The sequence below is a fragment of the Mytilus edulis genome, chromosome 2, assembly GCF_963676685.1.
Source record: "Mytilus edulis chromosome 2, xbMytEdul2.2, whole genome shotgun sequence".
In the NCBI taxonomy this organism is placed as follows: Eukaryota; Metazoa; Mollusca; class Bivalvia; order Mytilida; family Mytilidae; genus Mytilus; species Mytilus edulis.
This window is the reverse complement of record NC_092345.1, coordinates 24,852,063-24,913,010: the sequence shown is the minus strand read 5'-3', so window position 1 is coordinate 24,913,010 and position 60,948 is coordinate 24,852,063. Positions and strand designations below refer to the sequence as shown.

The following is a 60,948-nucleotide window of genomic DNA, read 5'->3' as shown; positions in this document are numbered from 1 at the left end:
CCTACATGGTTAGAGCAATATCGTAGTGTTGAATACCCATTGCTTGATTTCTGCTCTTTGTTTGGGTTGTTATCTCTTTGACACATTACTTGGTTTTCACTCTCAATGTTATAATTAAATTAACTGTTAACAAAATTTTTAATTTTTGAAATACTAAGGCTTTTCTACCTCAAGCATATATTCCCTTAGCTCTATTTTGCAAAACTTTTAGGAATTTAGGTCCTTAATGCTCTTCGTACTTTATTTGGCCTTTTAACCTTTTGGATTCGAGCGTCACTGATGAGTCTGGCGTATATACAACATTTGGTTCTTGTATCTATGATGAGTTTTTTCTGCATTCGTCTCACAAAACTCCAAAATAGACAATCGATTCAGATTTCGAAAAAGACGTTATGTAGGGAATACCTCGGAAAGCAACAGACCAAATAAAATTAGGCTTACAGATTACAACATTAGGAATGACAATAAGATAAAGATACAGTTTGTCAAAGCCTTAATTGCTTCATGTCTTGAAACTTTTTCAATAAAAAATAAGATATCATATAAACGATAAACTAGTTAAACCCTGCGACATTTTGATGTTTTCCTAAATATTGAAATTCGACAATTTGGTTGTTTTTTTGTTATATCTGGATTGTTCGTTTCCTTTTAACGTTATTAAGAAATATTTGTATGACACATCTTTTGTAGACGAAACGCGCGTCTGGCGTAAATATATTAAAATTTAAATTCTGGTATCTATGATGAGTTTATTTACAACCACTGGGTCGATGCAACTGTTAGTGGAGTTTTAATTACCGGAGGGTATTGCCAGCCCAGTAGTTAGCACTTCTGTGTTGACATGAGTTATCAACTTTTAGGATTTTTGGTCCTCAATGCTTTCCAACTTATTACTTTATTTGGCCTTTTTAACATTTTTTTTCGAGCGTCACTTTTGAGTCATTTGTAGACGAAACACGCGTCTGGCCTAAATATAACATTTCACTCCTATCTATGATGAGTTTATTTGGTAGTTTGCGAGTTTTCAACCGTTAAACACTTATTTATTGCAGTGTGTACTTATCTTTTGAGTTTGTTGCCAAAGTTTATTAGATCGTGACATGGATAACAATATAAAGAAAATACGTGGATTAAGTCATAAATAAGCTTTGATATTTCCATGTGTTCCTATCTGTACATTTAACATTCCATAAACAATTTGTCAAATTATTTGTTGTATTTTAAAAATTAGTTTTTTAGAATCAGTTATCATTTTTAACATGCACGTTTATTTACATTTGTTCATCAAGGTTTTGTCCTCACACTTGTGGTAGCAAAATGTTTTACGAGTGGTCTCGTAGTTGAGGTCACTCGATACCAGAAATTATTAATGATAACTTTATTGCAAAAGTGAAACCCTGACGGGTCAAAATTCTTACATCAAATACACAAGTGACAATAAACACACAATACATGATAAAAGTGTTAAACAAGTGAAGTTGATAATATTTTAGGTATATAATTGACCAATATGGACCTTATTTTCGCAATTCCGTTGATCGCTGTTTAATGGTCTACACCACTAGACAACATATTTTTATTGGGATCTAGAATAAGTTTAAGTTGAGAGTTTGATTCAAGGTGGTTAGAATTAGGATAATGGGTTTTAATTGCATTTATTAAGGGATTTCTAATATTACTATTAATTTGGCAATGAAGGAAAAAGTGTTACTCATCATCTCAAATTTTACTACATTAACACAGTCTGTGTTCTCTTGGAATCTATTTATATCGACTTATTTCAATTTCAAAGTTATGGTCTCTATAGGGATTTGGTTAAAAGTTGACAACTATTAAAATTGTTTAGATTGTGCAAGTAGTTTTCAGATTTGATTTCATTTTAAAGTTTACTATACAGGTAAAGTTTTAAACTTTTATCGATATTAGAAAGTTTTTCAGGAGTGATTTTATCAAACTTTTCTTTTACAATATTTAAAAGAAAAATGAAATGCATTTTAATTAGTTTTAAAAGGTTGATCAAAATCAACACATTATTCTTCATTAATGTGAAGTTCTTTAAAATGTGATTGGCAATAGTATACCAAGTATATATTCCATCATCAGACAAATTAACGTTGAATGCGTGTATAACAAGAAACAAGAGGGTTTATTTCATGGCAGTTAAATCTATCAAAATATATAAAACTTGAGTTTTTATAAAGGAGGCAACATTCCCTACTCAGACTTTGCAGTTATATTACATGCGTTTCCTTTTAAATCCAAGAACAATTTAAAACAAATTATGGTGTACTTTCTGAAAGCTGAATCTATCAATTTTTCCTGACTTGTGTGATTAACCTGGGATCATAAGTGAAATTCATACATAAAAAATATCACATTGTTTAAATGCAAATGATTTCATTGAAGATACGACATATCACGTTCTAAAATATCATTCCAAAACCCCTGTTATTTAAATAGAAAGTTTTGGTCGGAATTTCGAAAATAGGAAAGTAAAATACGATTAAAGAATAAATATGAAAAATATGAAAAAGAAGTACAGGAAATCTGTGTAAAGACGTTAAAGGAATCGCAGATGGATTGCATTAATTTCTGATAATGTAAAATGCAGACAAATAAGTCATGGTAAATTAAACTACAAACATTATACACATATTATGTTATGGCTGAAATCATATAACCTTTATGAGTTTGCACATAAGTCTCTTGTGAACTGATGTTGATGTGGATTAGTTAAGTTGAGAAAACACCTTAAGCAATTCGCTACATTAAATATCAGGATTAAATTCCTTTTTTTAATTTCATAACACGTAATAGAAATCTTTCGATAAGTAAAAAAATAAGCTTAATCAATTAGGATAAAGTTTTAGCCTCGCAACAAGCCACGAACGGACTTCTCAAAGAGTTGTTGCAAATATAACTTTTGTACAGAGATCGCTGTATCGGATGTGGTATCGAATTTATACATCCTGTACAGCAAAACGGACGACCCACTTAGGACCAAAGATTGACAATATTTATATAAGCTAAACATCGATTTGGTGGCGATTAACAAGGATACGAATACAATGGGACAGAGCTATTTCCTTAATTATTTCAATGAAACTTAATCGCAATTAAGAAGAAAAAATATCATTTGTATTTATAAGGTCTGTTTGATTTCTTCATGGTTAAAGTCGAACTAAAAAATTGGACAATTTACACAGAAAATCATCCATTTTATATTTCATTTCAAGATAATAATTTATTTTATAGAAGTCATAAGATTAAGACCTTTTTTAAATTCGACAAATTTAAGCAACATATCATACTTTTTTTTTTATTAATGTACAATATCCGTTTTCACGATGGGAAATTTATCTATAAACACATTATCAGTACAAAGATTGAAATTAAGTACACAAGACACGCGTTTCGTCTACAAAAGACTCATTCGTGACGTTCGAGTAAAAATAAAGATATTGCATTTGATGCTACTTCTTCTGATTCTGTCGTTTGGTGGCTGCCAGCACTTCTGATTGTTCTTCCAATGCTGGTCAAATTACGATATGCGTATTCGCAAATTTACAAGGAATTTATAAAATAAAAATATTCGCAAGAACAAACAACGATGCTGTACAAAAAAAAAGTATTTCGTGCATCAGAATTGCATGAATTGGACGACGATTCATCAAATGCTGAAACATTTAGAACAGCATATATTATAGATGGGATATTGCAATGTTAATGAGAGTTATATATATATATATCTATGTGGAGTTATTTTTTTTCTGAACGATGGGTCATTCTTTCGAATAATCTACCTGGACGATACCATGCTTCAAGGCATAAAATAATGACCTGTGTGAGGTCCTTATTATGCTTGTTAGAAATGAAAACTATAATTTAATTTAGAAATTTAATTCGTTTGATAATCAGTTGTTGCAAGTTAAGAAATTTATTTCTTAAAGTTCCATCTTTGATAGGTTTAACTTAAAATCGTCATTGGCGCGTATTTAACTTTCGAAAAAAAATCATGTGAAGTCTTTGTTCTTCATAGCATCCCAAATTATTTTATAGATTGTTGTACAACACAGCTTGACCTCCAAAACAGTGTCTCAGATTTCCAAAAACATCAATTGAACAAATTTTATACCCAATTGAATTTAGTGATCTCTTATGAATTGATGTTGCAAACTTCATTGAAGATTTATGAGAGAATGAAATACAGTAAGAAAAATCTGAGACAAAGTTTTGGAGGTCAAACTGTGTTGTGCAAGAATCTATAACATTTTTTGGGATGCTATGAATAACAAAGACGCTAAATTCATTCAAGTATGGACATCACAATATAGCAACTAATTGCATAACAATTAATTATGTAATAGTTATGTCATAATGAAACTATCACAATTTGAAAGATAAATCATTCTTCTTTCTTTTGGTACCTCATTTATAAAATTGAAAGAAGGATGAGTGGAATTACATCAGTTTAAAGATGTCTGATTGGGGATGAAACATCTTTGTATTGTGCTACCTTAAATTAGTGAGTTTTATTTCACATTCTAAAATAAGCCGTAGGGCGTCATAAAACCTAAGGTATCAATACGGAATATATATCACTTAAGTGTGGTCGGTAAAATATAATGCTAATTCTGCAAATCTTTGTTGAAAATAATTCGTTTTTGACGATATACAAGTTAGCTATTGCATATTTTAAGGTTTTTCTTTTCGTAGAACACACATTGGGTGTCAGGATTGCCAAAAAGAAAGTACGGTCGGTCTTTCATTTGATCGATCCTGACACCCCTCGGTCCTCGTAGTGTTCTCCGACAAGAAAAACCTTATAATAGGCATTATATGTCTATAACATAATGTCCTCCGCAGTTTATTAAATCACACTTGCAAGTACACTTGCAAGCACTTGCATAATGCAATCAGTATACTGCTTAAAATAGAGTTCCTCACTATGAGTAATCAAAAATTTGTAAATCACTTTGCCGTATATCATTTTGACTTATGTGATATGATATTCTTTTGGTCTAACCATTTCCCAAAAATTTGCTAAGCAACAACATTCATGAGTGGAAGATTTGTAAAATCATACGAGTATATTATTTCCAGTTTAGATTCCAGTAAATGAGGGTTATAAACACCAAAAGTTAGACAAAGCTGGTCAGCTGACACTAATTTTGTAAACGTGAACAATATTTTTGAACTGTCCTTGTCAATAACGGAAAATTCATTGCGTTTCATGTTAACAAAGAATCCGAGTCTTCCAGAGACAAGTGTACCGGCTGTATTACTGCTACTTATTACTTTAATCTCTTTATCTGTATTTGCATCAAAATGATTGGCTGTAAGGCATATGACAGTATTGCAATTATGTATTGCAAATGACCATCCGTGTTGTCCGACATGGTATTCAGTATCTGTTTTTTCACGACTGGCTACTCCTACCTCGACGACCAAAGTTGTGCTGTTCAAAGACTTAAATAATTCAAACGAGAACATGATCTCAAAGTATATTTTACTGGTAGAAGTTAAGCATCTATCTCCTATTGTTCCTTTGTAAGTGTTAAACTGTTCCGGATGATTTACGAGATTCGGGGTTTCTTTTGTGAAAGAATTACTCAATACTTTATTATCATCAGACAAGAAAACTACTGAATGAGTCGATTTCCTGTCAAATCTCAACGAAAATATGTACCCAGCCTGGTTATCTGAAACAAACTCATATAATCAATAATACATTTACAATTTGACGTAACATCCTAGTGATGTCATCTTTTAGCTTAAGTAAGTTATAAGTAAAGTTGGAATAGTTTCATCCAGTTAAGTTCAAGAAGTACCTTGACTTTAAAATTGTCTTTCTGATTGCCTATGAAGAAATTTGAAGTTAGAATTTTTGTTTGTTTGTAATATGAGTGCACTATGAATGAATGCTAATGAGACAACTTCCAGCAGACCACGTTACGTAAATGCAAACTATATTTCACCGCATACTCTTTTTGAAAGAAGCTTTACATATTTCATGTATTTGCTAATTTAGATATTGACAAGTTGCACATTAATACTTCTTTTAAAATGTCTTCCACTGTAAACTTGTGCGTTTGTACAAATCAAGCTTAGTTTTTCCTACAGACACTTCATCATATATGAGTAAAGTAAATAAAAAAAGCTAGATTTGTCATTTTTTTTCACAAAACTTTAAATTTATAACGAGGACATATTTAACAATGCTTATCGTTTTCGGTCATTTCACAAATATATTAAAAGATGCCCGATTTAATTTCTGTTGAATTATGGACCGTTATCATGTGTTTATCTTGTTAAAGGATGTTTGCTCCTCTTATTATTGACTTTTTGCCAGTTATTTGGTATCATCTAGTTTTATCCATGTATAGCCATAACAAATATTTCACCGCTTACTCCTACTTTTCTTTCCAGAATTTAATAGCATATAATTCAAATAGCCATGTTTGAAAAAAGCTAGACAATTCTTGTTTTTTTTAATAGAAAAAGGGTTACAATGATAAACTTATGGAATGCCTAGAGAGAATTATTTCCCGCCAAATTTGCAAAAGCTAATGTCTTGTAAAAAAGTTCACGGACCATTAATTTATTTCTGTCTCTTTAGTTCTTTTAATTATATTATAAATTAACAAAAAATTTTTAAACGTCTTGTTATTCTAAAATATAGTAGCGAACACCCTTAAGTATAATACTTTGCAAAAAGGATGTTATAAAATTGATTTTGAAATAAGTATGCGTGTTTTAAAAGGAAAGTGCATTTTCTGGGGTATATGAATTTAGTAACTCCTGTCAAAATGTAACGATAGAACTATGTGTGCACACAAAAACATTTTTTAGATATAGTAAGAGACCTCGAAACTGCAACACATGATTGAGTTTTGAAAACTTTTATGTCAATATTAAAAAAAAATGTATAGTTTTTTTTTCCACGTCGATGACTATTTGACAAATCTCAATCATAATAGATAAACAGAAATAAGATATATATATACCCTTTTCCGAAGACGAGCATTTCACAAACATCACAGGGACCACTATCGCTAGTGTCAGGATAACACCACACACAAATGCAAGTAAGGACCACTTGTGCTCTTTCAATCTTATACATATATCTCTGATGGCCCTAGATTTTGTATTCGGTCTGATTGGTTGTGCAAATAACTGCAACGGTTCTTGACGGCTTTCATTTACGTTTTTAACCTGTGCAGTTGAACTTTGGAGATTATTATCTTGTCTTAAGTCTTTAACGTTGTCATAATCATCGGAGGCTCCATCCATGGAATTTCGATCATCGTTTAAGCCATCTATAAATCAATAAACAATATACGTAAACAATAAGTACACAATATACGTAAAATAATGAAAAACATTGATTATAGATTTAAATAGGTAAAATTTAAATCCTGTGCGTCTTGGTAAATTCAAATCACATTTATCTACACCATCATTATGTAACATCCTATAGGACAATTGCTTTTGTGATAAAATTATCATTGCTGGCTAAAACCTGTCAAAAGACTTACGAGGTGTACGCGCGCAGGAGTGGGTGGTCTAGAAAAAGGGGGCTGAGGGTTATACAAGTTCATTCGATTCTAGATTGATAATATAAACATAGTAAGCAAGTTAAATTTTAGGTGTTTTATTTTGCCAAGTTGCTCATTCTGCCTTTCCTTTTAACTCAAAACTTCTGTCCTTCCTTTTTCAAATTTAATCCTAGCGCCCCCCCCCTTCTCCCATGAACAACAACTGGCACCTCCGTAGAGTAGTAATAGGTACCCGTCCAACAGATTTAAGGATGTACTTAGGTGAGGTTTTGGAATTTGTGTCAAATGTTCGGACTCCTTGGTGTTTTTCCATACAATACAATGTAAAATATTTTGCCCCATAACACCCATTTATTTTTTCATATAAGACTAAATAGCTCATGAAAGGTCAATTACCAAAATTTTAGAAGATTCTTAATTTTCGTTCTTTTGTTTTGAGACCTTATAATAGCAATGCAAATATAAGGTAAAAGTCCGAGTCAGCCTTTTCCCGCCATATTTTAAATCTCAAATATCTCGAAAAGGAGGTCCATGACCTATCAATATTTTTTGCTTATTTTTATCCTTAATTGATGCTCTACCAGATAATGGTATCAATTTTAACTTCTTAATTTATTAATTTTTACCTAACCTCACCTAAGTACATCCTTAATATATTTTTTTTGGAGAAACCCCTATCATTGTTAGCTTGAATAGAAGAAAGACCCATCTGTCATCGGTGGCACTTTTCTCACATTGTCATTTTCTTATGAAACGGTTGTCGAATTTCAACAAAACGTTTCAGGAATTTATGAAATACAAAATATCTGCATAAGGTGGTGTTAAGATGTAAATGCAAAGTCATTATGCAATGCGTTTGAAACTCTGCAGCGTTGTTCAACCGATGAGTAGTGAGTCATAATTTACACAAACCTCTTCTCAACAAACATGACATATTTGCCACTGAATGTTAAGCAACGAATCAATCACAAATCCTTTATAAAGAAAATACAAAATAAGCTGAAACTTTTTTAATTAAGTCAAAGTTGAAAGAAAATAAAGAAAGAAAATACATGCCATCAAAGCTATATGACCAGACGTAAATTTTCTAAAACTATATAATGCAACATGCCTCGAGTTAAAATTGTATTAAAATCCTGTTTTAGTTGTTTTTAAAAAACAGACCCCGATAGATAAAAATTTAGGTGGCAAACAACACCGTTTGTTTTTTTTAAACTATATAAAATGACCGTTACATTTATATTTAAGAGTACATGTAGGTATAAAACAGATTATAATACTTAAGATTATTTGCAAGATCTATTAAGGGCTCGCCAAAGAATTCACACACGTATGTACCCCGTGTCTCCGTTGCCCCGCACATTTACTGTTTTAACATGACCGTCCCCCCATTTTTTGCAGTATAGTTTCTTAAAAATATTATGGAAATTATTAATATCTATTCTTATATTTCTAATGATATAAATGTTATTGAATATTTGTTTCTTATGGTATAAATGTTATTGAATATTCGTTCTATACGGAATTGCCTGCGAAAGGATCAATGCAGTTTTTATAAATCTGTGAATGTATACACAGGTAATCTCTTTTGTGTTTTGACACCGTCCCCACATTTATAGTGTAATTTGTCAACATCAGCGTCGTGAATATACCTTTTCGTAATATGTCTAATACTCGTTCGATACTTTTGTACTAAAATTTATCTTTGACAAATAAAATCTCTTTTCTTAAGGCATAATTGTTTACTTTGATTTTGAAAGGTGCAATTTGTCCAAAAGTCCCAAACCGTTAATGTTGATGGGATTCATAGACTCATGTACTACACCCTATTACCGACACTCGGTACGGCAGATCTGCTGAATATATTTATATATTTGATAGGTATGAAAACATATTTCAGTTTTCGCCACATAACAGACTGAGTTCTTCTTGTATTACATCCTCATTTCTCTTCAATTTTGTATTTGTTTGGCATTATAACTATTTTGATATGAGCGTCACTCATGAAACTTATGTAGACGAAAAGCGCGTCTAGCGTACTAAATCATAATCCTGGTACCTTTGATACTAATTACATGTTCCATTAATTACATGCTTTTTTCAAATGTGAAGTTAGGATTCACGTTTAAACACACGTATCAATGAGACAAGTGTTATCTCCCTATGAAAAAAGTCAATAATGCCGAATAGTTTTAAAACGTCAATTGGACAGTCGCGATTAAAGTTTCATGGAGTTTATATAAGATGTGTACGATGCTTTTTGTTACCAAAACAGAGAAATTTGTAAATCATACTTCTGATTTGAACACGATTGAATTTGGTAAATACACACCTTTTGATTAAATTGTACACCATAAATCTCTTTATCTTACTTCTAAACATTTTTAGGAATATAATTGGTTTAAACAGACGAAGAAATTGATGCTTTATATAACGATTGAAAAAAAATCATAAAATCAATTTAAGGCTAACAAGTTGTAATTGTTGGCATTTGTTTTTGTATAAAATAATGGAAGTAGCTAGGTTCTTAAAACTAATAAAAGACTTAATCACTTTGATAGGCCAACAGTATCAATACCACATGTTTAGATAGTTGGTAAGAAAAATGCATTACGTAGTGTGCTATTGACCTAAAACGATAATTTGGGGTCAGTAAATTCCATATGGGGAATCGAGCTTCTACACCATTGATTAAAATATTCTTGTTTTTATTTATTATTCTAACATTTCAAAGAAAACAATGTATCTAAAAAACAATATGTAATCGTTGAATTTTGTTTTATGTACATTTTTAGATACATAGCTTTTTTAATGTTTTTATTTTCTCCAGTTCGAAATTAAGTATCAATAAAACAAAAAAACCCATAAAACAGAATTCATTTTTTTTTCATTCAAACTTTGTTTAACGTTTTCTGTGCCATGGGCCGATTTTCGGCCGATTTGTATATTCTACGTTGACTGCCACGGGCCGATTTTCGGCCGATGCTTTTTTTTCTTGACGTCGAACAATAGGTTTCAGTGACGTCGCTTCTTTTGTGTACTGTGGGAGGGACTTTAGCACGTTGCGTTATGCATGCAAAGTGCTTTCAATTTTTCATTTAAGCCGCGTTGGCCATACTTTTATGCAATTTTTAATTTGTGTGGATTTTCTGCTAATTTTTCTTTTTTGTATTGTGTAAAAATAATCATATCAAAGAAATGTTACAGTTTCACTAAATAATGATAGCAGTCGAAAAGTTTAATTATTGAAACCAATTTTGATGCACTGCATGTGCACCTTTTATGGAATAATGATTCTTCAAAAGTATGCTGAATCGAAAGCAAACAATACAACAAGCATAAAACATTCAATGAGCGAATTCCAATCCAAATAGAATGACCGATTAAAATCAATTAAAAAAAACCAAATACCGTCTAGAAAAAGGTCAAGTAGGTTAATTTCAAAATTGGTTGTCATGCTCCTGGTACAGATCCATCTTTATGTGAGGGATGAGGATTCGATGCATTATAAATGACTAATTCATGTAATTGTAGTAGGTTGTCTGAACACCTATTATAAAATAAAAACATTTGATTAGAAACAAAAAATATATTTTAATCATGATTCAACACATAAATGATTGTCTTTACACTCCCGGTGAACACCTGTACCGCAAACTCTACACACTGTCTACTGTCGTCTTGGTTTTCGTTTCTTAGCACCATGTGATCTTTAGCGAGATCCTCTATAAGCCTTTGTGTGAAGGATAATCTCGACAATTTCAGATTATTGGAAGTGTTTTCTTTATAAATAATGTATGCATTGATTACCATACGGTGCATCAGATTAAAAACAACCTTTTTCCAAACCTTTAACGTTTTTCATCCATCATTGTAACTCTCTGTCATCATGTCAGCCAAATCTACGCCCCCATAAATTTATTATACGAGCAAATCATAGCCGGTTTATCATTTTCTTGTGCTGCTTTAGAAAAAGAGGATATGATTCTAACTGGTTTTCGACCATAACGTTCTTTATATGCACATAACAGAATTCTTTCTTGTCTTAATATAAATGCTTTCCTTTTCCTGCAAAACAGGAGTCTTTATTGTGTTTGGCATTTGCCGATTAGCGAGTAATGTTCCAGTAAACAATGTTCCTTTTGCTAAAAGCTCTTTAGCCAGATTAATTGAGGAGAAAAAACTGTCAGTAAATAAATAATAAGCTTTGTCAAACAATCCTGCGGCATCTAATAGTTTGTTGACTACGTAAGCACCCTGTAATATTCCTTGTGGTGTTGGGTCATATTGTTTGCATTTGTAAACACTGATTTGACAAATATAGCCACTGACGACCTCGGCTAATACCCAAAGTTTGACTCCAAATTTCGCCGCTTTTGAAGAAATAATTGTATTATTGATGACCGGCCTTTAGATGCGATTAAGCTTTCGTCAATACTTAGGTTCTGTTTTGGAATGTAATGTTATTTCGACTGTCGATTAAAAAGATCAACGAAGCACTGAAATTTTGATGTGGGTGAATAATAATCGTCCTTCCGATTCGGTATTGTAGTATTATCTACGATATGAAATTTTTTAAAATGCTCTGAAATCGATTTCTAGAAAACATGTTACGAAACCAAACAGTATCCTGGCTTTGAAATTTGGTGTTCCAATATTCTGTAATGGATGGTTTACGTATGAGGCCCATGTTAAGTATTACTGATATAAATCCTTTCATCTCATCTAAAGTTACAGCACCAACTTTAAACCAGGAATGAAGACGCGAAAATCTTCTTATCCTCTGCCGACTAGTGATGATGTCTTGTGCATACCTGTAAAAAAAAATGACAGTATAATTGATATGAAATATACAAATAGTAAAAATAACCTTAGAATTATAACATGTTAACATTCTCAACGCGTGACCTGATAAATTATTTTATCAATTAAATTTTAATTCACGAATGCGCGTAGCCCATTAGGTAATTTTTAGTGCTTTTTTTTAACATCCAGCGTTAAATTAATGTGTATATTTAGGACGAGAACATACTCATACTAACGTAAAAAATTTCCTCTGCTTTGTACTAGTTCAGAAGTTTACATTGCGCAGAAATACGTGTCACCTTACTCTGACCTTTTATTCTGACTCCCAGCCGACCAGTCTTTGTTCTTATAATTTATTTTCTTTTGCTTAGTGTATAGAAGCAGCAAAATCATATACCAATTTTATATCTATAGTTTATATTATATTATGTGTTGAAACGACCTGGCAAAGGTAAGAAAAAACAAAGGCAAATGTCTTCATAATCGCAACGTGTGCATTAATATATCGTACTGAGTAAACTTATGACTATTTTAATATGTGAAATGTAACATATAACGCAACAGTTAATTGTAAATTTTACCTGTTTGTCTCTCTGACAATATGTCGTAGAAAATCAAGTGTCAGAAACAGCAAGAAGTAGTCAATAGGTTTAGCGTCGGCATCAGGGACATTCTGAGGGCCACTGTTCTCTACAAATCTTTGGTCGTGTAAATAGTCAATCTCCGGAGGTCTAACTCGAAACCAAGGATTGGCATTCATTGGAACATCATTCATCTCATCTTCAGATTCTGAGATACCGCTTAAAACTTCAAAATCACTATCACTCTCCCCGTCTGAAAACTGCTCTGAATCACTGGAGTCGGCCATATTTGATTCACGAGCAATATGACGTCAACCGATATATTTTTACATGACGTCAAACATTAAAGCGGGTGATATCATTTTGCGCCAAAAATGAACTTATTTGCGCCAATGCTACTTCTGCGCCAGTCTATTGAAAAATATAGGTACCATTTGCGCAAATAAAAAAAATCATCTAATTTCGCCAATATTTTGAATGTATTTATTTTCTATATATTTTTGATATTTCAACTACTTCGTAAATGATTTTTTCTCTTGTCTCCTTCGTCCGGGCTTGGGACCGGAATGTTACCTACTGAGTTGAAGTCTTCCGGAGCTCTGGAAATTATTTTTGAAGGTCGTTTAAATAAAATATCAGTTGCTTTTCGTAAGCAGGCTGTTCTTAAAAATTTTGAATATTAGCCGGTTCTATGTCTGATTCCGAGCCTAATTCACTGGGCATTTTGTTCGGAGATCTTGCAAATTTGAACATCAATTTATTATTCGAACGAGCAAAATATATTCAATACAAAGTAAATAATGTACTTTCAGAAAATGTTTTTTTATTAGTACCAAAGTTGAAAGAATTTGACAAATAGTAAAATTACAGGCAGAAAATAATTATACTCCACAACAAAAGAAACGCATCAACTCAAGTGGAAAATTTTCAATTGTCTATGACTGCATTATAAGTAACTGTGCTTGCAAATGGGCCCATACATTTACACAATGCTTGTTGCTGGGGTCATTTGTTTTGAGCCGGTGTATAGAGGCAAATTCTACTTTTTCCAATTGTTTTTATGTAGTAATGTTTTAATAGTTTCGAACCTTTCTCATCGATGTTTTTATAAATTGTTTGGAAAAGAAAAAAGCAGGCGGAGAAAAAGGGAGACTAGTTTTAGTTTCAATAACGTATCCCTTTTCAATCATTGATTTGTTAATTTTTTAATTGCAAAGATTACTCTTCGTGTTTGCAATTAATTTTTCTTCTTTACTTTTGAACATTTAAGCCACAGTACTGGTATCTTGATAAAGAAAATGCGTAACTATAATTCTTCCGTTTTCAAAAACTCTCCGAAAGTTGTTAAATTTTGTATCAGTATAAATTATAAAAATAAGGGAATGTGTAATGATTGCCAATGAAACAACTATCCACTGTTTATTTGAACACTTTGGAACCATCTTTCAACTAAAAAAAAACGAAACTTACTTTTAGTTTCAACAGTATTTATTAATGAAAAAATACAATGTTACATAAAGTTCAAATAAATGATTCATTAAAACGTTTAATCCCGCTGCAAATGTTTGCACCTGTCCTAAATCAGGAATCTGATGTGCAGTAGTTGTCGTTTGTTTATGTAATTTATAGGTGTTTCTCGTTTCTCGTTTTTTGTATAGATTAGACCGTTGGTTTTCCCGTTTGAATGGTTTTACACTAGCAATTTGGGGGCCCTTTATAGCTTTTTGTTCGGTGTGAGCCAAGTCTCCGTGTTGCAGGCCGTACATTGACCTATAATGGTTTACTTTTATAAATTGTTATTTGGATGCAGAGTTGTCTCATCACACACCACATCTTCCTATATCTATATATGACCGAACATTGTTAATTTTTAATTGCCTCCTTTTGACAGCGAGGTCTTTCTGGTTTATTTACCACTAAAACACACCCGCGAAATCGCGGGCATTCAGAGCGTAGTTTAAAGTATGTAAAGTGTTGTTTATTGAGTCACTGATAAGGTCTTTGCATCGGAACTAAACACATTTATTCTAAAATACAGTTGTTGGCATGACACGGGTTATGTTCTTCTCATATATGTTATGATGGTATGATACTAAACCCCTAACGGGAAGGATTGTGCCTGATGTTAATATGATGAAATCATAATCTTTCAGTCAGTTTAATTGAAGTCTGGAGCTGGCATGTCAGTTAACTGCTAGTAGTCTGTTGTTATTTATGTATTATTGTCATTTTGTTTATTTTCTTTGGTTACATCTTCTGACATCAGACTCGGATTTCTCTTGAACTGAATTTTAATGTGCGTATTGTTATGCGTTTACTTTACTACATTGGTTAGAGGTATAGGGGGAGGGTTGAGATCTCACAAACATGTTTAACCCCGCCGCATTTTTGCGCCTGTCCCAAGTCAGGAGCCTCTGGCCTTTGTTAGTCTTGTATTATTTTAATTTTAGTTTCTTGTGTACAATTTGGAAATTAGTATGGCGTTCATTATCACTGGACTAGTATATATTTGTTTAGGGGCCAGCTGAAGGACGCCTCCGGGTGCGGGAATTTCTCGCTACATTGAAGACCTGTTGGTGACCCTCTGCTGTTGTTGTTTTTTATTTGGTCGGGTTGTTGTCTCTTTGACACATTCCCCATTTCCATTCCCAATTTTATTTGAAGAATTTTGTAAAAATGACTGGAGAATTTCAGCAAAAGTGTCATTAGTCATAGGTTATTGGGGACCGGAAAATGTTTTTTTTTCATCCCTCCTCGTTTATTTCCAAAATACCAAATTTTGGTTTTCTATCAATTTCAATATGAACATACCTTTAGTATACTATGAACATTTAAGTAACATGAGTAAGGAGCCTGTAATTCAGTGGCTGCCGTTTGTTTATGTGTTACATATTTGTTTTTCGTTCATTTTTTGTAGGGGGTCTCATTGGGAAAAAAAAGGGGGGTTCTGATCCCGGATCCCGCTTACTGTTTTGTCAGATTCCCGTATTCCGCTTACACTACGTATGAAAGCAATGAGACTCACTTTGTACATAAATAAGGCCGCTAGTTTTCTCGTTTGAATTGTTTTTCATCGTCATGTCGGGGCCTTTTAAAGCTGAGTATGCGGTATGGGCTTTGCTCGTTGTTGAAGGCCATACGGTGACCTATAGTTATTAATTTCTGTGTCATTTTTGGTCACTTGTGGAGAGTTATATCAACATGGCAATCATACCACATCTTTTTTTTGTAATCAATGAATTTTGTAAAAGGTTTAAAGACTGGAGCATTTCAGTAAAGGTATCAAAAGTTCACATGAATTATTTTAGCGCTTATCTGTATATTACGAACATTCATTACTATATAAATAAAGTGTATTTACTTTCAAATCGATCCATGGTGATCATTGATATAGTATACAGACCTTCTATTTAATAAACTCTGTGACCGCCGTGGATAGTTAACTTGAAAATGATAGCTGATATCATTAAAATGCACTTTATTCGTAGTGTATGTAGGTTCAAAGAAAAACGCAAACCGGAAAACTAATCTGACTTTAAAAAATTTCGTCCAATGACGGGACAAAATCCGGATGCCTTTTTTTCTCGTTTTTCTCCCAAAATAACTCAATCTGAATAACCATATGAATGAATGACAAATGCGACTATGCACTGTACATATAGGACACAGAGGCGTGTTGATTAATTCATTGTGGAAAGAAGAGAAGCGACACACAAAATGAGGTCTTCTCGTTTAATAGTATAGATAAGTTTAATATTTACTGGTTCATAACAACACTTCAGATAATATTTGAATGCATTATAACAACTTATTAATGTCACTTTCGTGAGTAGCAAAATTATACGACCACATATCGTTGTGAATATGTCAAATGATAATTAGACGTTTGCGGAAACTATGTCTATACCCGAGTTTACACTTTAGACATACGATTACAGGTGAAAAAAAAACAAGTGGTCATCTCAAAGTACAAAAATAATGCATGTGTCCGAAGCGCATTCTGGATTAACCATCAGAACCACACAAAACCGAATATTTGACGACAAGTATTTATAAGGGACGAAAGTGTAGATAGATGTATGACATATTATTTGCAGGAGAAATAGACTTTCCTCGTAAAACAGGGAACTTTTAAAGTCATAAGAAACGAGTGACCGGTGAAAAATATTGTTCTTCCAATTTTTAAACCAATGCATACAAACATCATAAACTTAGTCTTCTGTGCTCGAATTTATCATTTTGTTCGTGTAAATATCGTATTATCGTCATTTTTTTTTTCAATCGGTCAGTGTTGTTGTGAAAATATGGCAGGTAATTAAAGTTCGTGTTTTAAAGCCGAAGTTTAACGATTGTCACCTGTTTGTCAACAATTGACGAAAAATAAACAAAAAAGCATGGAAATTGAGCACGTGTTTAACATGTAAATTCAGGTAATAGTTTATTTTAAGGACATCCATGCGTATTGTGGTCACCGGATTTTTACGAGATGGGTCACACTGAGGTCATCTTGCATACGGAAAATATATCGGGGGAATTGCTTGCTGGAAGGAAGCAATTCAAATAAAGTAAACTTCTTCTAAATATGAATAAATTAAAGAATTTTCTTCAGAAAAAAGTATATGTACATAAGTTTTACAATGAAAACTATCCATTGAGTTATAAAAAACATATGCAATATTTTTTTTGAATTTGAGGTTTCTTATGACTTTAATGCAATGGTATAGTATACGAAAAAAATATTGTCCAGAGGATACTCTACAAACTGTTTCATTTGAAAAAGGGATGTAGTTGTCGTTTTTATGTACAATTACTACTTTGTATCTGCAACTGTTGCCTTGTTGATTTAAATAGATTTTGATTTTTTTTTTAATTTCTTCTCACCTGCTACACTTTTAGATTTTTTTCTCCCTAAAAATCAATTGAATAGATTTGTGTATATACTTTGTGTTGAAATGAACAACGTCGTAGTGAGAAATCACGGGCTGTTCCGGGCGGGGGGGGGGGGGGGCACTCCTTTTATTGACGGTCAGTGCTTTTGAATAGGGACATACTGTCGGACCCTCCCCCCTTATCTTTGGTTGGAATTCCCTTTTGAAAATAGATTGATCGAACCCTGCGTCGTCAGTGCATTCTATATTACAAATGTAATCTGTATTTGGAAACATTTTACATTGGTTGGTCTCTGTTTGAGATTTGTCTCATTGGAAAAACATTTAAATTATTTTTGGTAGTCAAAGCTCTTCAACTTTGTACTTTATTCCTGCCCTTTTAACTGTTTTTATTCGAGTGTCGATAGTGAGTCTTTCGTAGACGAAACTCTTGTCTACCGTAAAAAAATGTCAATCCTTGTATCTAGAATGAGTTTATTGACATACCATATTTTCTCATTCGTCTTTTAAACAACACATTACGTTTAAAGTTCATTTTTAAAAGTATTTTTTGTTTTTAATTTGTCTTCTTTATTTACTACAATGTCTTGTTAAATATCGGTTGTATGACTATATTCAAAACGGAAATTATATTTGTAATCATATTTGTGTATTTGTAATTAAATTTCAAGGTTACTGTTGGCCTTTTGTATAAATCAGGTTTCAATATCTTTGGAATTTGTTTATGATTATGTAGTATTGAAATCAGTACAAATAGAATAGATTATCAATCTTAACGCTTGATCGTTCACTATAAGTAATATCATTTTAACACAGGTTAAAAAGGAGAGAAAGTACATTATTTTAACTTTAACTATCACAGTTTAACTTTTTGTAAAAGAATCTGTTGAAAATTATGTAACATACAATGTAAACCACACTTTTGTTTTAAATCATCCACATTCAGATATTGTTTTACCAAGAATTTAAAAACGCAACTTGTTAACCATTGATTATAGGTTTTTAAATACGTGGTAAGCTTTATGACCAACAATATTACATACATATAATAGTCAATGATAACTTAAGTAAAATTTGCCTGAATTAGTTTGAACTATAAATAGTTTCTTAATTTATCAACTTAAAATTTAAGTAAGCTAGCAGAAAATTTAAGATAAGTTTGTACTTTATAGTACCACTATAGAAAGACTGGCTTATATAAAGCTGGTGCTAGGTGACCTTTAAGGATCATAACAGCATAACAGTTAAACCCCTTGCCCCCCCTCTTTAAGGGACTGACTGTCTACTAGAAGTAGTATCAATTCAGTGGTCGATAATAGAAATAACACTGTATAAATTTGATGTACCTGAGCGCTTTTCATATTGAAACTAGGCCTTCATCCCTAAAGCCCAAATTTAGGGATATATAAGTAATTGAATAATCGTTAGGCACTATATGATACAAAAAGGATATACAAAGAAAAAAAGCCAAATACAGTAAACATAACCCTTAGCGAATTGGAACATCATTTAGGAATGTACTAAGGTAAGGTTTTGAATAAGTGTCAAATGTTCGGACTCCTTGGTGTTTTTCCGTATGACACAAAATATTCTGCCCCATAAAACCTATTTATCTTTTAACATAATACTTAATATCTCATAAATAGTCATTTGACAAAATTTAAGCCCTTTTCTATCTTTTGATTTGAGACCCAAATAATATCAACGCAAATATAAGGTAAGAGGCCGAGTAACCCTTTTCCCGTCATATTTTATAAATCAAATATCTACAATAATAAATCATGTCAATACCCAACCACTGCCTGCTGGAAACCTGATAACCCTTATTGTCGACAGGAATATTCGTTGTGCATGCATAACGCATTCCACTTTTTATTCCCAGTTAAAATAACCGTTTAACGTTTAAAACCGAAACAACTGATGAAATTAACGATTTTTGCCCGTTTAGAAAGATACGTTCCGAAAACATTTAAACAATTTTACAAATTTCATGGGCGTCCTTTTGTGTATTTTGATAGCCTTAATTACCGTATCAAACCGGAATAAATCCCCCTTCAAGTGTCTTGTTGGCATTACAAAAGGTCAAGTTTTTCTCTGGCTGTTTATGACGTGTTCACACACAATTTTGCTGCAGTGAAACTGTTTTTTTTTTATAGCGAAATTCAATTCTCTGTATCGGTACGTCCTTTCTTGAAAATAACAACTTATCTACCACACCAAACACAATTATTTTTTTGCCGAAGGGAAACCTTTTTTTTAGTGAAATTCAATTATCTGCATCGGTACGTCATTTCTTGAAAATAACAACTTATCTATCACAGCAAACATAACAATATAAACAAGTTATTTACTTCTAATATTTGCTTGTTAAAAAAATACAAAAAAGACAGACCTAACAAATATACGAACAAACGATGAAACCAAACATTATATTAACCAACTTAGTAATAAATTTGTGTAACTGAAATATACTTACTGTTAATATATGACTCTCTCATTTTGATGTTTACCTTGAAATAAAATAATATGAGATATTTAAAAGTTAGTTCTTTAGAATAAATTTGTGTAACTGAAATAAACTTACTGTTAATATATGACTCTCTCATTTTGATGTTTACCTTGAAATAAAATAATATGAGATATTTAAAAGTTAGTTCTTTAGAAATACATTGTTTTATGCAGTCTCGTGTGCACATACATTTTTTGAAATTTAAACTTCGACCTTGTTTTATTGAAATATTATTTTAATTGCATTGGAGTGATTTACATGGTTTATTGTGTTGATTTTTTAAAGATTATTGTTGAATACAGCTATAAGATCATATCGACGAACATGATTACAAAAACCCTTCTATCTAATTATCACATTAATTTGTATTTATTTGTAGACAGATACAGCTTGAATAGGGTGTAAAATGTAATTTTTGCAGATCCTGTGTTATGGATAATATTTGTTGTCGACAGTTTTTACTGATTTATTGTAAAAGAGAGACATTTTCATTTGGAATTTTAACCAAAGATGAATAACTGGATCTGCCATCACTGTATTGGATACCAAAACTAAATAAGCGCCTTTACAAATAAACTCATCATAGATACCAGGACTAAAATTGTACACTTACGACAGACGCTCGTTTCGTCTACAAAAAAAACCCCTCATCAGTGACGCTCGAGGCAAAAATGTTTGAATGGCCAAATAAAGTACAAAGTTGAAGAGCATTGAGGACCTAAAATGTGCTAAAAATAGAAAACAGAAGATTTGACTGTATTCTAAATTGAAAAAAACAGGTTGGCTTCAAAGTTAGTCAAAGAAACTACATATTCTAGAAGCTGCGTGAATCAGATATGGATATTAAAAAAATCAAAAGATCTTTTAGAGTAAATACAATCTACGACTCTTTAATCTTGCAATAGACTTGTTCACCAGAATCCGATACCGAAACCGAAAAACCGAAACCGAAACTGAAACCAAAAATGCGAGGTAAAATGTATGTTTATTAGGTTCAGAGATGGGCCCAATTACTTTCAACGTAGTTGATTTAATTACAATTTTGTCATTTGTACGATTAAATTAAATTAATGATTACATCTTTTCTGAAAGTGTCTGATTAAATTAATGATTATATTGGCAAAGTAATCAAGATTACATCTGATTACAATGAATAAAAACATTTTAAATGATGTGAATGAATTAACGTTTAATACAACTATACTACTTTTACAAGAGGATTTTGTTGTATATATGTCGTGTACAAGTTGCGATTTTCTACAGGTTATAACATGTACAAAAATATTGTACATGTTAAACTTGTATAATGCTAAAATACAAGTTATAACATGTACAAAAGTACCTCGTACATGTTATAACCTGTACACAATTTTGCTTAAAAATGGTATTAACTTGATTTTGAAAAAAATAAAGTTATGCTGCTATTATTGCAACAGATGTTATTAACCTCAATAAGATTTTCATCACTTTTTTATCATTTATTTCTGTTTGTGTGTTATGTTCTTTTTTGATACTGTTAATGTCCAGGGGTCGGTATTATGAAGCATTCCTAACACTGCCATAAGATATATTAGGACATGTCTTATGATCCTCTTATGACAATCTATAGACATATCTCAGACCTCGTCCCAAAGCTGTCGTAGGATGATCTTAGCAAAGATATGCTTAAAGCTGTCATTGTATCGGTTATGAAAAGGTTCAAGGATAAAATGGTGCATCATTGCTTTAAAGCAATATATTGAAGCTTTTAACTCATAATAATCCGTCAACCTACAGATTTAGCAAGAAAATAAAAATTGATAATACGATAATAAATGAGTGTTATTTATATAAATAAATTTATGACTATCCTAAGACCTTCATCAGACACCTCTCGTGTAATCCTAACTTTGAGACCAATTTTAAGAGATGTTGTAATTTAGGAATACTTTGTGAAACCCGCTTAGGATTGAGATATGTCATAAGACCATCCCAAGACATGTCTTAGTCCTAAGACAGCTTTATGAAACTGGCCCCAGATGCATTGTTTGAATACTTTCTTTAAACCATTTAAAACACACATGCAGTCAACAAACACTATTCAGTATTCTAATCTGATGAATTATAATTGTGAGTGTCCACTTTGAAAGCAATAGTAAAATACTTTCATTCTAGATGACAATAAAAGACGTAAGAGGATAGCCAGGATAGATTTCTGTACAAATAATATTGAGAAACGAAATAAAGATTGTGTCAAAGACAACAGCCGAAGGCCACCAATACCTGCTTTCAAAGTAGAGGATATATATTCAACACATCAAAATGACATTCGATGCAATGCTCTTATACTTTATCCAAAAAAAAAATAACTTGAGGTATAAATAAGCCATGCTGAAGGCCAAACATGTTGACGAGTAGATTCAAAGATATTTATAATGAAGCGTGGTCAAATGAAAACAATTTTAGCTCTCTCTTGTTTTTACAGTGTAAGCATATGAGCCATTGCTTTAGTTTTTGCATGCTATAAAACGAGGGGTAGGAATATTACGCAAAATTTTTAGGCATTGTTCTTAAAAATTTCAAAAAAGGAAATGTATGCTTTAAGTAAATAGTGTTACACTGATGTAAGTCATGATGCACTGCATAAAACATACAATTACATAAAAACACATCATGCCAACATAAGTCATGAAGCATACATTTCTGAAACTGTGAGATCATTGTCCTCTAAAGAAAAAAACACACGTTCTGGCCTATTGATTGCTGTTCTTTGTTCATTAATGATATTAAATGTCTATTTTACTTTATTTAGAATTATCATAAATTTGTACTTCCACATCGCCTGGCTGGTCAACAACAAATATTCGACAAATGACCTCAGCTGAGCTCACTCTTCAAACTGTGTTGTATTTCCAAACTTTCCTTGTCAATGAGTGAAAAATCTATCAACTTCATATAGACATAGAATCCAAATCTTTCAGTAATTTTAGTGCTTAGTGATTCCACACTATGACTATGTTTTACAGCAATGATCTAATTCTGATGTTGTTCTGATAAGCTTATGGAATATGTTCAGAAATAGAAATCAAACAATCATTCGTCAGTAACGGCAATATAAAAGTGTTTGCTTCACTTTGTCAATGTATGTTTCGACGGAGCACAACTATTTCAGCAACCAGTGCTGTCGTTTTGTAAGACATGGTGGAAAATGGCAAATGTACTTAACTTCGGAATTTATTGTGTTGGAGGATGTAAACATTTGTCGCTTAGTGTTCCCAAGCCTATGTCAATGTGTCAGGTGTCTTTCGTATAAACATTACTTAAAAATAAGACGAATGTGTCAAAGAGCCAATGTAAAATTGATTTTTTTTCAACCTTTAAACTCGTTGATTAATTAAAACCACGAATCACACGGCAATAAATACCCCATCGATAGCAATTGCAATGCATTTGCATTACTCTGTTATTATAATATTTATCCCAAACGAACGTATGAAGTACATTTTATTGAACTATTATTGAATGCGCCTTTTTCATGTTTTTGTAAAAGGTGTTGACCGAGTACATTTTGTAAGAAGCGTGAAAGGCGCTTCATTCCAAAAAAAAAAATATGCACGGTCAACAGAGGCTTGGTAAAATCCATAGGGGATGAGGATTTATTTGTCTTAAGACAATTTTGATTTTGAAGAAAAAACAGAAATTGTTAGAACATACACTAATTTTAGCATTATTTACACAATTCGATATTTTGTTTATTTGTACAGTATTTTTGTCACATCATTTTATCAAGAAAACAGCAGACTGCGGAAACATCTCCACAAATATGAAAAACAAACACTAATTAATTGACTGGAAAATTGTCTCCGCAAAATTGATAATCGTAAGGAAATATTAGAATGGAAACTTCCTCAATAGAAAAAACCCAACAAAACAGAACTTCATCGATTGCAAAAATTCCACTCCACAATGATTGCATATGAAATCGACATGCAAACAAACAAAAGGAATTGTGTTGACTTTAAGATAATTAAATGAGGAAATAGTGGAAAACCTATCCAGCAACAGATAACACAAAAGGAAAAAATGACTGGTAAAACATTCACACTGAAAAATATAGCAACACAACTTACAGATATAGGAGATATTGTAGGGGTTAGAGTGTATGGTTATGGTTAACATCCATAGAAGCCATGCAAATAACAAAAAATGACACATTTGAAGTGAATTGACATTTTTGCACTGAATGGTTTTAAATTCCAATTTTTCAACATTTACAGCAAATATTATCAACACAAAACACCTTGATAACCACATACACCAACAAAATGTTGTGCCTTGAGTTGGAGTATTTTTTTCAGTTCCCGTTCTGTAAATAGAAAGACACAAATGTAGGTGATAAAACTTTTGATACCGTACATGTTTTGTGAAGTAAGGTTATTACGTTTTAATAAGCCTGTAACCTTTACACATTGCTACACGTCTGAATTCATAGAAAGTCTCAATGAAACAGTTTTCTCATAAACATGTTTAACCCCGCCGCATTTTTGCGCCTGTCCCAAGTCAGGAGCCTCTGGCCTTTGTTAGTCTTGTATTATTATAATTTAGTTTCTTGTGTACAATTTGGAAATTAGTTTTGCGTTCATTATCACTGAACTAGTATATATTTGTTTAGGGGCCATCTGAAGGACGCCTCCGGGTGCGGAAATTTCTCGCTACATTGAAGACCTGTTGGTGACCTTCTGCTGTTGTTTTTTCTATGGTCGGGTTGTTGTCTCTTTGACACATTCCCCATTTCCATTCTCAATTTTATTCTAATACTTTTCTAGTATAATCATCTTCTAACGTTGATATTTTTGAAGATAAAATTTAACTCACCGAGGGTAAATGTGATATCAACATGATCAATGAGATAAGGTACGAGTTCATGAACAGAAATTCAGAAGGCATACGGAATCGTACTTCTATTTTTCGTTAATACGGGTTCTGTTAAACATAAGAAAACAAATAGGTAAGAGGCACCTTTGATTAATTTATTAGAAAACACTTTTTCTTGTTAACATACTACCATCACTAGTGTAAGACTACGCAATGTGGAGGTTATGTTATTTATCATACGTGTTTATTTATTTTTAAATTTTATTAAGATTTATTACTCGATTTATTTCATTTAACTGAGCGGAGTTTAACCGGATCGCTCATAAAAACCGTCCATCTACAGATAGGTGTTTTAGGATAAGCCCATCAATGAAGTGTCCAGTCAATTTTTGTAAATTCCTTTTATGACACTGATTGGTGATTAGAATTCAATGATAATTATAACGGTAATCAATCATTCTTATCACACACATCTTCAAATAGACTGTCCCTTTGCAAATTGAAATGTAAGCTCCGCCCGATCAGTTGAAATCACATTGGTAATACCTACTTCGATTATATCTGTGTGTGTGTTGCATTGTCATGTGGTTTCTTGTTGCTCCTCAGTGTTTCTGTTGTTTCGTTTCCTCGAATTTAATTTAAAACCAGGATTTGTATTCCCTCAATCAATTTATGGTTTTTGAACAGCGGTATACTACTGTTGTCTTTATTTTCGAAATGCTCTAAAAGATGTTATCCAAAAACGCCATTATTCGTTTATAAATTATAAGCCATTTATCTTTACTCATTTTTTTCCTTAATCAATCCAATGACATTTAGTATCATAAATAAAATTAAAAAAAAAACATTTTGGAAGAAATTACATATCGAACTCATCTCATTTCCTTGTGCATTACATCTGATCTTGTATTTCAGTTCTACCCACTCGTTACCTAATATAAATGAACATCCTAAAGAAGACCGTTGCATACTACAACGTGTGTCACATCCTTATTATTAAAAGAATCACTCCATTATTTTCTCAGTAAACTTGGCGATCTTCCGTTTCTGCTCTAGAAAAGTGTTTTGCACTTGTTATTATTAACTTTCCATCTACTTTCGAAAAAAAACAAAGAGAAGGACAATTTTCAACATGTGTGTTTTCCTTTAAACAGAAAGTATCTCAGGGTTTTTGATTTTTGCTAAATATTCTGGTATCTACAGCTAGCCATCACCCACAAAGGATAGTAAAGGCGGTGTATTTATTTTTATCAGTAAAGTTTTATCAAACAACAAACTATTTGTTCATGTTTATTTTCGAATGATCTCAGGTGATTTAAGAACATGTTTGAAATGATTAAATACCAATAAGATATCAGGTCCTTCGTTTTGTATTGCAAATCAACGCCACTTGATTTCATGTGGGTTACCTACTTTTAACGATTGAAGCCAAGCTATTATAAAGGTGGGTACAAGTAATGTTTATCAGTCTTAAGTGTGATTAGAAGGTCTACAAAAGTCAACTTAGAATGAAAGGTCAGACTAACAGTCATGGCTAATAATTATAACGATTGACATTCATTTACTTTGACATGACTGTTACGCTTACCACATTTACATTACAAACAAATCCACAGTACTGACATTTATGCAATTTACATTGTAGATCATAATGTGAATCCATTAATTACTACCCATCAGACAATGCTATAGCCATAAGTTATCTAAACGTCAGGGATTATCTATCTATGGCTACCTTGATAACATACAAATAGTCAATTTTTTGTTTTTCATCTCGGTCTTTTGGAATTATGTTGTAGATGAATTATGTGTTTTAAATGGAACTTTCAATTCCTTTGACTCTTCTGTTGTATACACTTTACACTTCTACACAGTTTAATGAAACAAACGTTTTTCTACTTTTAAAAAGTTTAACTTTGCAAAATCTAGTTGCAAGTCATATAAAGTTTTCATCTGTAATAAAAAATTCTTAAAAGCTTGAATAAACATGTATACCGCCTATAATTGCTACTGTCAGTGTATACGAGTAATAAGAGGGAAGTCAACTGGTCATTAAAATACAGTCATGACAGTCATGAAAAACATATAACTTTTTTGCTATTGGTATTTCTTAATCGTAGCTTTTAAAAACAATGCTACCCTCGATTAATTCAACTGCTAAAGATAAAAATACACATGCTAATTATAGCTAATTTATTGACTAATGACATATATTGTTAAAGCAAAATTCTGTATTGCTTAAAACCTATGGATCACAGTTAATCTGTCATAAGTCAGGAGCGTACTAATAAAAATTGATTTGAACGTTGTTATATACACATTTAACTAGTTTGCGTCAAAAACCTATGGCCGTACCAGAAGGTACAACATGTTTAGGAAAAACACTCATACCGTGTAAAGTTTGTTATAATAGTTATCAAAGGTACCAGGATTATAGTTTAGTACGCTAGTAACCCACATTGTTTACTCTTTTTGTAAACCATTAACACTTATTATGAACTCATGCAACACTAAAATCATTTAACACTAGGACACATATATTTTTTAAGCAAATATACAACACTTTTATTTTTAGTTAGCTTGTTAAGTTCTTGCTACATGTATACAGTATTTCTGTTTTGCAATGTTTACAAGTAAGTTACACACTGATATTCAAAATAGTCACAACGAATGAGACGCCTTATGCTATATTTCATTCATAGATGTTTAAAGACAAAACGATGAATTTCGTCATATTTCGTGTCTTTATAGTGTTTTTATTTATCGCCGTCATTGCAAATCTTTTTACATTCTGTTTGTAATGAAATTTAAAGTCGATCAATACGGTAAAGATGATCAAACTACTTGACATCTTTTAAACAGTTTATTTAATCAATAACTACCACTTTTTAAAATATCTTCGCAGTAAAAATACAAGAATATACGAATCCATGAAGCACTTATTTAAAATATCAGGACGATAAAATGGTATATAACCATGACATTTGTGTTACCTTTAACTCATGTAAAAATTTCTTAGGAAGTGGATTGTAAGCATATGCTCTTGATGACAAGGCTCCACATCCGCACCAAACATACACAACATTCAGGTGCTTTAAGTTTAAATATGAAGTGTTAGATGTTTCAAATAGTAAAGTCGTTACAAAAATCATAAGAAAGGACGTTTAGAGGAGACACCATATTTTCTTCTCGACTTCTCGAGATATTTAGATACGAACACACACACACACACACACACACACACACGAACAGTGCAGTGAAACCACTAACCTGCACATATCAGTTGTTTTTTTAATATTATTTAATGATTGCATTTTTGAAGCATTTTGAAACGAGTAAAGTTCTAATTTGAATTCGAATTCTTTAACTTATCATGTATACACTAAGGTCGTACAGTGCCCTATGTTAGTCTCTGTTTTGATTTGTCTCTGTGAAGGTTTGCCTCATTGGCAATCATACCTTATTGTTTTGTATTTTGATATAGACAATGTGTATAAGATATTTTTGTATACGATCTCTAACAGTTTTTATATTATATATCGGCTACTCTCAGCTTGTTCTTTATCGAATAAAAATTCACACAGCTTCACCAATCAGCTGGACGATGGTTAAATGATCTTGAAACACGTTTCTATCTTTGTGATAACATATTGAATCTTGATTGTTTCTTCCAACAAAAAAAAACTTTAGACAGAAACGACGGTTCATGTTAATGAAATTACTTTGACGGACAAATATTACAAATCAAATTATCTCGATAATATGTCACGAGTTGGTTGACCGTTATGGAATAACCGTTTTACAAATGATATCGGATATGTCCCGAACGTCGTAACTTCGGTCTTCTTCCCTTTCATAAATGTGACCTACCAAAAAAACTATTTACCGGATTTGTTATCTCATTAGCAACACGACGGGTGCCACATGTAGAACAGGATATGCTTACCCTTCCGGAGCACCTGAGATCACCCCTAGTTTTTAGTGGTGTTCGTGTTGTTTAATCTTTAGTTTTCTATGTTGTGTTATGTGTACTGTTGTTTGTCTGTTTGTCCTTTTCATTTTTGGCCATGGCGCTGTAAGTTTATTTACGATTTAGGAGTTTAACTGTCCCTCTGGTATCTTTCGTCCCTCTTTTTTAACGCAATGACTGTGGTTTTCTACAGCAATTTGTATGACCAATTGAATATAGTTATCAAAGGTACCAGGATTATAATTTAGTACTCCAGACGCGCGTTTCGTCTACATAAGACTCATCAGTGACGTTCATATAAAAAAAATATAAAGCCAAACAAGTAAAAAGTTAAAAAGCATTGAGGATCCAAAATTCCAAAAAGTTGTGCCAAATATGGCTAAGGTAATCTATGCCTGGGATACGACAATCCTTAGTTTTTCGAAAAATTTAAAGTTTTGTAAACAGGAAATTAAAAAAAGGACCACATTATTGATATGCATGTCAACACCGAGTTGTTGACTACTAACAGTTATGTTTCGATAAAACAAATTATAATTTGGTCAGAATTTTGAATACATTGCAAAACGAATAGCAACACTAACAGTCAAGTCACAGTAGTATGAACAGATAATACTTAAAAAACTTAAGCACTGGGGGTAAATAATGTAAAAAGACAATGGATCATTCCCCCAAGAAAAAAAGTGTTCCAAGATTTAAGATTTTATTAAAGTCAAGCAACTTGCATACAACATTCAAAATACATAATTAAATCAAACATTATATACAGTAGATTGTAAAGTTGAACATCATTTTAATGATAAAAAATATATAAAGCAACACAAAACACACGCTCTTGTCTCTGAAATAAATAACCACGACAGGACACGGGGTGTTTTAGTTGACCAGAAGAACAAGAATTATGTATCTATCTTATAAGCAGCAATGTTTTAAAAAAGTTCAAATGTATAAAGCAATTTTAATGATATCATAGTTTCATGCGTTTACCATGAGTTTTAAAAATGTTACTAATATTTTATATTTTCAAACATCCGAACAGTTTTTGGTAGGCTTGGTTTATTATTAACGGCTTTTAGATTGCCTGGGACAAGTTAAAGTCCTCATCAGGCACTTTAGAGTACTTGTCAGAAAAAACAAACATAAAAGGCGGGAAATTGATACTTTTGATTAAAGAGAGTATGTCAGAAAGATAAATAATATTTGAATTGCAGAATTTCACCTACAGATAGATGAACTATTTTATACACAGATCTTTTGTGTCAAAACGAGAAAATTTGGTTTTACGTCCCGATAGTCCTGACGGGATTGTATATGTTTACGTCTCGCACATCTAAAAGGACTTCCATTTTTTCATGAATTTTGGTGCCAGAAGGAACAGCACAAGTAGCCATAGTTCTATATACAGTAAACAATTAGAGCTGTAATAAAGGGGAAGTTGTTTTGATGTAAATAAAATGTCACATAACGAAATACAGGAAATATTCAACGAATACAAATGCTTTTCGTTCGCCAGTCATTCAATGATTGTAGTTTTTAATCATATTTTACTATGTTCACATTTATTCAATATTCTCATTTACACAACCAAACAAAGCAAATTATGACACTTCATTCGTCGGTACTTGACTGACAATATAGCTTCAAATTGGGATACAATTGCATGTTCGTGAAATCAAACGAAACATCTGGGCTGCGGAGATATTGTGGACTATTTCATAAAAATGGTAAGTACATTAAACTTTTCAATGACGGTCATAAAAAGACCAAAATATGACAATATTTCTATACTCCAAGTCAACCGTTGGTGTGCCAATTAAAATGATAGTTGTAATTGGGAACCAAATGTTCATGCAACTTCGCATAATTTTCATTTCGGTACAATATTCAATATAAAAGATGGTTAAGCTATTATGACAATCCACTCGTTGATACTGGACTGAAATTCTAGCTGTCAATTGTGATCTAATCCATGTACACTTAATCAAACGAAACATTTGTGCTGCGGAAATATTTGGGACTATATTATAAAAAGGTTAGTACACAAAAGAAGAATAACTATTAGTGTAATGACCCTATAATTATAATTGTGTTTTAAATATAGCTGGTTGAACATTGGTCAAACTGTGTTTTCCAAACAAAAAATCTAAGCAACCACATTGAAAATTGGAAGATTTGTGAAATCATACGCATACATAACTTCCAGTTTTGTTTCAAATCTTTTAGGATTATAAACACCAAACGCTAGACAAAGCTGATCAGCGGATACTACTTTCATAAACGTGAACAATATTTTCGAACTGTCCTTGTTAATAACGGAAAACTCATTGCGATTCATGTTAACAAAAAACCCAAGTCTTCCTATGACAAGTGTACCGGCTGTATTACTGCATGGAAATGATGGCAATTTCGGACCATTATTTAGCAAGATGCACAACTTCACATGGGGATTCTCCTTAAAGTAGAGTTCCATCAACATTGGCCCATTTAATTCCGGGAACTAGCTGGTCAAAATCTGTTGAAGAAGATTAATAAAAATAATAAGAAAACAAAAATGTAGAATAACAATATACAATTTCCAAAACTCCTTATCTATGGTTTGATAATCGTAATCTTTCAACAATGAAAGGCAATCGAAAATGATCGTTTCCTCGGAGATTTTATAGTTACTCATCAAAAAGTGCTTCTATTTTATTAAAAAAAACAAGAATATATCCGCAGGACACGGATCTGCCATCCGCACTATCATTTTCTTTGTTCAGTGGACCGTGCAAATGGGGGGACATCTCTAATTTGACATTAAATTAGAGATATCATATCATAGGAAAGATGTGTACTAAGTTTCAAGTTGATTGGACTTCAACTTCATTAAAAACCACCTCGACCAAAACCTTTAACCTGAAACGGGAAAAACGGATGGACGGACTAACGCATGAACGGACAGACGTACATGCTACAAAACATAATGCCCAGAAATGGGGAATAATAACCGTATTTGTTTAAATATTTGTATCTTTGGAATAAACAATTTTTGAGGTGCATCTTAATTATAACAACCTGAACTGTTTTTGTTTTCTGTATAAAATTTATAATTTTCAGATGTTTAAAAAACGAAATTTGGATTCAAGGTTCTGAGTTTTTTTTTAAAATTTCTTTGTATGTCTCATTGTCATCGAAATTGTAAGTATGTCAACGTAGTTCGATGTGTCAATTTCCTCACCCATTTGCAAATTTGGTGTATTTAAAGAAATCTATTTACAAGCTGTATTGAATGCAAGATGAAGTTCATTGCATTTGTTGATATTATATGTAAATGTTATAGCAGTGCCAATGTGTCTACCTATTTTCCTGATCACAATCTTAAATAGCCAAAAAACTTCAAATCTACTACAATACTATGTCTGCTCAATCGGAAGATCAACTTTTTTTTTGTGTATAAATAAGGCAGTTAGTGTTCTCGTTTGAATTGTTTTACATTTTTCATTTCAAGGCCTTTTATAGCTGACTATGCGATATGGGCTATGCTCATTGTTGAAGGCCGTACGGTGACGTATGGTTGTTAATTTTTTTGTGTGTCTTGTTGAGAGTTGTCTCATTGGCAATTATACCACAACTTCTTTTTTATATTTTTAATTGACATTTTTCTGCAAACAGAGATTTGAAAATACAATTTGTGAATGAGATCTCAAATGTATTTTGTACAACAAAAAAATTTAGTTTGAACAACTGTTTAACTTTTTGAGAGACATTTGTTTCCCCCGAGTTGGTTATGTTTAACGTTTAACACACAGATGGCTTTCTTGATTGATAGTGTGTGGATAAATATATTAATGTTGAATTATAATTATTTTTATCATATATTTGAATCGTGTATATTCGACATAAATGAAACTAAATAACCTAGAAAGGCAGCCTCTTTTTAGACTTTAAAGTTCACTGAGACGGACAACTTTAAATTAAAAGATCTTCGTCGAAGGTGCTTTCGTATGTAAAGTTTTGAATTCCTCAGATGTTTTAAATTGACGTTTATACCTTGTATATGTCTATACCATTGCCCAAAAGTAAAGCAATTAAACATCTCTAGTAATATATTTTGTATTTTGATTCAAAGCAGACATACTTCAACATCTTAAAAGGGTTCCCGACAAAAGCCATCTTCTAAAATACTATTGTGAGAAAGGACTAGATCAACAAAACACAAATGTAACGAAATATTTTCATTTAATTCTAATTTGACAGGTAGAAATAACAAAATAACAAAACAAATACAAATGTTTTCTTAAAATTGCCTGCATATTCAGTTTTTCAAAGAGCAGTATATATAGCTATTTAATGTACTTGATCATGCACTTGCTGCTTATAGGTAGGGTTTTGCCAAGAATGAAACAGCTGTGTGATTTCCATTGTCAGTTTTAGTAACTTTTGTGTTTTGAAGTACTATAATTGTAGGTACGAATGAAGTCTAAAGTTTAAGTGAGCTTTTTAAGTATTGTGTACTATAATACGTTATTTTGTTTCTCCATTGGAATCATGTTAAGTAGAAGAAAAGAGATCATCGATAGATAACTTGAACAATCAGTAAAATGAAGTGTTTTTTCCTCTATATTTATTTCTCAAGCAGTGATATTTGTAAAAGGTCCTTGAATTTAAACTATTAAAGTTTGGCTATTTCTAAATAATTTCTCTGATGAGAATATATATCAACTGTTCCTTGACACTATATTTAGTATACTTACTCTAGTTTCATAGAAATTTGCCATTTACGATTTTTCAATTACGATTGTGAAATATTACATCAAACAAGACATGGATGGAGATGGATAAAATTTTGAATTTAAAGATACATTATCAATTGTAAAAGATATTTAAGTTTGTCATTTGAATTTTGATGAAAAATCCAATGTTATTTTCGACGATGTAAGCCCATTGCTCTTCACTTTAACCTCTGATGACAATGTTTTCTCTGGGTAACGATCTGCTATATCCCCCTCTTTGCTATGTGTTTATAATGCAATATATAATCATAATACAATATGAAATTTTTCATGTTGATTACTTTGATAAACAGAAATTTTATATTTGCCAATATTTTTACTGATATTTTTATTTGAATATACGTAGCAGACAGAAAAAAATCCGTTGAGTTGAAATGCAGCTAAATTGGTAGGTATCACAATTTAACCTTGCAGCAGACCACGTACGGACCTCACAAAGAGTTGTTGCGAGAATTCCTAATGCTCAGAGTTATCAGCATCGGTGGTTCGGACCTTATTTCGAATTTAAACATCCCACACAGGAAAATTGACAACCCACTGGGATGAACGAATGACAATATTTCTATACCCCTAACAACCCTTGGTATGGCGATGAAAACGATAATTGTACAATAGGGACCCAATTATTTCTTCATTAGTTAAATGAAATTTTGTTCCACTTGAGGGACAGATGTTTAATTCTTTATATTTAAACTGCAAAAAATCAAATTGTTTCTCAGACTTGGACCGTTTACCCAGAAAATCATTTACCATATATCGCATAAAATCACACAAAATTTGACAGAAGTTAAACGTTTCATTCACATGCATGCTTGAAATAACACAAACTTTCAAATTTCACAATTGCATATTTTTTATTTCGATTAACCATCTATTTAAAGGATGGTAAAATTATAAAGACTCCACATTTATGTCAACTTGGATGCTTTTCAACGTGCACGCAATTAAACAAAATGTACACAAGAAGGCGGCAAATGATATTGCGTCCTGAATGCGTACATCAGAGCTTAAGGAGGTGGCAGAAGCTTCATCAAATACTGAAATAGTACGTTCTATATTATGATTAAAATACTACACTATTAAAGAGGATTATTGTCCCTCACAGTATGTTACATAACACTTTCGAGTAAGTGTATTAAGATACTAACAAACTGCTTGGTACAATGTTCCCACTATAAGTAACCCTATTATCTAAGCAACAACATTGATAATTGGAAGATTTTTGAAATCGTAAGAATACATTATTTTCAGTTTTGTTTCAAGAATTTGGTGGTTATAAATACCAAACGCTAGACAAAGCTGATCAGCAGACACTACCTTTGTAAACGTTGACAAGATTTTCGAACTGTCCTTGTCAATAACTGAAAACTCATGACGGTCCATGTTAACAAAAAATCCAAGTCTTCCTGTGATCACTGTACCGGCTGTATTACTGCTACTTATTATCTTAACTTTTTCAACCGTCTTCGTAGAACCAGATGTGGATTTAAGGCAAATGCTAGTATTGCAATTGCTTAAAATAAACGACCAGCCGTGGTATCCGACATAATGTTGGCTGTCTAATTTTTCACGACTAGCCACTGCTACTTCGAGGACTAAGTTTGTTGAGTTTATCCACCCTAATATTTCGTACGAGAACGTAATCTCAAAGTATAGTTTACTTGTAGAAGTTAAGCATCTATCTCCTATTGTTCCTATGTAAGTGTTAAACTGTTTCGGATGATTCACGGGATTCGGTGTTTCTTTAGTGAATGAATTACCCAGCACTGTATGATCATCAGACAGGAACAGTGATGAATGAGTCGACTCTCTATCAAATTTCAAAGTAAATAAATATCCAGCCTGATCATCTAAAATAAACCAATAAACAAATCTAAAAAAAAACTTAAAATAAAAAAAACTTTGATAATTAAATGAAATGAGTCTTGGAAAAATATGTACATGTTCCAGGATCAGTTGGCGTGTCTTAGATGTATTAGATTATTATAATTGAGGCATATATCCTATGAACTTCGATTCCAGTTTCTATTGAAGATCAGACACCTGCTATTTATAGATTAGCTTTCATACTTATTTTTCTGTTCCGTGATATTATTAGTTAGACTTAGGAAAATGTTATACCTTCCGGAGCACCTGAGATCACCCCTAGTTTTTGGTGGGGTTCGTGTTGTTTATTCTTTAGTTTTCTATGTTGTGTCGTGTGTACTATTGTTTTTCTGTTTGTCTTTTTTATTTTTAGCCATGGCGTTGTCAGTTTGTTTTAGATTTATGAGTTTGACTGTCCCTTTGGTATCTTTCGTCCCTCTTTTATATTCACTGCTTGGAGTTTTCTTATCTAAGTAAGTCGAATTCAAATAGTACCTTGACTTTAGGATTTGTTTTATGTTTTTGTCAATTTTATTTTGTTAACAGAGTCCAAATATAAAGAAATTTGAAATAGTAATTGAGGTTAAAATAAGGAGACTTAATAACTAATGAGGCAACTATCAACCAGTCTTAATATCGTCGTTGTATAATGTAAATACTATATCTCACCATACGGTCTTTATTATGAAGCGAAATTGATATCGTATATATAACTTTTAAATATCTTCCAATGTTATATTTTATGAACGTACAAAACAAGTCTCTTTCTGTGTTCAGTTTAGCCCTGGTCACAACAAGCCCACGACACATCTATGCAGCGCCACGACATGACATTTGGTCAAATCGCGGGTCATCTGTGGTCGTCGTACGATAATCGCACGACAGTCGCACGATATTTTGAGTATTGTGGCGCTGTCGTGTGTTGTGGGACGAAAATTGGACATGCACCTTTTTGCTCTACGATTTTGTGTCTTGTCACTGTCTTGTGGCCTTCGTGAAAGTGTCTATGATGAGTTTATTTACAACCGTCGTGCGACTGTCGTGCGATAAACACATTGTCGTGAGTATCAACATAAACCATTTTAATCAAACAATTGTCACACGACTGTCGTACGACAATCTCACGACTGTCGGAAGATACAGATTGTCTCACGAATACCAAATTTCGTACAATGCTCGCACAACATTGATTGTCTGTCGTACGACAGTGGTACGTTCGTCGGCCAACATATTTTCGTTTGATTTAGAAGAATACAATTCAGCGGGAATGTATGTTTGGAAAAACATACCGTCTACCGTTAAAAGAGGATGGCTATTCCATCAGAACGATTCTGGTTAGCTTTGCTTAATAGGCGCCTTCCCGGACTCCAAGAAGGGCAAAATATGGTTCTTTAACATCGATTCTCTGTATGCATCAACCAACAGCTGGCCACATAAAAAAAATATTGTGATAGAAAAACTACCTCTAACATCAAAGTTAGTTGCATTATTCATAAAAATCAGTTTAAAATCTTAATCATCCCAGTCCTTCTTGTCGGTTGCCAAGGAACATAAATTTCCTTAGCAACCAAGGAAAAATTTACCTCAAAATGACCAAATTTCAATTATGCACAGCTCATTTATTATGGCAGATAGCTTTAAAAAGTTTATCATTAAATGAACAACAGAATATGCTTTATAAAAATATATTTATTAAAGTAAATCTTATACGGTGAAATACAGTATAGAATATCAGAGCTAATAGCTATTTCAGGTACTGTGGGTCTTAAGCAAAAAGAGTAAAATTCGACCAAATTTGGTCCCTAAAATATTTTTTTCGCAGAAATATAGCCAAAACACGACTCACTACACTTAAAGATTAGGTATTCAGCTAATCATTAATGAAAAACTATTTTGGGTAAATATATTTTAAATCAATGGCGGATAATTCAAATTAGGTCATATTAGGGGTGTAAACTCTTCATGTAGATTAATTTTTCATATGTTTTCTATCATACCAGACAATTTCCACCATATAATCTAACTAACATGTTATATTGATGTTGGTGTTTGTTGAATATGTTTGTTCAAATGACTGACCTATGGTTGACAATAAAAAACCTTAATGCAAACCTTAAAAAAAAGAGGGGGTGGGGGTAGTGACATATTTAAAAAAAAAAAAAAAATTGCACAAAAAATTAAGAAATAGAGAGGCACTAAAATAAAACAATTTTGGGATGGATGCTTCAAATGATTTTCTTTAAATACAGAGATAAACAAAATGGGTTCATTACTAAGTTCATTATATTTATGGAAAATTTGGGTTTTATGTTTAAAAATTGTGGATTTAGAGAATCAATTTATTTTACAGCGTATTCTTCAAGTAATTAAGTAACAAGAATGTGTCCAAAGTACACGAATGCCCCACTCGCACTATCATTTTCCATGTTCAATGGACCGTGAAATTGGATAAAAAATATAATAAGGCATTAAAATTAAAAAGATAATATCATAGGGAACATGTGTACTAAGTTTCAAGTTGATTGGACTTCAACTTCATCAAAAACTACCTCGGCCAAAAACTTTAACCTGAAACATGCACTTTCATTTTCTATGTTCAGTTGACCGTGAAATTGGAGTCAAAAGTTTAATTTGGCTTTAAAATTAGAAAGATCATATCATAAGGAACATGTGTACTAAGTTTCAAGTTGATTGGACTTCAACTTCATCAAAAACTACCTTGACCAAAAACTTGAACCTGAAGCGGGACAGACGGACGAACCAACAGACGAACGAACGGACAGACAGACAGACAGACAGACAGACGGACGAACGGACGCACAGACCAGAAAACATAATGCCCCTCTACTATCGTAGGTAGGGCATAAAAACTCGTTTGAATCAAAACTGAACATATAACTTGGTAATTTGTTTTCTTCAATTCAATTAAAGTAAAGGTTAGAGGACAAAATACTACATCTTTGTTGAAAAACTGTAATTTTGGAATGAAGTGTACTTTAGGCAGATGCTAATTTTAATAAGTATCAGTGGCAGTGCTACTGTTGTTCTTTCGTACTGTATTCATACTTTAATTATTTTTAAAAGAAAAAAATGTTTTGGTGTTTTCTTTTGAGTGTTTTTTTGTTGTTGTTATATATGTTAGCGGCAATAAGTGAAATTAGGCATTAAGCTTAAATCCTAGGTAATAAGCTAACGCCCAGGCATTAAGTTATTGCCTGAAATTTTCAGCTTATTTCCTGAAATCTGATGATGATTATTCGCCCTATTGCCGAACATGGTTTTAGGCAATACCAAAACACGTATTCTTCATGTAATTAAGTAAAAACTCATTTGAATTAAAACTGAACATATAACTTGGTAATTTTTTTTCTTCAATTCAATTAAAGTAAAGGTTAGAGGACAAAGTACTACATCTTTGTTGAAAAACCGTAATTTTGGAATGAAGTGTACTTTAGGCAGATGCTAATTTTAATAAGTATCAGTGACAGTGCTACTGTTGTTCTTTCGTACAGTATTCATACTTTAATTATTTTTAAAAGAAAAAAGGTTTTGGTGTTTTCTTTTGAGTGTTTTTGTTGTTGTTGTTGTTATATATGTTAGCGGCAATAAGTGAAATTAGGCATTAAGCTTAAATTCTATGCAATAAGCTAACGCCTAGGCATTAAGTTATTGCCTGAAATTGTCAGCTTATTTCCTGAAATCTGATGATGATTATTCGCCCTATTGCCGAACATGGTTTTAGGCAAAAACAAAACTCTGGAATTTATGCATATTTGGTGATTTAATCTGGATATAAAGTAATTTCTTAATTACATTTCTAATATTACATGTATAAATATACATTCTTTTGATAAATTTTCAAATAAAGTAAGTTTATTAAGTAATTTAGCAGTTAACAAACAGAATTTACTCATACTTGTTTTTGTGGTATTACAAAATATAAAAAAATATTCAATTTAAAAATGGGGGAGATTCTATAGAATAATTAAAATATTTATTTGAAAATTTGTACACTTCACTAGTCAAAAGTAGACAAAATTAAGAATTGATTTTTTGCTCACACCATTTTCCATTTTTATACGACCGCAAAAATTGACATTTTTTTGGTAGTACATTGGTATCACGTTGGCGTCGTCGTCTGCGTCGACGTCATCGTCGTCGTCCGAAGACATTTGGTTTTTGCACTATAACTTTAGTTTAAGTAAATAGAAATCTATGAAATTTTGACACAAGGTTTATGACCACAAAAGGAAGGATTGGATTGATTTTATGAGTTGAGGTCGCAACAGTTTAGGAATAAGGGGCCAAAAAGGGGCCCAAATAAGCATTTTTCTTGGTTTTCGCACCATAACTTTAGTATAAGTAAATAGAAATCTATGAAATTTAAACACAAGGTTTATAACCATAAAAGGAAGGTTGGAATTGACTTTGGGAGTTTTGGTCTCAATATTTTAGGAATAAGGGGCCCAAAGGGTCAAAAATTAAACTTTGTTTGATTTCATCAAAAATTGAATAATTGGGGTTCTTTGATATGCCGAATCTAACTGTGTATGTAGATTCTTAATTTTTGGTCCCGTTTTCAAATTGGTCTACATTAAGGTCCAAAGGGTCCAAAATTAAACTAAGTTTGATTTAAAAAAAATTGAATTCTTGGGCTTCTTTGATATGCTGAATCTAAACATGTACTTAGATTTTTGATTATGGGCCCAGTTATCAAGTTGATCCAAATCAGGATCCAAAATTATCATATTAAGTATTGTGCAATAGCAAGAAATTTTCAATTGCATAGTATTCAGCAATAGCAAGAAATCTACAATTGCACAGTATTGTGCAATAGCAAGAAATTTTCAATTGCACAGTATTGCGCAATAGCAAGAAATCTTCAATTGCACAGTGTTGTACAATAGCAAGTATTTTCAATTGCACAGTATTGCGCAATAGCAAGAAATATCTAATTGCACAATATTGTGCAATAGCAAGAAATTTTAAATTGGAGTTATCATTCTTTGTCCAGAATAGTAGTTGAATCAACTTAAATCATTGTTTTATACAATATACAATGTATATTCACTTTTACTACCAATTGATAAATTAAAACAATCTTTACCATTCAGTGATAACAAGCACTTTTTTTACATTTTAATATTTTATGATGTATTTAAATGAATAGTTATTGTTGCAAACTCCATTAGAAGTTTGAATTGAGATCAGTTTTGGAATAAGGGAAAGGGGGATGTGAAAAAAAATTGGGGGGGGGGGGGAGGGGGGTTCAATTTTTCTCATTTTAGATTTCATAAATAAAAGGAAAATTTCTTCAAACATTTTTTTGAGAGGATAAATTTTCAACAGCATAGTGAATTGCTTAAAGGCAAAAAAAAGTATTTAAAGTTCATTAGACCACATTTATTCTGTGTCAGAAACCTATGCTGTGTCAACTATTTAATCGCAATCCAGAGCTGAATCCAGCTTGAATGTTGTGTCCATACTTGCCCCAACCGTTCAGGGTTCAGCCTATGCGGTTGTGTAAAGCTGCGCCCTGCGGAGCATCTGTTTTTTTTTTGTTTTTTTTTTTTTTTATCAAATAAGTAAATTTCCTTTGTAAACAGTTCCATAACTTGTGATAACAAAATGATTTTAACACAGATTTAAACTATTATTTGATGCGTTTTAATATAGATGACATAATTTATTAGGGATTTTATTTCTGGTCTCTTATGGACAGTTGTCTCATTGGCAATCATACCACATCTTCTTTGTTACATTTAGGATGAAACTGGGCACTGTAGTTTTGCATTGGTAAAATTCGATTTTTTTCTTTTGCTCATATTCAAACGTATGTAATTGCAGTATTAAAATAAATAGCTGAAGTACTCCGTATTTATATGAAAGATTCACGAGATTTGCCTTTGAACATTTTTAGTATGAAACCGTGATTTTACCGGTTATATATTTTATATATAAAACATAGTTATATTTTTTTACTTATGTTTTGTTGCAAAGCAGTTATAATATCAACATTATTAACTACCCTATAATTTAAAACTAATAATTATTTTCTAATAATTTTTTTTTAAAGTTGTTGGTTAAATTTGATAAAATATTAATTTTTTCATTTGCTAATTTCCTTTCCGCCGACAGCTGTCTAGTGAGGAAAAGTGATCCAGAAATAGTATAATCAAGTTGTCTCCTAAATATTATTGCTGCTAAAGTTTTTTTTCTCTATCTCTTGAACGAAAAGGAGTAGGTCCGGTAAGGACTGATTTTGGCCTCAAATTTCAGGCTCATTTGACAAAAGATTTTGACCCCTTTTTAAACACTTAAGTGTCTATTTCATTTGAATCAATTAGTTTATGTGAAAGATTTTAACTGATTTAGTCATTAAAAACGATCCAATTCAAGCTCAAATAGAAAAAATCTACCAAATATGCCAAAAAATGTCACTTTTCGGATGGTTTTTGTCCAAAATGAAAGTGGCCGCATCCGTGTTCATTCTCAACCTTTATATATGTGATGTATTATCATTAAATACAGCTTACATTTCAATATTAAGGATGAACACAAATGCGGCCACTTTCGTTTTACACGAAAACCGTCTAAAATTTAACTAAAATGATAGAATTGTGAAGATTTCAGTAATTTAGCATGACTTAATGGTGTTAGTACCCGATATATGTGCATTGTATTGTCCAAAACAGCCCATATTTATGTAGCAGAAGCATTCTACTGTCCAATAAATAACTAAAAGTTTTTACAATCCGATAAAACTGCTATATTTTGGGGTCAAAAAGGGGTCTTACTGGACCTACTCCTTTCAAAAAAGGGAAATAACTCATTTTTCGAAATTACATCCAGATTAGTTTGAGCATGAAATGTTTAATTGCTGGAATATGTAATATGATACAATTACCCGCAATACATCTAAACATAGTTGTTTTCATAAGAAAGGACTATTTTATCATGAAAATATTCATATGAAATATTTATTTACAAATAGAACCTAAAAAAGGTGGAATTTCAGGGTAAATTACAATGACTAATATTCCTCTATTGGCAACTTTCTGCAACATTTACCCAAGAATTTTTTTGCAGCTTTTTGTTGACAAAACATCCATAATTTTATATTTTATAGTCTTTTATGTGAGGATTTCTGCGTTTTTGGTAAAATCAGATGTAAAAAATGACAAAAAACGGCAAAAATCATGTCGATTTTTGTGTTAAGTGGACCACCTTATGTACCAAAAAACTGTTTTTATTCGACAAATTTGTCAGTTAGCAGTTTAAATGATCGAAATCTTCTCTTATACCCATGAAAATAACAAAAAATGAAATGCTTTATCTCATTTTTACCATAAAATACAATGTTAGCCATTTCTCCTTGCTATACTAATATATGCATATGATGTCACGTGGTTTCCATGGCAACCAGACTAGTCAGATTTTTTTTATTGATTTTTTTTAATTTGACTGTTAGTTTGGACCATTTCAACTTAAAAAAAAAGTAATCGAAAACAAATAATCTGGCCAAAATTTTTCATATTTGGTCTATTATTACAGAGAATTGATGTTTAAAAGCGTTGACTCTAGCCCTTGAACAGTAAAGGAACCAGGGAAACGCCCAACGTTGGTTGGTAAAAAGTAAAATCACAAAAATACTGAACTCAAAACTCACGATTGTCGTACGGTTATCGCACGACTGTCACACGACCGACTTGCAACAAACCCACGACAGTTCAATTACATTTTTTTTCTGTCTTGTCCCCATCGTGGAACCATCGTGGACATGTCGTAGCTGATGTGACCACTCGAAATATGTTTTTGACATTTTGCACGACAGGCCACGACAAAACCGAACGTTCGTCCATTAACAGTAAATTTATAACAGTGACATTTTTAACGGAACGCAACCATGATTGTATCGTCCGGACATTCCACCGAATTTTATTCAATTTCTGTTGATGTTTAGAAGGTTATCTTGTTTCCATCTTGTGAAAGCATAGTATTATGTCAACTATGTCGTACAAATTGATTCTAAGATAGAATGATACGTGCCTTTAAAGGTAAATGCATTTTGCAACGTAAATGTAAAAAAAAGTAAAATCACAAAAATACTGAACTCCGAGGAAAATACAATCGTAAATTCCTTTATCAAATTGCAAAATCAAATAACAAAACACATCAAACGAATGGACAACAACTGTCATATTCCTTACTTGGTAAAGGCATTTTCAGATGTAGAAAATTGTGGATTGAACCTGGTTTTATAGCACTAAATTTAGTAAATGATTGTTTGTTTTGAGATTGTAACACGGTGATGACTGCTATACCCATATTTTGACTTTTGTTTATTACGTCTGTTTTGTTCACGCATCGTTGTAAATATAACGGAATTTGATGCAACTGTCATAGAAGTGAGAGTTTTTATTTACTTTTCTTTAATGTACTTGATCACTTTTAGTTTGTGCGTTTGTACAAATTAAGCTAAGTTTCTCAGTAGCTTATATTTTCAAAACAAGCGCACGAATCATTCATTTATTTCTGTCTTTTTAGTTCCTTTAATTATATTATAAATCTATAAAAGTCTTTTAAAAAGCTTGTTATTCTACAATATAGTAGCGAACACCCTTAAGTATAATACTTTGCCAAAAGGATGTTATAAAATTGATTTTAAAATAAGTAGATGCGTGTTTTAAAAGGAAAGTGCATTTTCTGGGGTATATGAGTTTAGTAACTCCGGTCAAAATGTGACGAAAGGACTATGTCTGCACACAAAAAACTATTTTTAGATATAGTAAGAGACCTCGAAACTGCAATACTTGATTTAGTTTTGAAAACTTTAATGTCAATATAAAAAAAAATTGAAGTTGTTTTTTTCCACATTGATGACTATTTGACCAATCTCAATCATAATAGATTAACAGAAATAAAGTATACCCTTTTCCGAAGATGAGCAGTTCACAACCATCACAGGGACAACTATCGCTAGTGTCAGGATAACACCACACACAAATGCAAGTAAGGACCACTTGTGCTCTTTCAATCTTATACATATATCTCTGATGGCCGTAGATTTTGTATTCGGTCTGATTGGTTTTGCAAATAACTGCAACGGTTCTTGACTGCTTTCATTTACGTTTTTAACCTGTGCAGTTGAACTCTGGAGAATATTTTCTTGTCTTAAGTCTTCAACGTTGCCACAAAAATCGGAGCCTAGATCCATGGAATTTGGATCATTGCTTGTGCCATCTATAAATCAATATACAATATACGTAAAATAATGAATTAACAATACTCGTTCATTACTTTTGTACTAAAATTTATCTTTGACAAATAAAATCTCTTTTCTTAAGGCCTAATTGTTGATTTTGATTTTGAAAGGTGCAATTTGTCCAAAAGTTTTATAAGTGCCAAACCGTTAATGTTGATGGGATTCATAGAATCATGTACTACACCCTATTACCGACACTCGGTACAGCAAATCTGCTGATTATATTTATTTGATAGGTATGAAAACATATTCCAGTGTTCGTCAAGTAACAGTTCTGTATTACATGTTTCATTAATTATAGTATTTTTTCTATCAAATGTGAAGTTAGGATTCACGTTTAAACACACGTAAGTAAATTTTATATGGGGAATCGAGCTTCCACACCATTGATTAAAATATTCTTATTTTTTATTTTTTATTCTAACATTACAAAGAAAACAATGTATTTAAAAAACAATATATATATTCGTTGAATTTTGTTTTATGTAGATACAGTGTTTTTTTTAATGTTTTTATTTTCTCCATCTCGAAATTAAGTATCAATAAAATAAAAAACACCACAAAACAGAATTCATGTAATTGTAATGCTTTCTTTAAAAACCGAACAATAAATCTAAATTGAAGTTTTTTAACCGTCTTGAAATGATAAAAGCTATTTCGACAACATTGAAGGTATAATCAGGTACATACACATCTTTAGAAGACATTTTATTCGTTCAGTCTTACATCAATCGTTATCTTTTTTTCCATATATATTTGAACTATTTTTTTTTTATTAATTTCAATTGAAGTTTTATTAGTTCTATGTCACAGTCTGATTTGTCTGCTCGTCCAGAACTTTCTTCCACCAAATTCTTTTGATTTGTACTTGAATTTATTTACCGAGGAAACAATTTACAAAGGTTCATTTTTAAAAAAGGCATTTTGTTTGCAATGAAAAAGGGTCTGCAGAAATACTGGTATTAACAATATGTGGATTTAAAAAAAACTTTTAATAACTTCTGGATAATATTAAATTTCATTTATTCTCGAAAATTATTTATATTAACACATTTTTGCAACCTTGTCTATAATAATACTTTTATTCAGAAGCAATACAGCTTATAGAATATACATTTTTACAATATTTTTTTTAATGCATCAGTGTAATATAAATAACAATAATAATACACAATACATGTATGGCGGAGAATGAAAATAAATTCATATGATGAATAAGTGATACAACTACATATTAAGATTTTTTCAATATTAAACAACAATTTACCTAAATAATTAAGTTCTTTCACATTGTGAACTGATAACAACTGTATAAGTTTAAAAGTGGAGCGATATTGCCAATAATATTTCTTAATGTACAGTATACAACTATTCCCCATGTGAAATTGAAAAAAAATGTTCAAAGAAAAAAACCATAACGCCTTTACTTTTAAAGATGGTGGCATACGCTATCAATATATAACTTTAGTATACAATACGGCATATTTTGTCAATAGTGAACCAAATAGCTAAACCATGCTACACAGAGGAAGAGGTGATCAACATATCTGTTAAATTTTAAGGAAGACAAAAAGTCAAAAAAAAATTTATTATATAAAAAAAATTTCTATCTGTTATTTGCTTGTATTCACTGAAGAACATATTTATTATAGTCCTTTTGTCTTTTCTTTATACATTATCTTTTTACTTGGTTGCTAGCTTATTAAAGTTAAAATATTTAATAGAACTGACTTTCAAAAATGAACAACGAAAAAAAATATAAGTTGATTTATTATTCTAAAACAATGTCTACATATTGGTGAACATAACGGTCAAGATAGTATAAAAACACACGATACGCTTAATCATGTTTTGAATATATTTTCAATATTTTAGGTTGATGAACATAACAATTTAACGATATTCATGAAACTGACCCTTCAAACATGTATATAGTAAAATTACTTACGATTTTTTACAACGTTAATACTAAGCTTTAATCGACGGGTATACCACTTATGATGCAGGATCTGTTTACCTTTCCAGAGCACATGTGATCACCCCGAGTCTTTTGTGGAATTCTACTGCTCAGTATCTAACTTTCTATAATGTGTTTTGTGTGTTATTGTTTGTCTGTTGGTCATTTTATTTTGCCAAGGAATTGTCATTATAATTTCGAAATTTAGTATCCAGTTGGTATTGTGCCTCTCTTTAAATAGGGTGGGTATATCATACGGGAAAAATAGACCAAAAGTGTCAAACACACAATAGCACGCCCAATCCTTGCGTTTCATATTTCAATAAACTGAGTGGATTTCAAATAACTTAAATTAGTTTATGACCGAGAATTGTTAACTGTTAATTGCCTACTTTTGACGGTGAAGTCTTTCTGGTTTAATAACCATAAGTTTAATATTTACTGGTTCAGTTGCACCAACACACCTTGTTATTCAATGTTGGTGAATTAAATAGATGCATTGGTCTTTTAAAATGTCTCTGCAACTTCGAAAATCATTCCGTTGTTTTTCAGCATTTGCAGGGAAGACTTTGAGATGTGATATTACCTCAGAAGGTAACTTCGTTTCCATAACAACATTCCGATAATATTTTAATGCATTAGAATAACTTATGTATGTCACTTTCGTGAGTAGCAAAACTATGCGACCGCATATCGTTGCGAATATGTCAAATGATAATTATTCGTTTATCTAAATAATTTTATAAGCAAGATTAGCATATTTCGAAAAGTGAGTTTTAACAGGATAAACGCATAAAAATATCAGCGAAAATAAGTTTGTTCACAGCAGTATTATCTGTAGCTGAAATAAATTTTGGTTTGTTATCCCAAATTAGATATGGCATTAGACATACAATCTCATACGATTTGTTGTTATTTATTTTTTGTTTTTAACTAGCTTTTAATCAATGTGAGTACTCTCATATATCTCTTTCATGTTTTTGTAAGTTGTTTTCGTGCCTTGTATCGATTTGATGAGTGAATCACGCTTCAACAGATTATTACATGTTGGAGTACATAAAGGGTTATCACACACTCAAACATGTTTAACCCCGTATTCTGTTTGTATTGGTACTTAGCTTGGAGCTTGTAATTCAGTGTCTGCCGTTTATTTCTGTTTATTATTTGTGTTTTTGTATAATTAATTCCAGCAAGCATCAGGCCGTTTTCTTTTTCTCATTTGTCATTTAGAGCCTTTTTGTGGCATTCAATACTAATGCGGTATGTTTTTTACTCCTTGGAATAGGCAGTATGGTAATCTGTAGTTGAAAATCTTTTACATCGGTGGGTCTCTGTTTGAGATTTGACTCATTTAATTGGCAATGCGTTTAGATTTTTTTGGTAGTCAAAGCTCTTCAACTTTGTACTTTATTCCTGCCTTTTTAACTGTTTTTATTCGAGTGTCGATAGTGAGTCTTTCGTAGACGAAACTCTTGTCTACCGTAAAAAAATGTCAATCCTTGTATCTAGGATGAGTTTATTGACATACCATATCTTCTCATTTTTTTAAACAACACATAACGTTTAAAGTTCACTTTTAAAAGTATTTTTGGTTTTTAATTTGTCTTATTTATTAACTACAATGTCTTGTTAAATATCGGTTGTATGACTATATTCAAAACGGAAATTATATTTGTAATTATATTTGTGCACTTTTAATTAAATTTCAAGGTTTATGTTGGCCTTTTGTATAAATCAGGTTTCAATATCTCTAGACTTTGTTTATGATTATGTAGTATTGAAATCAGTACAAATAGAATAGATTATCAATCTTAACGCTTGATCGTTCACTATAAGTAATATCATTTTAACACAGGTTAAAAAGGAGACAAAGTACATTATTTTAACTTTAACTATTACAGTTTAACTTTTTGTAAAAGAATCTGTTGAAAATTATTTAACATACAATGTAAACCACACTTTTGTTTTAAATCATCCACATTCAGATATTGTTTTACCAAGAATTTAAAAACGCAACTTGTTAGCCATTGATTATAGGTTTTTAAATACGTGGTGTGCTTTATGACCAACAATATTACATACACATAATAGTCAACGTAAAATTTCCCTGAATGATTTTGAACTATAAATAGTTTCTTAATAATTTCTTAATTCATCAACTTAACATTTAAGAAACCTAGCGGAAAATTTAGGATAAGTTTGTTCTTTATAATACCACTATGGAAAAACTGGCTTATAAGCTGGTGCTAGGTGACCTTTTAGGGACTAACTGTCTACCAAAAGTGGTATCAATTTAGTTTTCGATAATAGAAATAACACTATATAAACTTGATGCACCTGAGCGCTTTTCCTAATATAACTAGGCCTTCATCCCTAAAGCCCAAATTTAAGGATATGTCAGTACTGCGATAATCGCTAGGCACTGTTTGATACAAAAAGGATATACAAAGAAAAAAAGCCAAATCCATTTAAAGTTAACCTAACCTGAGTGAATTGGAACCGTATTTAATAATGTACTTAGGTGAGGTTTTGGAATAAGTGTCAAATGTTCGGACTCCTAGGTGTTTTACCTACGATACAAGGTAAAATATTTTGTCCTATAACACTTATTTATCTTTCAACATAAGACTCAATAGCTCATAAAAGGTCTTTTGACAAAATTTAAGCAGATTCTTGATTTTTTTTCTTTCGATTTGAGACTCAAATAATACAAAAGCAAATATAAGGTAAAAGTCCGAGTCAGTCTTTTCCTGCCATATTTTATAAATCAAATATCCCAAAAAGGAGCTCCGTGACCTATCAACATTTTTAGGCAATATTGATCCTTAACTAATACTCTTTTAGCTTAAAGTATCAATTTTGAATTCTTGATTTATCTAAATTTACCTTACATCACCTTAGTACATACTAACATTAATTGATCAACGGACATAGTCTGTGAACAGGCTACTAGTAACTGCATGCATGCTGAAATCTGTACGAAGTGTATCCTTGTTGTGTTGTATTAGAGGCAGCTATATATCCTTACGTGTCTCGTAAAACTTCATACCTTCTTAGTTATTTGGAATGCATAATTTTGCTGAAGTGAAACATTTTTTTTAGCGAAATTCAATTCTCTGTATCCGGTACGTCCTTTCTAGAAAATAAAAACTTATCTACCACACCAAACATTACAATATAAAATGTTATTCATGCTGACAAAAAAAACCACGAAATAAAAACAAAGCATTTGCTTGTAAAAACAGACCACAAAAAAAGACAGACCAACTAACAAACATACGAACAAACGATGAAACCAAACATGATATTAACCAACTTAGTAATGAATTTATGTAACTGAAATATACTTACTGTTAATATATGACTCTTTCATTTTGATGTTTCCTTGCAATAAAATAATATGAGATATTTAAAAGTTAGTTCTTTAGAAATACATTGTTTTATGCAGTCTCGTGTGTACATACAATTTTGAAATTTAAACTTCGACCTTGTTGTATTGAAATATTATTTTAATTGCATTGGAGTGATTTACATGGTTCATTGTGTTGACTTTTGAAAGATTATTCAATTTGATGAATACAGCTATCAGATCATATCGCAAAACATGATTAAGAAAATCCTTCTATAAAATTGTCACATTTATTTTGTATTTATTTGTAGACAGATACAGCTTGAATAGGGTGTAATATGTAATTTTCGCAGACCTTGTGTTGTGGATAATGTTTGTTTCCGACAGTTTCTACTGATCCATTGTAAAAGAGAGACTAAAGATACCAGAGGGATAGTCAAACTCATATATCGTGTAATTTATATGACAACTTACAACTCGAGCTCTAGAAAAATGAAAAGGCAACCAATAAGATAGTAATTATATACTAGAAAGTTATGAAAATCAAATGAAGTTGAGCTTATCAGTCTGTACCTGTCAAAAAAAAAAAAACACCTGGCCACGTCCACTTGTTTTTTTGTCTATCTGATGAGTTAAGCCTTTTTCAACTGATTTTTATAGTTCGTTCTTATGTTGTACTGTTATACCACTGTCCCAGGTTAGGGGGAGGGTTGGGATCCCACTAACATGTTTAACCCCGCCACATTATTTATGTATGTGCCTGTCCCAAGTCAGGAGCCTGTAATTCCGTGGTTGTCTTTTGTTTATGTGTTACATATTTGTTTTTCGTTCAATTTTTCGTTCATTTATAAGGACGTTAGTTTTCTCGTTTGAATTGTTTTACATTGTCTTATCGGGCCCTTTTATGGCTGACAATGCGGTATGGGCTTTGTTCATTGTTGAAGGCCGTGCGGTGACCTATAGTTGTTAATGTTTGTGTCATTTTGGTATTTTGTGGATAGTTGTCTCATTGGCAATCATACCACATCTTCTTTTTTTTATAAATTGTTATACCTGTATAATACCAATGCCAACTTAAATTTTCAATTACAAACACGCGTTGCAGGTTCCCCATATTGACAATTTTAAGTGAAAACCTCATGATTACACCTGTGCATATGCCCCATTCATATACTAGTATGATCCAGCCAGCCACGTTAACGTTATAAATGATGACCTTAACAATGTCAATAAAAATCTGCGAGTTGTGTTATCCAAAGGCCCGAAATATAGGTGGCCTTAACCCATCAATTTGAAACATAACTTCAAAATATTTCATGCAATTGGTTAAACATTAGAAAGAAGACTTTGGTGTTTCAGAATAAATTAAGGCTGTGAGGTTGTTGATACAAGTCAGTGAAAAATCTGAATGGGCATGTTAAAACCCATGCGTCATCAATATTTTACAAACTGAATTTTGCAAAACAAATGTCCTATCTCCATGACAAATATGTTATTGTCGCTACATATAAAGTCGAAAACAACATCGTTTTGTGTGTAAATCTCATTAGAAGGGCGAAGGATACCAGAGGGACATTCAAACTCATAGATAAAAAAAAAAAGTGACAACAGGGTTGATTTCAGGTGCTTGCTAAACTGCTTGATAAATGAATCAGACATTGATAATTAAAATTATAACTTAACATTTATCCAAAAAAGGTTTACAAAAGAGCAAATCCTGGATAGTCATAGGTATATTCTATTTTCCTTTGGATTTTTTCCAAAGGTGATAAACCGGGTCTTCCATCACTGTATTGGATACCTAAACTAAATAAGTGTCCTTACAATTAAATTCATTATAGATAACAAGACAAACATTTTACACTTACGCCAGACGCGCGTTTCGTCTTCAAAAGACTCATCAGTGACGCTCGAATCAAAAAATGTTTAAGGGAGTTGGCTTCTCAGATTCAAAATAATTAACTTTTCAAAACACTACCATATATTGAAAGGTGATTAATAAAGGAGTCAAAAGTGCAAAAAAATAAAATTGGTCAACGTGCTTGTTTTCGAAATATTAGCCATTGAAATTGACTTTTCATAGAGCAGGATCTGAATAACCCTTCCGCAGCACCTGAGATTACCTCTAGTTATTTGGGGTTCGGGTTGCTCATTCTTTAGTGTTATATGTTGTGTCATGTGTACTATTGTTTGTTTGTTTGTTTGTTTGTTTGTCTGTCTGTCTTTTTCTATTTTTACCCATGGCGTTCCTCTTTCATAGCTTTATAATTGACAAGTTTAATCCTCAATGCTCTTCAACTTTGAATTTATTTTGCTTTTTAACTATTTTGATCTGAGCGTCAGTCATGATTCTTATGTAGACGAAACGCGCGTCTGGCGTATAAAATTATAATCCTGGTACTTTTGATAACTATTTACACCACTGGGTCGATGCCACTGCTGGTGGACGTTTTGTCCCCGAAGGTATCACCAGCCCAGTAGTCAGCACTTCGGTGTTGACATGAATATCAATTATATGGTCATTTTTATAAATTTTCTGTTTACAAACCTTTGAATTTTTCGAAAAACTAAGGATTTCCTTACCCCAGGAGTAGATTACCGTAGCCGTATTTGGCACAACTTTTTGGAATTTTGGATCCTCAATGCTCTTCAACTTTGAATTTATTTGGCTTTTTAACTATTTTGATTTGAGCGTCACTGATGAGTCTAATGTAGACGAAACGCGCGTCTGGCGTATAAAATTATAATCCTGGTACTTTTTATAACCATTTAAGTCCTCAAAAACTTTTAAAAAATAATTAAAATTTCATAAGACTTTTTAAACATACAGCTTATCATTATACATGTAAAAGAACTATAAACAGAAAAATGGGGTTACCGTGCAAAATTTGATAATCTTCCGAATGTTTGTTACTCCAACAGTACTCTCTTTTATGTCCTCTTTTTCCACAATTCGTACACTGTCTATATCTTTTGTTTTGATATCTTCAGTTGTTCATAGGACTTTCTGAATAATTGTTTTTTTCTGGAAATTCGGATCACAAACATCACTTTACTTTTCCACGGTGTATCCATTATTTCTCCTGTTGACCTTATTTACATTTCCCTCATTCATTTGTATACATTTTTCTTGCATGGCACTTAACACAGCTTTCTGGAGTGTATTAGGTTTAGTTCGCCTTTAAACATGCGGAAATCCGCTGCATCACCGCAAGCGTCAAGAAACGATTTGATACTATTTTCCTTGACAAGTTCTGGATGGGATTTGTATGCACGCCTGTAAAAGTCGTCAATAGATTTACCCAGATCGATTCACACGGTTTCCTCCTTCTTAGTTTTAGTAAAGAACACTAACCTTTTTCTCTCCCTTTTTCAACGCATTTAGTGTCGCAAAGTTTTCAAAGTAACGTAACAACTCTGCAAGCACATCATCGTTACTGCCCCTGACTGTTCTCTTCACCTGAACGTCGGATCGGTTAACTTCCAAAGGTGATGATGCCTTCACCGGTACATTCTTTGCATTGTCTCTAATATGTGGAATTTCTGACGTACGGTATCGGTTGGCCTTTCAGTTTTCATTTTGGTTGTCAAAGTGATTTAAACGTCTCGAGGTTTCATCTATGAATAACTTAACAATTACCGAAACTAGAAATGTTATCAGTAGCGTAACCAAAAATAGTAAAACATTTTGCTTCAGCGAACAAACAATCTCATGAAAAATGAAAGATTACAGAAAACCATCCGATCTCAAGTATCAAACCTAAGATAAACCAAATTCATCTAAGAACGAATTTCTTCCATATATTAATAATTCCGGCTGTTTTGGAATTTTGTTGCCTCTGGTTCATATCCTATATAGGTTTCCTTGAAATAAAAGATTCATCCTTTCAATTACTGCTACCGTCAAAACCACCCCACATGTTAGTTGTCGGCATCGTCGGTAATGGGGTTCCAGGGACCGTTAGGTGTGCGGTTCTTGCATCTGCCGGTGTCCTAAGAATGGCATAGTATAACACTTGGAATACCTGAGATAGTGAAAATAATCCTGGTAAATACGGACTTCTATCCATAAAGTTCAATTCTCCAGAAACAGTCTGCTCCTCTCCAACGTTTGTAAAATCCATCGGATTAATACTATAATCAGTTCTATTTCGATCCATCTCCATTACTAAGAAAACACAACTTGAACTGAAAATTCTAACCTGTAGCCAAATAGTTAAAATCTCACTGATATTCCAACATTTATCTCAATTACGAATAACTTTGTGTATGTTTGTGTATGTTTTATTTTCAGGTAGCGTAAATAACGTAATATCCATGTTCAAATTAAATGGCACAAAGAAAACAAACCACAACACAAAGTATCCATTAGAATCAAAATATTATCTGTAAAATATATATCATTTTTACATAATAAAATAGCTGAACAATAATCTTGATTCACTGTGTTCTCGTTCTCTAACTATCCTCTCAACTGTTCTAACTTACTATTCCAATTCCCTCTTTGATCTCTCTCGCATTCCCTTATATACATAATTGCAGGCGGTACCCTGACGGTTCTAAAGATGGGGTACAGTCTTACAGAGCAGTTCCAAAGATACCAGGCGGTACCCTGACGGTTCCATAAATGACCGCGCGGTGCTAAAGATAGCGGGCGGTGAATTTAAATGAATACATTTAGACAGCGCTCATTCAAATAAAACAGCGGACTATACCCTATTGAAATGTAATTTTACCCAACTGTATTTAAAGGAGAGACATCTTACATAATAATAAATGTTACTGTCAAACTAAAATCGCTACAATATAGTGTCAAGGAATATTTGATAGGCATTTCACCAGAGAAGTTATTTAGAAACAGATAAACTGTTATAATTGAAGTTCAAGGACCTTTTAAAAATAACACCTCTTTGGAAATACATACAAAGGACGGAGACACTTCAACTTTTCTTATTGTTAAAGTACCATATTGATGACCTCATTTATACTATTCTAAATGATTCAATTGGAGAATGAAACTTTATAATTTACAAAGAAAATTTACTTGACATTTGGACTTCATTTGTACCAACAATTATAGTACTTCAAAACTCAAAAGTTTTTCCAAAACTGACAATGGAAATCACGGCCTTTTCATCCTTCACAAAAACCTACCTCCAAGCAAGTGATCAAGTACATTATATAGCTTTGTCACCTGTTTTAATTAAAAGTTGTCCGTCTCAGTGAATTTCAATATCGAAAAAGAGGCTGACTTTCGAGGCTATTTAGCTACATTAATGTCGAATATACACGATTCAAATATATGATAAATGGTAATTATAATTGAAAATTACACTTAAATGCGGCCAAGCTGAGCGGAAGGTAGTGCGACGTAATTAGTCAAACAAACTTTAATAGATTAACTCGTACAGGAACGCTCGTTTTCATTGGTCAATTCAAACATTTGACCTCACACCTGCGAAAATAGGACATTCGTACTGTAAGTTGAATGGACTGATCAGTATTCACGTAGGCGGTCAAGGTTAGTTTTACCTTCCATCGTCGTATTCACGTATGCATGATTGTGTTCTGATTATCCCGTAGTAATTCTAGCTTTAATACAAGTGTATGTAAAATTCATTGATTTTATAATTTAAAATTTGCAAATCTTAACAGTTTTCACGTTGAACTATTTAGTTTAGCTCTCTTCCCTCAGTTGGTTCTGAATCAAGAGGTCTACCATTTTATTTTGAAGGGGGACTTGGATGAAACATTTCGCTTTTGTTTAGTTGTAATCTCTGTCCTGTCTTGTTATTTTTCAGTTTATTCGGTCCTGTCTTTTTTATTAGTTTGTTCAGATTTTTTTTTTTACATAAATCGTCATCCTGCCTTTTTATTTCTTTCGCAAGTTTTAGGTATTCGACTAAGAATAGCGTGGTTTACTTGGTTTTGTAAACAAAAATCTAAGTAAATTCATATTATGTAAACTTTGTTTAGAAAAAAATGGAGATGGCAAACCATGGCAGAGTGAAAGGAAATGTACTTTATAAACTCCAGCGATATACTTCATGAATTTAATACTTATATAACTGTTTTGTTATTCGTGGCTGAAAAACGAACGTAAATTATAAACCGTTAATATTTAGATTGTAACAAAGAAACAATCAATTTTTAAAAGCGTGTTTGTTCATTAAATGTATTAATACAACAGTAAGTCCCTTCTTGAACATGCATTCAGTCATCGTTATTAATAATTTCTTAATATTTCGTTTATCAGTTAATTTTACATGTACAATTTTGTATTTCATTTTGAATACGCATGCATACTACACGTCACTTTGGTGGATAGTTCAACCGAATGTTATGGAAATCACTATTCTTACGGTATGAATATAAAAGATAAGTTTTCATCCAATTAAAATCGAAAACAGTCCGGACATTTAAATTGTCCCTTATGAACTACGATATTTCTCACAAGTATTTATTTATTTTTTCAGTTCAACACATGCAAAAGAAAAAAATCTTCGTCGATGTAACATTTCATTCCGTTTTACACCAAAATGCCTTAATGATAAAATTGAGAAAGGAAATGGTGAATGTGTCAACACGACAACCACCCGACCATAGAGCAGACAACAGCCGAAGGCAACCAATGGGTCTTCAATGTAGCGAGAATTCCTGCACCCGTAGGTGTCCTTCAGCTTGCCCCTAAAAATATGCATAATAGTACAGTGATAATGGGCGTCATACTAAACTCCTAAAAGCATACAAGACTAACAAAGGCCAGAGGCTCCTGACTTGGGACAGGCGCAAAAATGCGGCGGGGTTAAACATGTTTATGAGATCTCAACCCTCCCACTATACTTCTAGCCAATGTAGAAAAGTAAACGCATAACAATACGCACATTAAAATTCAATTCAAGAGAAGTCTGAGTCCGATGTAAAAAGATGTAACAAAAGAAAATAAATAAAATGACAATAATACATAAATATAATTTGATTTCATTTCCGTTGTTTTGTGGTGATCATGATAATACATTGCATCCTACGACTTCATTCACGTGCACAAATGATACGATGATTGGTTTTTTTATTTCTATATTTCGGGAACAATTTGCCCCGTTTATGATACGTATTTTTTTAAAATGACCAAACGCTAATAGCTACTGTGTAAAGTTCTGTGTATTCGATCTTTAGCATGAAAACACTAAAATGTGCAACCCATCATACATTATTGTAATTAGTGTAATGGATCAGTATTATGAGATCCTTATTATATAAGTCACTACGACATTGAAAGAAATTAAAAGTGGTTCCTTAATCATCCGTTCAAAAGCGGCACCTGTCTTTTTTATTTTATTTTATCCTTATATTTTTCATAATGCAGTACAAGATAATTATGTTGCTCTAGTATAATATTTCGACACATTTATTTGAAATTCACAAAACATTTATTTTATTCTTTTGACCAAAGATTTGTTAACTCTACAACTCCTTGTTTTTACGTTCGTAGTAACATAGTACATTCCATTGTTAGTCACCTGTGTAAATTCACGTGCACTCTACGATTTGTTGTACTCGAATATTTCGGCCAATTAAATGACACGTTACAAGTTGTTTGTTTGTGATACGCCAGAATGTTATCAATGAACTATAAATTGCTAAACTTGACTGCATTTTACTGTATAATGCACATCCACACACTACCTACCAAGAAAGCAATCTACTTGTTTAACTTTTAAAATATCAAACTCAGAACAAAAGTTGTCCATCAAAAAGTAAAAGAGTTGGATTACTGTCATATCATGTGTGTTGTTTCCACTATTATTTTGTTTTACATAAAATAATTTTTGAGATCTAATACACAAATTATATACATGTATTCTAAATTTCTGTTTGTAGAAAAGATGTTAATTTAGAAGTTGATCTTTCGATTGAGCAGGAGTAGTACTGAAGGTCTGATGTTGTTATTTAAGACTTATGATTGTGATCACGAAAATTGGTAGAAAAATTGATACTGCTGTCACGTATGAATATAATGCCAACAGATGCCACGAACTTGACCATGCAGCTAAGCTAATGAATATATTTCTTTAAATAGTAGGAACACAATTCGGAGAAAAAGTCCTTTCTGTTTATTTATTATAAACGTAAATCGATCTGTTAGATCTTTACCAAATTTTCAGATGGGCGGGGGTTTTGACACATCGAACTACGTTGCCATATTTACAATTTCGATAAGAACAAAAGACAATGAAACATACAAAAAAATTATAAAAAAACAGTCTCCGATCTTCATTATTAAAAACTCAGAACCTTGAATCCAAATTTCTTTTTTTTTTTTTTTTAACATTTGTTATGAAATATAATACAGAAAACACAAACAATTCAGGTTGTAATAATTAAGATGCACCTCAAAAATGGTTTATTTCACAGATACAAGTATTTATACAGATAAGGTTAATTCTATAATAAAATATCAGCATGTTTTGCGTAAATACAAAAACTCGAAGGAAACGAACATTCTTGATTGCCTTACATTGTTGAAAGGTTACAATTTTTATACCATAGATTCAGTTTTAAAAAACCAACATATTGAAATGGAAAGGATAAAAACTGTTAAGAAATCGGTATGTAGTTTTCTATAAATATTTTATTAAAAAAAGTAACTGAAAAAAAATAGACTGTAATTCCGATCATTTGAATATAATCATGTCCTATGTTAAATAAGTCACTTTCAAAGATTCTCTTGTCTGGTCCGAATACTTACAACCACAACCAATAACAATCATGAGATGTTGACAAGGAATAAGAACCTATAATTTAAAAAGGTCTTGGTAAATATAATTAGTCAAACACAAAAAGGTTTTCTTAAAGGTAGGTATATTGGCGAATGTACTAGATTTATTTATGATCTAATGGAAAAGATGGAAGAAGACGACATTCCTGGACTTTTACTTTTAGTCGATTTTGAAAAAGCTTTCGACAAAGTCGAATGGTCTTTCATATATGAGGCTTTGCAGTTTTATGGATTTGACCATACATTTATAAATTGGATTAAGGCTTGCTACTGTGATGCTTCTAGTGCTGTGTTGAATAATGGTTATATTTCAGAATTTTTTTCATTAAAAAGGGGGGTCCGTCAAGGGGATCATCTGTCCCCTTACCTATTTATTTTAGTGCTAGAATTACTAAGTGCAGCTATTAAAAATGACCCTGAGGTTGCAGGTGTAACAATTAATGACTGAATTTCTGTTGAGTCAATACGCTGATGATTCTTCCGTAGTCCTGGATGGTAACCAAAAATCCCTAAATCAGTGTTTATACTTGTTTGATAAATTTTCAGAATGTGCTGGACTTCGGTGTAATGTTGACAAAACCGAAGCCGTATGGATTGGGTCAAAAAAGGGCAGTATGGAAAAACTTTTGCCAGATAAAAATCTTGTTTGGAACCATTCTGGGAGGTTTAAACTACTAGGCATATGGTTTGAACTTGCTAAAATGGATAAAACTCTATGTAATTTTACAGCCAAGATAAACAGTATCAAGTCATTACTCAATACTTGGGCTTATAGAGAACTGACATATATTGGGAGGGTTGTAGTTATTAAGACTTTAGCACTTCCCATTTTGGTCCAAGTTCTGACTGTCCTTCCTAACCCCCCGGAAGGGGTTTTGAGGGAGATTCAGAATATATTTTTTAACTTTTTATGGAAAGGAAAACCTGATAAAGTGAAAAGGGCAGTGATAATGTCCGAACACTGTGATGGTGGTCTTAAGATGCCAAATATTTATTATTTTTGCTATAGTGTAAAAATGTCTTGGCTGTATAAATTATTAGATCCCCAAAACTACTCTCCTTGGAAAGTCCTGCTACTTAGTTATATACAAAAATTTTGGGGGGACAATATTTTACACTTAAGTCAGGAAGGTTTACTTTATTTAGCAGAAAAAGTTAATCCATTTTGGCATGATATCCTGGTAAATTTTTCCAAGTTAAACAATAAGCTTAAAGCTGAAAACAATACTGAAATTTTGACCCAGTCCATATGGCTGAATCCAAACATCAAAATAGATGGCAAGATGATTTTGAGGTTCAAATATGTTGAAAATAGTATATTTTTCATTAATGATCTTATGTCAGATAATAATACATTATTCTCATATGATGAATTTAAAAAAAAGTATGATATCAATACTAACTTTGTAGAATTTTATAGTATTTTAAGTGCGATTCCAAAGAGATGGAAAAGTATAATAGAAGGTAGTTCAAAACTGGAAATTATTGAAAATAAATTAATAGATAAAGTTAAAAGGGAACCAAAATCTTGTAAATTTTTCTATACATTATGTTTGGAGGATAATAAAGTGTTATCTTTATCTTCCCGTGAAAAATGGGATAGAGATTTAGATATGCAGATTGAGGATTGGAATGCTATATATTCCATGCCCTTCATCATAACCAGAAACTCTTTTTTGCAAAACTTCCAATTTAAGATTGTTCATAGGATTCTACCATGTAATTCATTTTTATTGAAATGTAAATTAAAAGAAACTGAACTTTGTACTTTTTGTTCAGAAATTAAAGAAAA

At 32.0% G+C, this 60,948-nt stretch overlaps 2 protein-coding genes across 2 annotated transcripts; both read right to left on the bottom strand.

Annotated features, from left to right (window-relative positions):
* Nucleotides 1–1,124: 1,124 nt before the first annotated feature.
* Nucleotides 1,125–20,394, bottom strand: LOC139511802 (uncharacterized). Its single transcript, XM_071298887.1, has 3 exons — nt 20,312–20,394; nt 7,008–7,319; nt 1,125–5,702 (listed from the first exon to the last, which is right to left on the bottom strand). The coding sequence occupies exons 1-3, from the start codon at nt 20,331–20,333 to the stop codon at nt 5,044–5,046; spliced, it is 993 nt and encodes a 330-aa protein (XP_071154988.1). The 5' UTR covers nt 20,334–20,394; the 3' UTR covers nt 1,125–5,043.
* A 14,448-nt stretch (nt 20,395–34,842) lies between these two features.
* On the bottom strand, nt 34,843–45,043 carry LOC139511803 (uncharacterized). Its single transcript, XM_071298889.1, has 2 exons — nt 44,738–45,043; nt 34,843–35,790 (listed from the first exon to the last, which is right to left on the bottom strand). Exons 1-2 carry the CDS (start codon nt 45,021–45,023, stop codon nt 35,132–35,134), a joined length of 945 nt encoding a protein of 314 aa, XP_071154990.1. The 5' UTR covers nt 45,024–45,043; the 3' UTR covers nt 34,843–35,131.
* Nucleotides 45,044–60,948: the final 15,905 nt, after the last annotated feature.

Excerpts from the sequence above, each read along its gene's own strand:
- LOC139511803 (XM_071298889.1), bottom strand. The coding sequence starts at position 45,023 with ATGGATCTAGGCTCCGATTTTTGTGGCAACGTTGAAGACTTAAGACAA. Across the intron at positions 35,791-44,737 it reads CTGCTCATCTTCGGAAAAGG|ATGATCAGGCTGGATATTTA; the intron begins GTATACTTTATT and ends GGTTTATTTTAG.
- LOC139511802 (XM_071298887.1), bottom strand. The coding sequence starts at position 20,333 with ATGAGAGAGTCATATATTAACA. Across the intron at positions 7,320-20,311 it reads GAGAGAGTCATATATTAACA|ATGGCTTAAACGATGATCGA; the intron begins GTAAGTATATTT and ends ATTGATTTATAG. Across the intron at positions 5,703-7,007 it reads ATGCTCGTCTTCGGAAAAGG|ATAACCAGGCTGGGTACATA; the intron begins GTATATATATAT and ends AGTTTGTTTCAG.